This window comes from Callospermophilus lateralis, chromosome 6, assembly GCF_048772815.1.
Source record: "Callospermophilus lateralis isolate mCalLat2 chromosome 6, mCalLat2.hap1, whole genome shotgun sequence".
NCBI lineage: Eukaryota > Metazoa > Chordata > Mammalia > Rodentia > Sciuridae > Callospermophilus > Callospermophilus lateralis.
Genome location: NC_135310.1, coordinates 77,242,367 through 77,314,455, shown reverse-complemented (window position 1 = coordinate 77,314,455; position 72,089 = coordinate 77,242,367). Strand labels below are relative to the sequence as shown.

General features: G+C 36.7%; 1 protein-coding gene across 1 annotated transcript; it reads right to left on the bottom strand.

The window, feature by feature from the left end:
- Positions 1-33,391: 33,391 nt before the first annotated feature.
- Tbx18 (T-box transcription factor 18) lies at positions 33,392-63,276 on the bottom strand. The gene is made up of 8 exons (XM_076858452.2): positions 62,563-63,276; positions 61,250-61,454; positions 58,993-59,094; positions 55,575-55,746; positions 47,841-48,008; positions 44,626-44,690; positions 38,244-38,338; positions 33,392-36,275 (listed from the first exon to the last, which is right to left on the bottom strand). Exons 1-8 carry the CDS (start codon positions 62,867-62,869, stop codon positions 35,551-35,553), a joined length of 1,839 nt encoding a protein of 612 aa, XP_076714567.1. The 5' UTR covers positions 62,870-63,276; the 3' UTR covers positions 33,392-35,550.
- Between the last annotated feature and the right edge of the window lie 8,813 nt (positions 63,277-72,089).

The following is a 72,089-nucleotide window of genomic DNA, read 5'->3' as shown; positions in this document are numbered from 1 at the left end:
TAGAATCATATCATCTGCAAATAGGATAATTTGACTTCCTCCTTTCCTAATTATATGCTTTTTTTTCCTTTTGCCTGATTACACTAGCTAACATTTCTAGTACTAACATTGAATAGGAGTGGTGAGAGTGAACACCTGATCTTAGAGGAAATTATTTCAGTTTTTCCCCATTCAGTATAATATTGAATATGGGTTTTTCATATATTACCTTTCTATGTTGAGGTATGATCCTTCCATATACCTTATTTATTCAAGATTTTATCATGAAGGGGATGTTGAATTTTACCTTTGGTAAAATATAAAAACTTCTATAATGAAAATTACAAAGTACTGAGGAAAGAAATTAAAGAAGACAGTAGTAGGTGGGAAGATCTTCCATGTTTATGGATTGGGAGAAAATTTTACAGCTATTCATCTAAGATTAATATAAGTATATAACTTTAAACTTCGCTTCTATTGAGATGATCATGTAATTTTTATCCTTTATTTATGTGCTATATACATTTGCTTATTGCATGTATTAAACTATTTTTGCATCCCTGGAATAAAACCAACTTGATCATGGTATATGATCTTGTTAATAAGGTATTGAATTCTATTTGCAAAAGTTTGTTAAGAATTTTTTTGCATTTATATTCATCAGGAATATTGGTCTCTGTATTTGTGTGTGTGTATGTGTGTAGGTCCTTGTCATGTTTTGGTAGCAGGGTAACACTGACTTCAAAGAATGACCTTGAAAGGGCTCCTTCCCTTTCTATTTTATGGAATAGTTTGATATTGTGTAAAATTCAGTAGTTAATTCTTTCAGTAGTGAATTCATTCAATCTTATTTTTTGTTGGGATACTTATTTACTACTGATTCAATTTCATTACTTGTTTTGATCTATTTATTTTTTTTTTAATATCCTCTTGGTTTAACTTTGGTAGGGCATATACATTCAGAAATTTGTTCATTTCTTCTGAATTTTCCAATCATTGACATAAAAATTTTCAAAATATTTCCTGATGAGCCTTTGAATTTCAGTGATAATGTTTCCTTTTTCACCTTTAATTTAATTTGTTTGGATGCTCTCTTATTTTTTTCTTTGTTCTTTTATGTGTATTGAATGGGATTACTGGGAACTAGACCTAAGGATGCTTAAATGCAGCACTACACCCTACCCCACCCCCTTTTAAAAAGTATTTGTTTGTTTATTCAAGATAAAATCTCACTAAATTGCCCAGGCTTGAATTTGTGATCCTCCTGCCTCAGCCCCCTGAGTCACAAGTGTGAGCCACTGTATTCAATTACTCTCTTGTCTCTCTTTCTTTTGGTTTAGCTAAAAATTTATTTATCTTTTTAAAAAACAATTCTTAAGTTTCATTTATACCTCATATTATTCTTTTAATCTCTATTTTATTTATTTCTGCTCTGGTCTTTATTATATTTCTTTACTTCTACTGTTTTGGGGTCTTGTTTGTACTTGTTTTTCCAAGACCTTGAAATGCATCATTAACTTACTTTTTTGAGGTATCTGTATTAATTTTTAAGTATAAGCTCTCATTGCTACACACATAGACTTTTCTCTTAGTAATGCTTTGCTTTATCCCACAGATTTTGGTATGATGTGTTTTCATTTTCATTTGATTCAAGGAATTTTTAAATTTCCCCTTTGACTTTTTTTATGACCTACTTTTTGTTCAGTAGTGTGTTTGTTGTTCTATCTTCATATATACTTGGATAATTTCTGCAGTTTCTTTTGCTATTGATTTTGAGTTTCACTCCATTGTGATCCAAAAAAAAAAAAAAAAGGGAAAAAAATCATTTTTTTTTAATTCCTTAAGATTTATTTTGCAGCCTACATGGTTTATTTTGGGGAAAGTTCCATACACTGATGAAAAGACAGTATATTCTGCAGCTCTTGGATGGAAAATTCTGTAGATGATTGTTAAGTCCATTTGATCAATAGTATAGTTTAAATTTGTTTCTTTGTTGAAGTCTTGATGAGCTGGTCTATCTATTGGTGAGTGAGTTAGTAAAGTCACCCGCTATAAATGTGTGAGGTCCTGTATCTCCTTTTATGTCTAATAGTGATTATTTTATAAAACTGAGTGCTCTGGTGTTTGATGTATATATATTTATAATCATGTTTTCTTGCTGTATTATTCCCTTAATCAATATGTAGTGACCTTTATCTTTTTTTACATGTATTTTAGTTGTTGATAGACCTTTATTTTATTTATTTATATGTGGTGCTAAGAATCAAACCCAGTGCCTCACACATGCCAGGCAAGTGCATTACTTGCCTATGACCTTTATCTTGTCAGCTGATTTTGTTTTAAAGTCTGTTTTGCTGAATATAAGTATAGCTACTCCTGCTTACTTTTGGGTTCAACTTGCCTGAAATATATTTTTCCATCCTCTTACTATCAGTCTGTGTATAACTTTGTAGGTAAAGTGAGGTGAGGTTTCTTACAGGCAGCATATTGTTATGTCTGTTTTTTCAGTCCATTTGGCCAACCTGTGTTTTTTAATTTGAGAATTAATACCATTTATATTCAGTTATTGTTGAAATATTTGTGCTTATTCCTGTCATTTTATTTTTTTCTGGTTATTTTGAATATTGTATGTTCATTTATTTCTTCCCTTCTTACTCATCTTTGAAGTTTGATGATTTACTATATTGATAATGCTTTATTCTTTCCTATTTATTATTTTCATGTTTACTCTTCTAGTGGGATTTATTCTTTCATGTGCTCTTACAATTGTACCTTTATCTTTCTTCCTATTTTGGGTGTAGGATTTTCTTAAGCATCTTCTGTAATGCTGGTCTAGTGTTCATGAGTTCCCTTAGTTTATACTTGGAAGGTCTTCAATGCTTCTTAAATTCTGAAGGATAACCTTGCTGGACATAACAATTTTTTTTTATTGATGATTATTTTCTTTTAGGATTTGAAACACATTATTCAGTCCCCTCCTAGTCTTTTGAGTTTCTTCTAAGAAACTTCTGGTTAGTCTAATGGGTTTGCTTTAAATGTGACTTAGCAATTCTCTCTTGTAGCTTCTAATACTCTTTCTTTTTTCTGTATTGTGCTATAAAATGTCATGGATAAATTCCTTCCTGGTCATGTCTATTTGAAGTCCTAAATGTTTTCTGTACCTGGATATGCATGTCTTTCCCAAGATTTAAGAAATTTTGGACTATTAATTCACTGAAAACGTTTTTTATGCTCCTAGCATGTAGCTCCAGTGAGTTACATGCAGAAGTTTGATCTTTTAATTGTGTCTTGGAGATTTTCTGTTCTCTTTGTTCTTGCTTACCTTTTCTTCGTTTTATCTTTTTGAATATAATGTTATGGCAAAGTTGTCTTCAAGTTCCCATAATCTCTCTTTAGCTCAACTTAGTCTGTTGCTGGGACTTTCAACTGAGTTTCATTTAATTTTTATATGATTTATTAAGCTTCTCATTTCCAAGATTTCTGTTTGGTTCTTTTTCAAGATCTCTGTTTATTGGAGTGTTCATGCATATCCTACATTGTCTTCTTTCAATTTATTCAACTGTTTATTTGTTTTCTATTGGATTTCACTACACTTTAAAAAGAACATCATTCTTTTAATTTATTCATCCAGTATTTCATCCACTTCACAGTGTTTGGAATCTTATACTTAGGAGTTACGGATTTTAGAAGTGACATATTACCTAGTTTTTACACATTTCTTCTGTTTCTGTGTTAAGGTTTGTGCATCTGTTTGCAGTAATGTCTTTTCCACTTTCAAGTGGTGTCTGTCTCAGTTTGTGAATTTCTTCTGCCAATGTGAATTGGTGTATCAGTTTTTCATGGAATGTTAAGTTCATTTCCAATTGATTCCATATGATAATATCACTGTAGCTTCTTTGGTTGCAATCTGTGGATTTGGGCACACAGTATACCATAACTGAGTCAGACTCATTGTCTGTATAAATCTTATAAGAGTGGAGATACTCGGGTACTTCCAGCACCTGTGGTGTAGGCATGAAGGTATGTGTGATATGCTCTCTGTGTTTAGTCCTAATGTGGGGGTGGCAACACATATTAGGAATTGGGGATTTACACAGGTTGTTGATAGTAGCCTTGAAAAGTTACTTGAAAGCAATTCAATGCTAGTTATATCAATGGGCCTTAAACCCTTATCCTCTGATTGGAGACAAGTACAGGTCTATATGCATCATGTAGAGAGGTAGAAACTTGAATCACAGATCCCCTTTTGTGGAACTTGCAGTCAGTTTTATCAATTCTACTTGTCAGACCAAGTGCAGCTGCAACTGAAGTAGAGGACCACATGGATAGCTGATAGCAATCAGTTGAGGATGTCTGCCCAGGAACTGTCCCCATAGCTATACCTGCCTGAGGGCAGGTTGACATCTGAAAGCTTAAGCCCACTTTAAATGGAAGTGTCCACCAGAGTTTTAATTGAACTGTTGTGGCCAGAGTTGGGCTTAATTCCCCTCAGCTGAGCTAAGGGTGTAAACCAGAGGCTGTGCACCTTTCCAGTATGTACAAGGTCCTGAGCTCAATCCCTAGAACTGAAAAAAATAAAAGAGAAATAATAATAATAATAATAATAATAATAATAATAATAATAATAAATATTTTTTAAAGGAGAATGAAAGTAAAATAAAAATATAAATTAAAAATGAGAAAGAAGAAATCAAATTTTAAAAATTTCAGTGAAATAAAATACAACAAAATAAATGAAAAAATTAATACAAGGAATAATAATAATAATAGAATAGATGGGGGGAAATTTCTCATTGCCAAAGTGCTAAGAAACATAGCAAGAGGACTGGGTTTGTGGTTCAGTGGTAGACCACTTGCCTAGCATGTGTGAAGCACTGAGTTCTATCCTCAGCACCACATGAAAATAAATAAATAAATAAAGGTATTGTGTCTATCTACAACTAATAATTAAATTAAACTAAAAGGGAAACACAAGCAAGAGTGGGTGATTGTAGACTATATTCAGCTAATATTGTCTCCAGGTCTTCTAAGGTCAGAATCTATTAGGTATGTGGGGCAAGGGTAGTGGTTTGGGGGTGCAATGAGATGTGGCTGCAGCTTGTTGAAAATCCTCTCAACTCTCATCAAACCAGTCAAGACAGAATTCAGGCTGTAACAGCATTTCTTACCGAGCAGGTGAAGGTGGAACCTTCACTATTTTAGGGGTATATTCTCTCCAGAACTTATTAGTCTGTGCAACCAGGGGCTGTGGCAGGCAAGAACTTCTTGCTAACTAAGTTTGGATGGGATTTTATCCATCCATGGATTATATCCCTCTCAAGATTTTTAGTTTGTGGGCCCAGTGCTGTGGCCAACCAGCAAATCCCAGTCTCTGAGGGAAGGGAGAGCAGGTAAGCCACTGACTTCTGTGCTGGACAGGGAATTTCAGTAATTGAGTGATATGCTACCACCAACCCTGATTCCTTCAGACCAGGTACTCACATAAAACCACACTCAACTTGTGTATTTCCCAGGCACAAAGGGCAGGTTTGCTGAAACACTGATTCCAGAGGACACTGCTGTCTGCTTCTCTAACTATTGCAGACCACACACACCATGGCATGAAATGCTAAGCAAGTTTATATCAGAAATACTCTCCTAAGCCAAGAGATCTCATGTGGCTGCCTCATGCCTAGAAAGCAACAGGGTTTCTATGAGAACCCTGTGTGTTAGTCAACTTTGCATTGCTCTTACCATAACACCTGACAAGAACAACTTAGATGAAGAATAGCTTATGTTGGGTTCATGGTTTCAGAGGTTGAGTTCATGGTGGACTGACTCCATTGCTCCTCGCCCAAGTAGAGGCAGAACATCCTGGTGTTGTTTTGCATGTAGGAGGAACACTACTTTGCTCATGGCAGCTCTGAAGCAAAGGGAGAGAGGTCAGGGAGCTAGGGATAAAATATAATCCCCAAGGGTATGCCCTCAATGACCTACATCCTCCAGCTGTACTCCACCTGCTTAATGTAGGGGCATAATTAAAGGAGGTGGGTCACTAGGGGCATCCCTTAGAAAGGTTCATCTACCCCATGGCCACTTCCACTTTCTGTGTGCTTCTTGGTGAACATAAACAAAGCAACACTCCTTTACCATGTCCTTCTTCCATGATCTTCTGTCTCACTTTGAGCCCAGAGGAATAGCATCAATTGACCAATGACTGAATATCTGAAATTGCAATCCAAGATAAACTTTATCTCCTCTAAGTTGATTTTGTCAGGTATTTTGGTCACAGTGAGCAAAAGATGACTAACACAGAGGACACTAAAGATCCAAACCATAGCATTGTGCCCCCATCTCCCAAAGTTCATGTCCATGTCACAATGCAAAATGCATTCAATCTACCTCCAAAGAGTCCCCATATACATACCAGTTCCATCATTACTCAAAAGTCAAAGTCTAAAGTTTCCTCCAAGAATCAAGGCAAACTCTTGGCTATTAGACCCTGTAAAACTCAAAAGCAAGTAATACACGTCCAATATACAGTGGCACAGAGTGAATATTCCCATTCCAAAAGGGAGGAATAGGGGAGTAAAAATAAGGAATGGAACCAAAGCAAGATCAAAACCCAGGGGAGAAAACATGAGGTCCTGTAGCTCCATATTTGGAGCTCCATATTTGGTTGCAAGATGTGATCTTCAGAGGGGCTGGGCAGTCTTCCCAGTTGGCCTTACTGGCTGTAACTCACATGGCCTCTCTCAGCCCAACTCTGCTCCCTGCTTTTAGCTTTCCTTAGCAGACATTCCACATTCTTGGAATCTCTTAATTTCTGGTATATTCACTGCAGCTTCAAGTTCACACTCACAGCTTCATGGATCATCTTCTCAAGGGTTGCATGCAAGGATGCTAATCCTGGTAGACTTTGTCTGATCTCCCATGACTTCCTTTGAAATCTTGGTGGAAACTTCCATAATCCCATAACTTCAGTATCCTCATTCCTTCAGTATCAGCACAATGTGAATGAGCCAAGGAATGATGCCAGGCCCTCTTGGACCATGGTTTTAGTGGCCTCTTGGTGTCTGAGCATGGTGAAATTAATCCTAGGGAAACAATTTTCTGGGCAACCCTTCTTCTCACTTCTCAAAGCAATATCTTTCAAACAAACTTTCACTTTTACACTTCTGTCTGCCATTGATGAGGTCTTACTGATTTCTGAGATGCCCTTCAGGCATCTTTCCTATTGTCTCTGTACAAAGTATTGAGTTTCTCCTTAGTTGCAGCAATCCCTTCAACAGCCACATCATCCTTGGCCACAGTTTTTTTATGTGCTTTGCTGGCAAACATTTTCACAACATTTAAAACCTTTCTTTTATGCTTTCTGCTCCCAATTATCACAGTAAACATTGCTTAAAGAAGCCAGCAGTCTCCATGCCATTGCCTAAATCCTGTGGTGCCTTGAAATCTCTTCCATCAGATTAATTAGTCCGTCACCTTTAAATTCAGCCTCACAGAAAGTCTCAGGAAATGAACAGAATGAACAGAATTCATGTTGCCAGAATGCAACATGAATGGCCTGTAGTCCAATTCCCAATAGAGTCCTGTTCTCTTCTGAAACCTAATAAGCACCATCTGCATTCCTATCAGCATTCTGGTCTTCTGAGCTTCCACAAGAATTCCCCATTAAGTCTGCTTATAATATTCTAAGACTTCTGAATCACATGGTCATGCATTGTCACAATGACAACCCCACTTCTTGGTACCAATTTCTGTGTTGGTCAGCTTTGTATTGCTGTAATAAAAATAACTGACAAGAACAACTTAGAAAAGAAAAAGTCTATTTGGAGCTCCTGATTTCAGAAGTTCAGTCTATGGTCAGCTGACTCCATTACTCCATGACAGAGGGTATGTAGGAAGAAAATACTGAGGTCATGGTATCTGGGAAACAGAAAGATGGTCAGGGTTGGGAGAGGACAAGGACAGATATAGACCAGGGTATGCCCCCCATGTCCTACTTCCTTCAGCCATGCTCCACTTGCTTACAGTTCTCACCCAGTAATTCATTTGAATTATTATTCATCAAATGGATTAATCCATCAATGAGGTTATAGCTCTTATAATCTACGTTTCACCTCTGAAGATTTTTGCATTGATTAACACATTTGCTTTTGGGGGGACATTAAAGATCCAAACCATAAAACCCTGATACATGCTTGTACCAGATTTTTCTTACCCCAAGAACAGTATAGTCTCAGACAATAGGACTCTTTTCAAGATGGCATCTGGTTATAGCATTTTGAGAGTTTTCTGAAAGATGCAGTAATATTTCTTCTTTAAAGCTAACTTATTGGGCAGACTTCGGGTTCCTTGTTTATTCAATCTGTTTGCAGGATTCAGCCTTCTACATAATGTTGTGACCCAACTCTTTCTCTCTAACATTTGTCCCCTCAAAGGGAAGTCCTCTTTCCCAACAAAGGTGCTGAGTACCAGGTGATGGGGTATTCCGCTTCTCTTGCTTTGTTATTCTTCCTAGTCTTTGGATTTAAACAAGATTTGTTTACTCTGCTGATAATTTCCTGTGGTTACATACAGCCACTCACTTTCTCAAGCAGTTACACATCTGTTGCTTTGTTTCTATCCTGTGGAGGATCAAACTAATATTGGGTACCTCTATTCCACCATCTTCACTATGTCCAGTTTTTTAACCCATTCATTTATACTTATTGTAATAATTAAAACATTGGAAGATATTTATTATCCTACTTTTTGGTTTTCAATTATCTCTTATTGTTGTGATCTTTATTCTTTTCCTTCTCTTGATAGTTTTCACTGGACTATTTGTTAAATTTTTTTCCATGTTCCATTTTACTTTCTATAAGACATTGGGATTTATATACATCAGTTAGTGGTGTGCTGCTGCTTGTTTGTAGCAGCTTATGAGAGTCAATTCTTCATATCTCTTCCTAACTTCAACTTCAGAAACTTCACATGGTAGCTTGAAATTGGCTATAATAGAAACATTTACTTGACAGAAAATGGCAATTGCTAAATTAGAGGTTTGTTTTCAGTGAACCAAATGATACCACATTTACCAGCTCATCACTGACCCTATTTCTATTCTTTTAGTGGTTATGCTTAAAATTTTGCTATGCATATGTAAATTAACATCTAAAATTAATAATATCTTGAGCTGATTTTGAATAATACAGAATTCTTGGACTAACTAGCCTTCTCCCACTAAATTTATACTATAGTTATCCAATATTTTGACCCTTTTTATAACATGTTTATCATTTTAATGCTATTATTTCTTCTAGTCTCTCAATCATCCATCTGAAATCAATCTTCTTTCTGTTGAAATATAACCTTATGAGTGACTTTGAAGCAATTCCTTGATAGTGTATACTCTTAAATTTTTGTTTATCTATAAAAAGACTTTCTTTTTACCTGCATTCTTAAATATGGAGAAAAAGAAAGGCAGAATTATGGTTTGGCCGTTGTTATTAATCAGAATTTTAAAAACTTTATTCCAGCATCAGGTTCCCATTGTTGGTTTTTAGAACACTTCTGTGATTCTCTTGTTCCTGCATAGGTGATCTACCCTTTTTCTGGCTGCTTCCTACATTTGCTCATTGTCTCAGTGTTCCAAAATTTTACTATGATGCATTTAAGGTGGTTTTCTTTTCTTTATCCTGCTTCAGCTCTTGTGTTCCTTGGAAATATGTAATCATAATTTTTAGTAATTTTGTAAAATTCACCAAAATTTTGCAATGAATTATCTCTCTTCCATTCTGTTTCCATATTCTATATCTCTCAATCTTGCTAATATATCACTGTCTCTGCTGTATTCTAGATAGATTGATCAGATACTTCTTCCAGTTCACTTATTCTTCATTTGTGTTTAATATGTTAATTTTTACCCATTCATTGAGGATTTTTTAAGAAAATTACAACACATTTTGTATTTATTTCTAGAAGTTCAGTTTTTAAAATTTTTATTTTTACTTTTTGTTGTTTGTCCCATACTCATCTCCATAGTTGTTTTCTTAATTTTATTAAATGTTTCAAATTTAGGAGTTCATGGGAATTCCAAACCTTTTTTCTTTTTCTTTATAGTGACTATCCTTCATAGTAATCTAACTATCCCTGTGTTAGTAATCTTTGCATGTGAACTCACATCTGGACATATTCTGTGAAGGTCTACAGTCTTACCTCAGGGAAATATTCTTATAGAGAAAGTTTGCCTCTTCTCCAAGTTTGCCTCTACCACTGCTAGTGATGAATGGGTACCTATAACCCAGAACTACTTCAGTCTTCTTAAAGAGTTTAATCTCAGAACTAGAGATCCAGACTCAACCTTTTCTTACTGCTATTCCAGGGTTGAGCGTCCTCATAACATTGTTTCTATAGTAACACAACTGCAAAACTTCAGAAGTTCATCCTTTCTTGGTACTGCAGGATCTGGTAAACTATCTACTGCTCTGACACCTCTCCTGCTGTTTTGTCCTCCACTTATGTAGTGTTGATCTTAGCCAGTCATGCTCATATCAACCCCACTGAAGCTATTGGTTGCCCTGAATTAATGCCAGTGGTACTCAGGCCATGTCGGGGAAAGGCAAAAGAAAAAAGAAAAAGAAAAAGCAGCCCACTAATCAAAATGCATTAGACTAGACAAAGAATAACTTCCTTTGCACTAAATATTCTTCTACCTCTACTCCATCCTTAACTGTCATCTACCTGGAAAGTACCAAACTATCTTTTAAAACTCAACTTAAACATCACATCTAGTAGGCCTAGGTAACATGTCATACTTGAACCTTTTCTTTCAGCAACAGGATTTAGGACTGACTCCCTCCTTACATCGAACTGATTTTTCTTTTCTTTTTTTTCTTTCTGACTCTTGGATATGGAAAACAAAAACAAAAACCTAAAGACTAATGACAAATTTGAAAAACAGGTTATGTTAAATAAAATTGTCACTACATTAAAAAACAATAATTGGGAATATGCATTTTAGACCAATTCATTATCTCATGGAATATGTACTAATTTATTTTCTTTATTTCCTTTTTTTCTGCTATGGTTAAGTTAGGAAGACTGTTGTATTTCTTTCCTGAGCTTTATTGATGCATAATTGACAAACAGAAATTGCATATGTTTAAATTGGTAACTTTACATACTTGTGCCCTGTGAAGTGATCATCACAATCAAGCTAGTTCACATATAATTTATTTTCAATCAAATTGGTTTTGGCCAAATTATCACCACCTCCTTTGTGAACCCCCAAGATCCCACATCCTTCATGTATTTTTATCATTGCCTCTTAAAACTCTCCTTTCTGTACTTATTTTCTAGACTGTTCAGTTATAAATGTGCCACTAGCCCCAACACACAATAGAACAATAATGCCAGTTATTTATATTCATTTAATATAGTTAATGAATGAACACCATTCAGAATTTTCTCTTTCTAACTATGCTAACTTCTATGTTTGTAAGCAACTAATTGTTATGTGTTGCACATAATACTTTATTGTTTTTAGAAATGTAAGTGAATCTGTTAATGTCAGATAATTGGTTGTATATAAAATATCTTTGCTGTGAAAATGATGATCATGGAATCTAAAATCATGGTCATTTCCATGGCTCAGAGTTTTTACTGATCAGGGCAACTGTAGGGGAAAGTTGATTTTTATTTCACTCACATCTGCCCTCCCTGAGATCACATTCCACTTAATTATTTATTACAAAAATATGAAAGCCTCCCCAACTACTGGAACTTGGTGAAATGAACCTAAGAGGGACTAGTCTAGTGCCTCCCAAAAGATCAAAATTAATCCTGAGGTCCAGAATCTACCATATTTTACTTGTTTGCCAAATCTTCCTTCATTAATATGCTACTCAGCATTCTTTTTATTTTTTTGAAAACCGGGGATTGAACTCAGGGGCAATCAACCCCCGAGCCACATCCTCAGCCCCACTTTGTATTTTATTTAGAGACAAGGTCTCACTGAGTCGCTCAGCACCTCACTTCTTCTTCTTCTTCTTTTTTTTTTTTTTTTTTTTTGAGAGGAGGAAGAAGAAATTGCAATGTTTTTAATGTACTTCAATAAACATTTTTATAATATACTTCAATAAACATTTACTCAATTGAATATCAATCATCTTTCATGCTGATTTTGTTGATCTAATTCATGAAATGATTCAATCTTTACATTTTATTAAAAACTGAACCTAATAAGTAAGAATCTCCAAATATTGTCTATCATATCCAAAATTGATGACTTGGATTTCTGGTTCTGCAAAAACTGTATATTTGATGTTAACATCTTAATAAGCATGGCTAGTGACTAAGTTTAGGTATATTTCTTTAAAGCATTTTTAAAAGTTTCTAGACTGAAATGTCAAAATCATTTAAGAGAAGAAACTAAATTTCATTATTATTGATCCCATTTTAAAATAAAAAGCGTTCCACTAAATTTGGTGTCAAAATTGAAACAATCTTAGGTTGCGTAACCAATGTTAACAACAATGACAGAACATTCACATCCAAATTCATTTGACACATATCTGCCAAAGTTCTTTTAATTCACTGATTTTCTATTTTGATATACAGAATTACTGTATACAAAACAGTTCTGTATATCAGTACTATTGTGCTTCCCCACTGTAGTATATTGTACACAGTTAGTAAGAAAATAAGTGAGATAGATCTGGTGCAAAATAATGAACTTGTTACCTTTTGTAGGGATTCACAACTCCAGTTAGTGGGAAGAAGTGGGGAAGGTGGGGAGGTCACCTATCAGATTGATCTGTACACTCTTTTATTCTATAATATACCTTCTGGACTCCAAGAGAATATGACCATGGACATGTAAGAAATATTTCTGACACTTTGTGATATCTCCCTCTCCCATAGTTTGAGAACTACCCATCTTTAGAATCTAAGCTATCCCAGGTATTAAGTGTACTCCAAATGAAAATTGATAGGCAAATGAATACTCCTTTTAAAATGAAGAAGATACAATGGTTTCGTATATAATGGTTTGAGTTCTATATTCTGTATACTTGGTATAATTGGTAGATTATTAGTATAATCTACCAAATAGCTTACAAAATTTCACCAGCATTTTCTTATGTCTAATACCACCCAAATTTCTTCAGCATATATAACCTGTACTTAATGTAGTGATGGTGTGATTTCAGATTGATTATATGCCAGCTTGGTAAACAATGTTTTATGTGTATGAGAAGATTTAACCTCACAACTCTCTGTGAAATAGAAGATATTATTATCCTCCTTTTACAGTTTAGGGAACTGAATCTTAAAAGAACTATGGGTCCACACAATGTTTTACCCTTACAAAATATAAGAACCTAGACTTGCAAATTTGACACAGTTCTTATAAGGAGATTATATAGAAACCAAATGAGTTTTTCTGTGCCTTTGAAATAAAAACAAAACTGTTTTAGAATGTCAGATAAAAAACATGTTAATTCAGGGCATGTAAGAAAATCAAAAGCTCATGTGAATTAAGTCCTATGGACTATCAACTTTCCTTGATTTTACTTCTTATAGAATAGGAAATCTGGGAGAAGTCATATAAAGTTAAAAACAAAGTTCATACCACCTGTTGAAATTAAGTATTATATATGTTTTCATTATCAGAGATCTTTCAGAATGAGTCTTAATTAATACCTCTCAGTTTCCCCTCATAAGTAATGAATTGGTACCTTCAACCCCCACATCCCAATTTAAATTATTTCTCTTCATAAAGAAAAGAAATTTACAAGACATGTGCTATGATTTGAGTCTGCCCAGCAGCTGTCTATGGGCTAAGCATGTGATTTTCTTGCTAATTTCCTCTCGTTAGTATTTTTATTGCATCAGTAGTAGTTTTGTTGTATAATGCAAGTACAATTAGCATAATTTTAAATTTTAGTATTTTAAGGGATGTATCACTCTATTCCCATTCTGTTGGATAATACCTTCCCCATAATGGAAAAATTGCTTCATGGTAGTTTTGTGTGAGAGAAAAGAGACAGAATAAGGATGGTTAGGAACAACTCCCATATATTCAAATAATAGATAGTATGTATGAGGATTTATAATGAATTTTCACATTGGCCAAAATTTATATTCAAGATGAGGAATATTGAAAGAAGAAATATTTACAGATCTTAGTTTTAGATGGAGCCTGAGGGAAGGAAGAAGGACAAACACTGTTTAAACAAGACAAAAAAGAATGGAAAAACGTTTCTAGCTCAACAATATTTGTGGGGTGTTGGGCTTGAGAAGCAGATTTCTGATGGATTGGCACTTAGGTCAGCCAGACAATCACCAAGGGGTAGTCTGGGGGACCATTTCACCGTTTGTTCTACTGCAGGCAAATCCATGTTGATGTAAATGTACCTCCTGGTTTCCAATTGTTCTCACTCAGCAATGAGGCATGAAGCCTGGGAAACCACAGATACTTGGATCGAAGAAGGCATTTTATTTCCCCTTTCAGGGCTAGAGAGTGGAAAATACATAAGGGCACTCAATTTGGGTCATGTGAGTTCTCACAGGCCTACAGCCTCCTTCCTCTGAGCTTCAAGCTCATTAACTTGATCCGTACATAATTCGATTATCAAAAAGTGCTCCCTGACATACATACCATAGGCCAGGGGGATGATGGGGGCGGACATCTTCCCTCCCACAGGCTGCACACCCTCTGCTTCTAGCCTTTCAGTTGTGAATAACAGACTATTTTAAGGTGAAGCAACAACAATCTATCCAGTTATACTTTAGTCTGCATATGTTTTAAGTTACTTGTTGAAAAGAGAAAGTATCTCTCCCCCTTGCCTACACACACACACACACACACACACACACACACACAAACACACGCACACACATTCACACTCCCCCCCCATCCTGAAATGTCCATATCATCTTAATTCCTTCAGGATTGGATCAATCCCAGTCTTTTCTATCGGGGAAAACAGGAGACAGAAGGATGACTACAGGGTTCCCCAGCATGGTTTTTACTTTCACAAATCCTTAGAGACCTTACTCCACAACTTTTTTCCCAGCTGTACTTGGAAGCTGTAACAGATCCAGAGACAATTTTAGAACCTCATTTGTATTGTCCTGACACTTAGGAATCCAGTTTCGGTTAGAGGGATGTTGTCAAAGTTGGTGGGCTCAAAACATGACCTACTTTTTAAAACCCATCTGTTAGAAGCCTATAGATTTTCTTGGTTTGGTTTGTTTCTGACTGTCTACTGAAAGGGCAATAGCAACAGTCCCACTTTCCACACCCACCCCAAAAACAGCAATAAACTGAATGCCATCAGTAAGGCACTGAATTCTTGTAAATATGTCACACACACACACACACACACACACACACACACACACACACACTGAAATCTCCTGAAGGTCCTTAATCTCCTGGATTAGAATAAAGTTACTGGTAGGGAAGTTAGAAAGGAAAGAGAGAGGATGACAGGGATGGATGAAAGAAGGGAAGGAGAAACAAGAATAAAGAGAACAGAAAAAACAGGAAGGAAAAAGTAGAACATTCATATGTATTGACTATTCAGCTAAATCATTTATTTACCTAAAAGTAAGATTCCAGACTTTATTAACATTTAATTTCACATCGTGTTGACCCCAACCCATTCTTAGTTACTGATTCAGCATATTGCAATATGGTTTAAGGTTCTGTTTTAGTTTTTTAAATAAAGCCCAGCCTCCTTACATCAATGCTTCCTATCTCCAATTCTGTAAAGAACCTCCTCTCCTACAAGAGACTCTCCACTCTACTCCTGCCACCCTTATGACTAACAGCTGTCAGGGCTCTGCTTGGCCCTCTGGAAAAGTCAGAATCTATGAAATAAGAAGTGGCATATGTACTAGGAAAGCAAAAGTTTTTCAAGAAATGTCTAAAGCACATCCGTTTCTATTTTACTAGCCCAAAGTATTTACAGTCACCAGTAGCTATAAGGGAGTGTGGGAAGGCAAGTAATTCCCAAAAGAAAATTGGGTTTCTGATAGTAAGGAAGACAGAAAGAATGGTTATTAGGTAAGCAACTTATAGTGAGCTCTAAACCAACAGTGGAAGAAAGAGGTTACAAGATATTCTGGTAACAGAAATGAGACAAATACACCAGCTGTGCAGGGCACATCTTTACACATTAGCCTATGAACTTACAGAGAGTTTTGATATAACAAGTCCACTGTAAGCACACAAGATATAAAATACACCAAATCATTACCTTCTTATATAAATATTTTTATAATCCTTTTGCTTTTCTTTCTGAATTCTAAGATCAACTCATGAATGGCCAACAAACAGGTAATATAATATATGGCTAAGTCACCATAACATTAACAACTCAACTATTCTTTCTAATTGAAATATCTTCATCTAGGATAAAAATAGATAAGTAAATACTGAAATTATCCAGTATTTTGGCAAACAGTCTGAGGGCAGGCATATTAAGGTGAATCAAGGAAAAATTACATAAATATTTACACAGCATCTTAGTCTAAAGGAAAAGAATTGTTATTAAAAGGGATTCTACATGAAAATTTGCATTAAAATTGAAAATAAATGCAAGTATGTCATATAAATCAGGGTACATATGTATTCTCTCAACACTTTCAGAAAGGTCAATGCTAGAGGTGAAGTAGGAGTGAGGAATTGTCTTTGTGGTCCAGTCTGCCAGCCTGTAGTAAGTCACATTCTTTATGTCTAAGAACTCTGATTAGTGGAATATGTTGAACTATTGCCAGGAGAATGAAATGGAGTTTTTTTCATAACCACATTGAACTATGATTGAAGCACTCCTTAAGGGAACCAAGAAGAAGTCACTGCTGGGCTTTGCACCAGAAAACTTCCCGTCCTTGTTTTACGTTGTCACCAGTGCTTTGGGGCCAGTCTTCTCACATTTTGGCTTCTGTACTATCTTGACCTTAAAATGTATGCTCCAAGAGTTCTGTGTTTTTGTTTGTTTGATTTTTAGCCAGTGTCTAAGCCAACAAAAAAGGTAAGTGTCCTGTGCCTATATCTGAAGAAACCCAGACACAGTCCAGGAACTCAACCTTCCAGGCTGCATTTTGCAATGGACTCACCATGTTAGCTTCAGGCAATTCATCTTTCTCCTTCCATTAATTCATTTTTGAATGGGAATAATAGCAGCTGTCCTCACTTACAGCACTGTTTCCTTTGTCATTAAATATTTATTAAGCATCCACATGCATGACACAAAGTTGAAGCTACACAGACTAACTACACAGACGCTATCCCTAACTTCAGAAAACTTTCATAATTTTACATTTTACAGACAGGCAGAAGCTGGGCCCGTAAGTACAGGGTAAGAGTGTGCAAACTTGTATGTGTGCAAGCTCTAAAGAACAAAGGCTGCAACCATATCCCACTTGCTGTTATTCTGACCGTGTGTCATGGCCATGAATAAATGGAAAAGCATTTGAAATTTTAAAATGTTGGATTTCATACCAGAAAATAATCAGATTCTGTCTTCTTTCCTATTTGTACAAAGAACATTCTCTAGCATATGCCCAGGACTGTTCACATAGCAGGTACACAAGGTAAATCCCACAGAAGAGTAATGAGCAAGCCAAAATTCACAGCACCACTGAGATTCTCATGTGTTGGTATTACCTAAGTGCATAACACTACTATGGTGCTCATTTTTTATGGGGGTCAACATGAGACTGAATTACAATAGTTATTTCTGTTAAGAAAATACTTTCTCTAGACAGAAGAGTGCTTTTAGAGAAGTGGTAACCTGGAGGGTGTAGAATGGAAATTATGCTATGTTAATATGTCTCCAGCTATGAAGCCTCAGCCTTTCCCATTGACCTTGTGTCAATTTTATAATAAAAAGACAGTCAATTATGCTAGGTACATTATAATTTTTTTGTGTGTGTGAGCAATAGTTGAAAGTTTTTATCTGGGCCCTAGCTGTGTTTCCCTTGTTTGCTTAATCTAGGCTTTCGGTCTTCCTGAAAGATGAAAGTCTGCCATTTTAGCCTCAATGCCTCATAATGTATGTGTTAAACTCACCACTGCCTCATTATTTATTAATGTCAAGTATTACACTTAGGTGGAGGATGGGGGCCGGAGCCACACAGTGACAGATGTTCCAACAGATCAGCGTATATAATGAGAAGTTGGACCAAATCTGTCAAAAAGGGTGTTTTTTCAAAAAACACACTGACTTCAAAGAAATGAGTTGTGGCATCTGCACCATCTACGAGCAGTGCCAGTGAAGGCGAGAGGGTCTGCAGACAAGCGGCTGAAGTCATGCGATGATTGGAGCTTGCAGCGCAGTGACTGGAACAACATCTGGGCTGCAGCAAGCTGGCCGGGACATTTTAAAAGAGCTCCTGTGGTGTCTCAAACTTTGATTTTACAAAGCTGTGGGGAAAGACACAGGCTGTACTCAAGGGTTCATGTGTTTTGACTTGTGTATTTTATCCTTGGTCACTGTGGAGGGCCCCACTCAGCTGGGGAATTGGAAGACACTCATGGACAGTCATTTTCTGTCCACTCTGCTAGCTCTGCAGGGTTGTGCCAGGATCTGAACAGGTCATCCCTGCAGAGGATGTAAAATAAGAAACACATCCCATCAGTCTATGAAAATTACCCTGATTCTTTCCTCCAAGGGAATCTCAAGGGATGTAGTTGTTTTTTGGGTAATACACCAGTTTGAAAGCAAATTGTGAGTGAATGTGTGTATGTGTATGTGCATGCATGCATGTGTTTATGTGTGTGTGTGTGTGTGTGTGTGTGTGTGTGTGTGTGTATGTGTACTGGGAGGAAGTGAAGAGATTATGTCTTATAACTGAGAATTAGGAATATCCATTGCTTATATCCATTCTTTACATCAGTGTTCAAAAATACTTGTTCCCTATTCCCTTTCTAGAACATTTCTTCTCTGAACACATATTACCATGAAACTACTGTGTATGTGATATACACCTGAAAGACTCCAGGACAAAGAGAAGATCTGCAAATCTCAGCTGGCAGAACACCAGCTCCAGGGACTCCCACTTACTACTGAAATGCTTTGGAACCCTGAAGGTCTATAACACAGTGCAGGTGGTAGGACTGCAGGGTGACAAGGAGCCTGCCTTCTGGAGCCAGAACTCTTGGATGTGAATCTTGACTTTGCTGCATATGACTTTGGATGTGTTATTTAATGTCTGTTACCCAGTGCCTACATCTATAAGATGGGAGTAAGAATAATAGAACCTCATACAGAGACTTGTTAAAAGTAAATGTACTAATGCACATGATTCATTTAGAATTGTACTTGACACAGAGAAAGCCCTATATCAGTTAAAACTATCCTTCCCATCCTCCACTTTTCTGAAATGACAGGTGATATTTCAGAACTGAAGACATCAGATAAGAAGACCAAAATTTCCCTCTTCCATTTCTTCATCCTTCTCTTCTCCACTTTCACTTGGCCAAACTCTGTTCTGGATTTTCTGATTCCCTTCTTTCTCCAAACTTTGTTTGTGTGTATTTTAATCAATTAAAGGTCCTTTTTTCCTTTCAAGTGTTTTACATATTACAGGGCTTGGACAGTTCCACTCCCAAAACACAATGAGGAGCAGAATTCAACAGCATGTGATACATGCAAATTAAGAAAAGGGAAAAGAAGCACAGGAGTCTGGCTGAGACTAAGCAGAGGAAGGTGCCAAGCAGAGGAAAGGCCCAGGGCCAGGGGATGGGATTTTCAAACTCTCACTGATTATTGCCTGACATTTACACACCTTCAATAAAGCAGGCTTTGGTGAGTCAGACCCAGTATGAGAGACTTGGCTTGAAAATTCATAAGCTATGTGACTTTGGAAAATTATTTAATCTTATTGGATCTTAGTTTCCTCAAGTGTAAAATGAGAGTAATATTACCTACCTCCTAGCACTGGAATGTGGCTAATATGACATAAAAGTACAGGGGGAGTTTAAGACTTCCTGAAGATAGTAAATTCTTAATAAGAGCAGTTGTAGTTATCATTGCTGCCCTGTTTTCAAGTGGCACCACCTCCTTGGATCATTCTCTCCCCAACCCCCTGTCCTCTCTCTTCCTCCCTCCCTCTCTCTCTCTTCCCTCCAATATCTGCAACCCCACAGAGGCACATGTGAAAGAGCCCTTTTTTAGTCAAGCCCTCAGTCAAGTCACAACCTAAGACCAGATTTAAGGAAGAGTATGAAGGAAAAAATTAGCCTAAGGCAGTGAGAAGAGTGAGAAACTTTCCAGATCTTCTCCTTTCTTGATTTCAAGTCACATATACTCAACAGCATCTAAAACTGCAGAGTCCTCATTTCTGATAGGAAATAAGTAGGGCTGATTTTTTTAAAAACCCAGTCTGTTTTTTCTTTAAGAACACTGACTTGCACATATCGGAGTTAAAATGAAGACCAAATTCCAAAGTGTTTGAGGAATAAAAATTTGTTTTCACAATGTCAATGACCAAAGTTCTGTGTGTCCAAAAAAAAAAAAAAAAAAAAGCCAACAGAGCAAAAGAAATTAAAAATAACTTTTATATGATCATAATCTTCATGAGGTATTGCATTTGATTTGGTCTCTAAAAGTGACAATTATTTGGTGGGACAGTTTATGGTCACATGCTTTATGAACTTAGAGAACCATCCCAATATGGAAGCCCATAAATGAGTCACTTTGGGAATAGCAGTGTTCGTTTTATACACTCAGTAATAACAGAAACAGATCATGGTCTCTAGAATCTGCAGTGATAATCTTCTCTATCCAACCTATTTTCACTTCAGGATGAAAGATGGTGTTGGGACCCAGCAGATTTTTCTTTAAGTTTATGGTAGGTCAACTAAACAGACAAGTTCAACCTCCTCTTTGATATTTCCCTTTTTCCCCTTATCTAAGCCAACCCAACTTTACTTTTTATTGGATTTCCATTACTTCAGTGTTCTCCATGGAGCCACAGTTCCTATAACTGCTACAGCTGATGATAGTTTAGTACTTTGAACACCAGTAATTAAACCATTGCATCACACAGGCCAGGCATATTTCCACCCAAAGTTGCTATCTTGTCCCCCAGCCTAGAAGACTTGGCATGGTGCCCCCTCAGAAAGCCTGGATTGCATCTAAAACCATGTGACAGAGGGAGAAACCAAAGACAGGACATCCTGAGAAGACTCAGACTGGGAACAAAGCTCTAGTCTCCAGGGACCAAGCAATAGCGATCTAGCCACACTATCTAGCCACACTAGGAACTGCTCCACTAGTCAGCCTACAAGTTCCCACAGAGTTCTGAGCGATTTTACTTGTTTCCACACCATCTGCCCCACTCCACTTCTCCAACACCTCTATTCTTTGGTAAATAAATCCTAAATCAGTCTCAACTATGTCTTCTTTACAAAATAAATGTAACTCTAGCATATTAGGCAGATCTAATACATATTATAAGCCAAAAATAATTTTATAGAATATGAAAAAAATTCTCTATTCTTCAAAAATCATCCAAAGGTTGTTTTTATAGGAGAACCCTATTGAGCTACCATCATTAGCTACCTATAAAGATAAGTAGGCTTGTTTCATTTTCATTTTTGTTTTACTGGTTAAGCACTCTTTGGCTACTATGATAGATATAGTGAAAGAAGTAAAGGAAGGTAATACTTACAAAAGACCTAGTACTGTCAGTCCTATTCTATGACTTTAAGAATTTCACATTCATATGTTAACATAAGGCTAACATATTCATAACAATGTCTATCACTTTTACAGGAAGTCCAAGGATAACATTCCACTTCTATGTGTTTCTCTTTTCAGTCCTTATATTCTAAACAAAAGAACTAAAAGTTCTAAGATACATAAAGATTCTTGGGATCCCAGTGTTCACACTTCTCAATTTTCCAATAATATAGGAATAAGACTGCATATGGTAAAAATGTTTAATAGAATGAGATTAAGTTCCCAAATTATAGAACCATTTTTCACACTGATATTTGAGAACTATGCTATCCAATATGGTAGCCACTAAACACATGTGGCTACTGTAATTACACTTGAAATGTGGCTAGTGTAAAGACAGATTATAGTCTTAATTTTACTTAGTTTTAATAAAGTTAAATTTTAAAAACAGAAATAATGTAAAATATTTTTCTACTTGACATAACTTTATTGTTTTGGAAAGGCTATAGAAAATTCAGTATCCAAAATGAAATGAACTATTAGTATAAAGTAGACACTGGAGTTCAAAGCCTTAGTACAGAAAGCAAAAGCATGTAAAATCTCTCATTAATAAGTTTTATATTAATTACATGTTGAAACCATTTGAGGATACGCTGGGTTATATTATTAAAATTAATTTTATCTGTCTCTTTTTTAATGTGGCCACTAGAAAATTTTAAAGTACGTATGTGGCTTATTTTATATTTCTGTTGGGCAACTATAATGTAGAAAGAAAATTATAAGGCAAATAGAAAGAGTGTTTTCTATACTAAAATGCAGATGATGAAGAATAGAAAAGAAAAAGAAATGAGAAAGTACTTATTTAGACCAGCTGGCTATATAAAAGAAAACTGATCTTATCTGAGATTACCTATGGGCTCATAATTATCCATAGGTTTAATTTTATATTTCATGTTCCTAATCAAACTGAACTTCAGGAACCCTACACGGGCAAGCTTCCAGTGATGAGATTGCTCTGCATCACTGACTACTCAATGCCTGGATAAGAAATGTTCCCCTCCCCTTATCAAAGTGCTTAACATGGTATAATAAACACACGGCTAACAGCCATAGCATTAAATGTCCCCCTCCATGGTACTAGTGTGGAGCTTAACAAAATGGAAGGATTACAGGAAAAGTTTGTGTCAAAATGATTCTTTAAAGTGAGACCATAGATCAAAGTTCACCACTGCCAAATATACAACTTGAGAACAAACTCAAGTGCTGCTATTAATCATGGTTTCTGGGGATTTGATGACACAGATTAAACTGCTGTAAAGAATACTGCTGTGCATCGTGTTCTTGCAACTGTCATCAATGCTTCTGCCAAGTGTCCAGAGATCAGGAAAAAAGGCTGCTCAGCATTTACTGGAGATGTCTCTCACTGTGTTAGTCAAGATTCAGGACAACAGGTTTTAGTATGTGACAACACCTCAAAGGTATTTGCAAGAGCACCGCTTTCTTAGGAAAGAAAAGTCTTGAAGGAATTGGGAGACAGAGGAGGGAGAGTATGAGATCGAATGCCATGTTAATTTCATTTCCATTTAACTTTCAATCATACATGCATTTCCATGAGTATTCTATAAAATATGTTAAGTAATCTATAATCTACTATATTTCAAAGATCTAAGGGTATGTGACTCATTTTTTTACATTTAAAAATCTTCCAAACAGAAATGCATCTTAAGAGTTGATGGCATCTCACAATTAACTATAGAGCAGGCAGCATACTGGTTCAATTTTAACTGAGTTCTTTGCGCTATTGTTACAACAATAGTTTGTCAAATAAAATGTCATTAAGAAGGTTACATTAGGATATAGTGTTGAGAATGAACAGTTGTTATGCACATAAAAAGGAATAGAAAGAGAAATATGGGGCACTGATTTAACATTAGAAGAGTAAATAGTTATCATTGAAGGAATCACATCAATTCCACATTTTCTCACAAAACAACAACCAATACTTCATGAGATCAAATAAGAAAATAAGCCAATTTATAGATTGTTTGAGTAATGTGTAAAAGGATATGCCAAATAATTCCACAGAAGACAGAAGGATTTCAAAGCAACAAGAGACTGGTGTGACTGATTATGTGTTGAATGGGAATATGGATAAAACCTTGTATCAAGTTTAATTGGCATATGTTTTCTTTATAAGCAGTTTAAAAAAACGATGACACATCTTATATTCCAAAAAATTTAATATGTAAGTAAATGCCTAAATGTATGATAAGAGCTAGCTTGTCCCCTCAGTTTATTTTGGGCCACAGTGATGAATAAAGGACTTCCTTATCTTTTTGTGAGTATAAGTTGTCCCCTATTCTATCTTCTAATACAGGGGATGCTTAGATAAAATTTTTGTACCTCTTCTTTCACTTTTTCAAATGATTTCTTAAAATATGAATAAGCCTAATGATGCAGCTCAGTGGTAGAATGCTTGCCTAGCACGCACAAAGTCCTGGATTCACTCACTGTTCAGCACCACAATAAATAAATAAGAATCATTGGGTGTTTTATACGTGAACAACATTCAATTAAAGAAATGATAAAATTTTCAAAAATAAAATCAAATGATCTACTCTCCTTCATTTCTTAACATCTAAAAGAAACAACTGCAGAGATTTACTAAATAATGTTGATAGATTTTTTTGACTGACAGGAGAATCAAATGTTTAACAGTTAGGTGAAAAATCAAACACATACCAGTTGTCTGTATACTGAGCTCATTTGTGTATCAGGCTTGTGTTTTCAATAACATACTTTGGTAGTCACATAGGAAATTTCTCATCCTTTGTTGGTAAAACAGTATCATAAATATACTTGGCTTGCAGAAATGCGGGGCTTGGGAACTACTGACACTCATACTGTGTTAGGGGCAGCAGTACTGTTGTCCAGTACCCAAGTGTACACATTCAAGAGTCTGTTTAGAATCAAGGTAGTGTCCTTCCTTCAATCACATCCTCCTATCAATTGCTCTCATAGCACCACTGAAGCACTTTCCATGGGGAAAACTCACTGAGGCAATTTTATACTTGTTTATTATATGATTGATGTATGTATTCTCTAATAGATTTTACATTTTATTTGATTCAGAGAAGTTCTGTGCCTTGATTACTACTATATTATGAAGTCCAGAATCATGCCTGATTCATAATGGAGATTCAATAAATATTTGTTAAAGATTGAGAGAATGGCCAGGCATGGTGGCACATACCTGTAATCCCAAGAGGCTCAGAAGACTAAGGCAGGTTTGCAGGTTTGATGCCAAACACAGCAATTTAGAGAGGTTTTGTAAGCAACCTAGTGAGACTGTGTCTCTAAATAAAAAAATAAATAAATGGCCTGGGAATCTCACTCAGTGGTTAAGCACCCTTCAGTTCAATCCCTGGTACAAATAATAATTATTATTATTACTTATTATTATCCATCTTTTCTTTTTTTCATATATATATATATATATATATATATATATATATATATATATATATATATATATATATATATTTTTTTTTTTTAAAACAATGAATGGACAAATGACCAAACTATTTATTTTCTGAAAACCATAAGAATTATGTTAAGTTTCTCTTTCTAGGATTAGTATAGTAATATGAACATATTGGCATTATGTTTTTAAAAATTTATGTTGGCACAATATATATCACATAAAATTCAATTTTAAACCATTTCAAGAGTACTGTCCTATGGAATCCCATACATTCAACATTGATATGTAAACATCACCATCATCCATCTCCAGAACTTTCTCCTCTTCCCAAACTGAAAGTCTGTACCTGTAAATGCCTACTGCCCATTTCCCTCTCCTTCCAGCCCCTGGCAACCACCACTCTACTTTCTGTCTCTATGAATTTAACAACTTTAGGTAACTTATGTAAGTGTCATGAAGAGTCATTTGTCCTTTTGTGTCTGGCTTATGTTAACAATATAATATTTTCAAGGTTCTTCCATATTGTAACATATATCAGAATCTTATTCATTTTTAAAGCTGAATAACATTCCAATATATATATCACTTATTGATTATCCATTCATCCAAAGAAGGACTTTTGAGTTGTTTGCTTCCATTTTTTTTTTTTTTCGCTATTTTGAATCAATGCTGCTATGAACATAGATATACAAATATCTGTTTGAGTCTCTGCTTTCAATTCCTTTGGGTATATACTCAGAAATGAAACTGTTAGATGACATGGGAATTCTATTTTTCATTTTTCAAGGAATCACCAAACTGTTTTCCATAGTGACCATTTAACATGACTATAGCAATGCACAAGGTTTAAATTTCTCCACATCCTTGTAATCCTTGTTATTTTTTTTTATAATAGCCATTCTAGTGGGTGTGAAGTGGTACCTTATTGTTACTTTGATCTACAATTTCCTCATTATTAGTGCTGTGAGCATCTATTGGTCATTTGTATATCTTCTTTGGAGAAATATCTATTCTGTTGTTTAATCATTTTATTGTTATTGAGCTATATGAGTTCTTCATATATTCTGGGTATTAATGCCATATTAGATATATAACTTATAAACATTTTCTCCCAAATTTGGTGTGCTTTTCCACTCTATTGGTATTATCCACTGATGTGCAAAAGGTTTTTAATTTAATGAAGCTCAATTTATCCATCTTTTCTTTTGTTACATAGAATAGTGTTTTGGAATACTGTGATGTTTGTGAAAACAATTATGGGATCAGATGGACTTGAGTTCAAATCCTGACTTTGCTCTTTTACAGCTGGATAGCTCTGGATCTGTCAAAAAATTTACTTATTTATAAAATTGAACTGAGTAATAACTTCCTTGTTTGGTAATTAAAATATGTAAAGTTGCCTGTGGAGTCATAATTCATGTTATAAGAATATTAGTCAATATGGTCAATAATCATAAGATTTTAATTTCAAGCTGCTGGGACTTTCCTTGAGCCAATTCAGCTATAAGATCAATGAACTCTGGCATCAGGTAAATTTTACGTTTAAGAAATAAGTTTGCTATTCTTCTCTTTCTTGGTCATTTGTTCCCCTTTTAAAAAGATTGGAGGTGGGGGGAGTCTATTCTCACTATTGGAAATAACTTCCCAGGGCATTTTGAAGTTTTGCACATATATCTCCAGGGGAACCAGTTTCATCACAAGATAAAGTGAACGGTATCACTTCTCCCTTTCCATTCCCTAATCGTAAAATTTTAATATCACCAAGATTGCCCACTGGTCTGTCCCAGCTCTGAATTCCTCAGCTGCCCATTCATGTTGAATAATGTTCACCTCAAATAGGTGGCAAGAAGAGAAATTGTGATGACTGTTACTATCAGCCAACTGCTGTCCCTGACATAAACTTCACCCCTAAGAGGAAACCAGCTGCTAGGTCAATAGTTGTCTGCATGATTTTTCTCAGAGCATTCTTAAGAAGGTTTCCTCTTTGGATCTTGGAAAGGAAGATCTTGGATCTTCACCAAAGGAAAAAAAGTCAGCAAGGATCCTCTCCATCCCTCTTTTCTCTTCTCTTCTTTTTCCCCTCCTTTGTCCATCAGAATCATTTAATTAATCAGCACCAGTGTTCTAATTTCCTCCCTTTCATGTTGTTGGACGCCATATTGGGCATGACAAGCACCTCAGCTTGTCACTAGTTTGCTGAGTGATTGGGTGCAAGTCTTGTGCTTTTCCAATCCTCAACTTCCTCATTAATAAAGTGTGGACAAAAATGTCTCACAGGATAATTGGAAAGACTAAACAATATAATGTCTGCAAATATGTGCTCTGTGCTATAAAATGCTATATCAACTCTAGTTGTTTTTTATACCTCACATGAGGAAAATTCTGCATTAACTTTTTTTCCATCTTTCCTTAGGAGGAATTTTCTTCTTAATGTACTCCATGAGGGTAAAGCAAGTGAAAAAAAAATCACATTCTCAAGTAAATGATTGGTTTGGCTTGACAAGAGAAGAGGATTTAGTGACAGCAGACAAGCTTCTCTCCAGTGAATTGACAGTGGGAGCTGTTAGCAGAGAGAGAGAGAAGAAGATGAGAAGAAAGGGGAAGGGAGGGCATGAGCATCTCCTCACCAGAAGGGAATCACAAACCCTATCAACAGTTCAGAATTAATAGCTGCTCTTCCCAAAACAAACCCTGTCAAAGGAGATTACAAAATATAATGCCCAGAAGGGATGTTTTTGGCCTCCATCTGATAGAAAGGAAAAATACGAGACCTGGTCATTGTTATTGGGTGACAAGACCAACTGCGTGGAGGAAAGAACTGCAAAGGTGCTCAGTAAACTTATTTATTATGAAGGATTAGCCTGGCAGAATCATGTAATATTCTTCAGTTTTATTAGAGTCACAGAGTTACCACCTACTTAGAATCACCCTGTGGAAGTATCAGCCACTTAGTGGGTGAATTGTGCATCAAGGGAGCTAAAATCCCCACTGCCCATTGTCCATACTTTTCTCAGAACATCTGCTATTTTCTTCCTTGCAGAATTTCTAGAGCTTCACTGTCCAACCTGGTTGCCACTATCCACATGTAGTAAAATTTTAATTAATTAGCATTAAATAAAATTTAAAACTCAGATCCTCAAGCTAGTTACATTTCAAGTGCTCAATAGCTAGTTGGACTAGTGGTTATTGTACTGGCCAGTGCAGAGAGACTATTTACACCATGCAGAAAGTTCTATTAGACGGTGATTTTCTGCAATACTCTCCACTCCCTTTCCCTGGCCTTCATCAGATGATCTTTCATCTCCACAACCCTCCTTGATCCTTTCTATCTCTCACACAACCCAAGGTACATTCTCTGATGTCACCACCACTCTTGGCAACCTTACTTTGAACACTTACCACATCGACCATTATGAATTACATAGGTCATCCTCTGATGAGGCCCTGAGTTCTTCCAAAGGAGCATTTTGTTTCTCATCATCACATCTCCAACAATGGAATCTGCCACATGGGAAGTGCTCAACAAATGCTAATTGCAAGATGACTGAATGACTGGATTTCATGTAAATAAACTAACATATATAATTAAGGAACCCAGGATGTCACTCACACCCCTTCCCCTGAAGTTATGACAGATGCATCATTCATACAGAGGAAGAGTTTATTTCTCCTGTGGAAAGGTTAATGAGGGGAATAGAAATTGGGAAAGACTTCACTGAGGAAACAAATCCTTGAGTAAGTCCTTGAAAATAACAAAGTAGGTGGGGAAGGACATTGAGGACCGAGGGAGAAGTGTGGAAACACAAGGATGCTTGAAAATGCTTCATGGAGACTCTCAAGATGACTGTTACTTAATTTGCTGAATATCTTCTTCTAAGCTTACAGACAAATCAAAATGGCTACCTCTGGAGGTCATATGCATGTGCATACTTTTCTTTCCTATCTGATCACTAAGGACCTTCAAGACCAAATTTTTATGTTTTTGTCTTCCTGCCATTTCAGTATCCCCAAGGTAAAACTGAGTAGACTGCAAATATTTACACATAGATAATTTTTAGTTCCTCTCCTTCCCATACATCAAGATCATCAAGCTAAGAAAAATAACACAGGAGTATATAAGTGGTTTGCCAGCCTTCCCTAAGGCAGTGACTACTGGCTTTGTAACATTCTTTGATAGAAATGCCTCTTAAGATTGTCTTTATTGTTGTAAAGTGAAAGCTTCCATTTACATATGGTTCAACTAATTTCGCCTTGAAATTAGACTAGGCAAATTAAGACATAAGAATCTGCAATCTGTTTCATCAATCCATTTCATCAAATACCTTTAAGAAAAACAGAGAGGGGGAGGTGTCCAGTACTATAAACAAGCAAGGTTTTCTTTACTGCTAATAATACAGAAACATCTTTTTATAGTTCTGTAAGTAGATCTAAATGGAAAAAAAAAGAATTTTAAATGATATCAGGCTTTCCAAAGAAAATCACTCACACAAAAAAATACTCAGAATAAGGGGATTATGTATCCTTGTTGCTCCTTAACACACAAGCAACCACTGCGTGGGATATGTAACATCCCAATAAGGTGGAAGGCATCAACTCATAGAAAAGCCAAAAGGCAACATTTTTTCCTAGCCAGCTGTGATATATTGCAAATGAAGGTTTGTTTTTTCTTCAACAAACAGCATTTCAACTTTTGAAGGCATTTGGAAACACCAGCAGTATTGTTTTTTGCTATGTCCCAAGTGTCTAAAATAATGTCAGGCAAATAGTCAATCCTTAACAAATATAAAACTGATTGAATAAATATTAAAAGTACTAACTATTTTCTACAGTAATAAAAAGTTCATGAAGACCTAAGATCCTTTTATCTTCTCCTTAAGACAGTGAAAAAATAAATATTTCCCTAGGAATATTTCAGGTGTTTTGGGAGGAAGGATAATTTATCCAATAGTAGTAAATTTATATAAAAAGCACTTTAAATGCATTTCTGTCACTAACACTACTACAAATAAGAAATGACAGATTAAAAGAGTTCATCCAAATATCTTGGCTCTCACATCAAAAGCACAAGCAACAAAAAAATAGATAAATTGGACTCCTCAAAAATTAAGACATTTTTTGCTGCAGAGGACATCATCAGGAAAGCTAAAAGTCCACAGAATGAGAGATGATATTTTCAATTATATATGATAAGATACAAGTATTTAGAATACACAAAAGAAATCTTAAATATCAAAAATAAGCAAACAACCAAATTTTAAAAACTGTAAAAGATCTGAATAGACATTTCTGCAAAGACAAACAAATGCCAATAAAGCACACACACAAAAAAGATTCAACATTATAAATCAGGGAAATGCAAATCAAGACTTTGGTAAAATATTACTACATGACCACTAGGTTGACTGTAATAAAAAAAAAAAAACTGATAATAACAACTTTCAATGAGAATATGGGGAAATCAGAAACCTCCATTGCTGATAAGAATGTGAAATAATGTACCTTCTTTGGAAGACAACCTGAAGTCCCTCAAAAGATTATCTGAGCACCCTACAATTCCACCCCTAGGTATACACCCAAGAGAAATGAAAGCACATATCCACACAATAGCATGTGCATAAATGTTATAGCAGCATTATTCATAATAGCTAAAAAGTAGAAAAATTCATATGTCCTTCAAATAGTAAATAAATAAATTGTGAAGCACTATGGATATACTTAGCATTAAAATAAAATTAAATATTGATATATGCCACAAGATGGAAAAACCTTGAAAACATTATGCTCAGTGGAAGAAGATCATCACAAAAGGGCCACATATTGTATAAATCATTTTACATGATATGTCCAGAATAATCAACTATATAAAGACAGTGGATTAGTGCTTGCCTGGGACTTGAGGGTAAGAAAGTAGGGGAAGGCAAAAGGCATGATTGTCAATGGGCATAAAGTTTTCTGAAGGGTAATGAAAATGTTCTAAAATTATGGTGATGGCTGCACAACTGCGGATGTACTAAAAACCTTAAAATTGTTCACTTGAAGTATGTGAATTGTATGATACTGTGATATGTCAATTATATCACAATAAAGCTGTTATCTAGAAAAATATCTTGGCCTTATTATTGACTTATTCTAGTAACCAGAGTACTATGATTCAAAACACGGATGTAGAACGTGTATGTTGATCTAGTCTTGTATAAACTTAGTGAATCACATATTAATAAACTGCTTCATATTATTGTATCTGAGTCTCAGCATGAGTAAAGCCCTTCAAAAATACATGCTGAAGTGTTTTCTCAAGGATTTAAATGTGTTTTGAATGGACTTGGAATGATCTCTAGATATTTTACTAGATTGTCGTACGTATTGCATAATGATATAATTTACTTCTTGTAATTAGCAGCATCATGAAAAGGAAATTTTTTCAATCTTTTTGTGTTCACTATAAAGTAGCAAACACATTACTAACTATAGCTTCCTTCAAATATAAAAATACTAAAATTTATCCAATACATTATAACTGAATAAATATAATTCTAAATAATTCCAAGTAATCCGATAAATTGAAAATAATCCTGGTATTGTTTCATTCTTTTTAAATATGTGTGTGTGTGTGTGTGTGTGTGTGTATCCAAAGACAAATAGGTTTATATTCTAACATATGAAGTTCATATGAATTTGAAACTAGAAGGATTAGTAAAGATTCTCCTCTGAGCCACTCCTTTCATACATAAGAAAACTGAGACTAAAAATCCTAATGTTCTAAAAATGCTAATGTTTGCCCAAAACCATGATTGAGAAATCCATGGTTTCAAATCAGTTTCCATATTCCCAAGGCTATGATATTTTCACCACACCAAAATTCCACAAAAAGAAACTTACCTGAAAACTTATCAGCATGTAGAAAGATACTAAATTTAACACCTGTCAGATGCTTTATATTTGAACGTACATTATTTGTTTGTTCCTATACTGACACTAATTTTTAAACTTTGAGCTCCTGGAATGCTATAATCTGGTCCATCTGCTTAACTGCTCACATATTTAACCTCACTCTCAACTTCTCTGAGCACTTATTTTTGAAAATAGATGATCAATGAGATTAAAACATTTGGTAATAATTTAATAAAATTATTTAATTCCTAACAGATCGCTTAGGAAAATATCCATGTAGATAAGCCAATAAATTCCCTATGAGGAAACCCAACACTACTCCACTTTGGAATAAAGAAGTTTTTACAATCCTCTCTAACTGGACAGAGCATCAGTGTAGCATTTACCAAGTTCACCATGGTTATTTTTGATGGCTCTGCACTAGAAACCTACAGTTTAGTTAGTGATTCCTCTTCTTGCACCTTCTCCTTCCCTTCCAAATCTCCCCAGAATTGGTCTGCTAAAAAACCTACTCTTCTTTTTCTCCTAATTAAATCTCCAGCTATCTCCAAAGCTGCTGGTTATTTCACACTAAGGTTGTGAGTACTGATAGGTTTAAATCTTGGTAGCAATAAAGAGCTCTTTACATTTTAAAAGTGAGGTTTCTTTTTCTCAAAATTTCATTAATTAATGTAAAGAGTGAGTGTAATCCTTCCATATATATAGGCTACACGGTGTCTTCTCTGGGAACCAAAGGTCTCCTGACCCCCTACATTCCAGAAATCAAGGGTCAGCAACTGGGTGCCCCACTTGTGAAAAGCTGTTGACCTCAGGGAGGGAGCCTGTATGGAAACAAGTGTTAATTTTCAGAATGTGACTGGTCTTGATAGCAGCAACCTCATCCCATCACGATGTCCCTTGGAATGTTTTCCAGTCAAGGGGCCCAGAAGTCATCTGTCATCACCAGTCAGTCGTGCAGGCAGCCCATTCTTGAATCCTGGCCTTTTTTTCCTGGACCTGAAACAAAACATACCGCTCCAACCTCCTCCTCTCATGTCCAAGTTTTCATGTGTTCAACATTTGTCAGGGCCTTCACCTTCAATGACATGGTCAACACACCAAGAAATTATATTTAACACATGAAAAATGAGCAGCAGACCACTTCCCCCTGCTTTGTAATTGAGAGATACAGACTCTGTGTTTGCGATATACACATGTGTGCTTATTCTTGAGAAAATATTCATAGAGACTTAAAATGACTGTCCTCCAAAATCATAAAAGGATTTAATAACACACTTTAATATAATTTCTTAAGCATTTTTAATAAAATACAGATATGTACTTATAATTATCAATGTATGTATTTCATTTAATATAACAATAAAAGGTTAGTCTTTGACACAACATTGTAATTAATATTTACAGTAAAATCTAATGGAAATAGCATTTGTACAAAATCGATAAATTTTACCAAAAATTATTTAAAAATTCTACTCATATTGTGGTGTCATCTCAAATTACCGATAGAAAAAAAGGAAAATGCTCTACTTACTAATACATATAGGTATAAAGCATTACTTTCTATGTTTTTCAAGATGGAAAAATATTCTCCTTGAATTACACAAAGCACTAAGGCTGGGATAAACTCATTCTTTAAGCCTTTTTCCAAGTATTTGTCCTGATATTACTATTGTACACAGGAAAAGCTTATTATATAAGTCTACTTATTACAAATAGTTCATGCCCTTTAATGCTAATTTGAAATTTAAAATCAATATTAATTTGATGAACTGCTTACAGAATCCATGAAGAAATTTGTCAGTATCTATAAACAGAGTCAAACCCTGTGCAAATTCTGTTCAAACACTAAGTTCCCCTAAATATCTAACAATGGTGCTATTTTAAAGAAGCAAATCAGGAGTTATATCCCCTCCACACATTAAACTAAAGATGAGTTACAGCCATTTGATTAAGCAATGAAAGGAAACACTCTTTTTGCTTGTCATATATATGATATGTAATGAATAAGTCAGTCAGATGCATCATTTTAGTTTCTCAACAGAAGGTTAATGCATTTTATCATGCATTCTTAGCCTTTTCTATTTACCTCATAAATATTTTTTATCCCAAGAAACTGTTCAAAAAATGTTGTTTTGAACTCTTAAACCATGTATACATTATTTAGGGGCTTTAAAAAAAAGTAATGCTGTTTTCATTTGTTTACTTCCAAGGCTAAAAATGCTATTGAGGTTAAAAGTTTTATAGTTCCTTTATCATAATTAGTATCTTCCTCCTTAGTCCTTCAAGAGGGCCTTTATAGTGATGGGCTTTAGCTTTTGACTACAACACCCACAAGACAGATTGTCAGAGATAACCCTCTGAAAATTCCTTGCAGCTTTAACACCATAAAGGCCTAAGACCTGCCTGTTTTGAAAAACTCAAGACAGAGGGATATGGTTAAGGAAGGAAAGGGGGAGTTCCAATTTGCAGGAGTTGTAAGACATAAATAAGTAGCATAAATGTCTTTTCCTTACTCATAAACCATGGATCAGGATGCTCAAAGCAAGATAGAAAAAAATATCTTAAATGAAAAACCAAGCAACAAAAAAAATCTAAGGGATAGTTGATAAAATTATTCCTCAAGATTTAGAAATATAAATGTTTTTCATTGGAATCAAAGAATGTGAGGTGAATTTATTTTCTTTTTGCTGCCACTCATATCATATATTCTTTCCCTGGTGAATACTGGAATTTAAAAATGTTTATAGAACAGTTTTCAATGGCCTATTTGATAACTAAATAAGATGATCAAAAAATCTTAAATACTAGAAATTTATTCTCTGCAGATGAGTAAGTCCTCTTGTATGACCAATGGAAAGTGAAAAACAAATCACAATCCTCCTCCACCTTCCATCAAAAAATAAAAATTATATGAGTTATAAATTTTATAGACCTGAGGTCACATAATATCTGTGGCAAATAAGAATAAGCAGGAATGTAAAAGCTAATCCTTCATAATTACAAATACCTCAGAACTAATACTAACACTTCAACGGGCTTTTGCATTTTAGATTCTCCCACAATGTTTAAGAATAACCGAAATCATAAGACTCTATATAATGGTTACTGCTGGTTATCAACACTCAATTTTGAAATTGTTCAGAACATTTTTCTGATACATTAAGTTACAAGTCTTCATCTGGTTAGTATCACTGCCAAGTTTTAAGTTTACCATTTTGTTTTTTAAAAAGTCTGAGAATTTTCATTAAACATACTGTATGAATGCCAATACTCAGCAACTGGGTGAACAGGAGGATATAAAAGAGGCTTAAAATATGCCACATGCTATGTATATACAGTATCCACATACACTATAGATAATTACAGTCTCACCATGAGAAAGTGAAAAACCTCAGGGAAACTTAATATTCTATTATATGCATATTTTACAAGTTACAGATAGTTACTTTCCATATTGCTTTAAAAAGGAAAAGAAAAAGAAGATAAAAAATACATTAGACAGATTCAAATGGATTTAACTTAAAGGCTTCATCAGACCATATGTGCAGACACTTGAGATGATGACAGAGTTAAGCTTCCTAGGGTCCTAGAGTCAAAGAAACTCTGCTGACCCCCACTGCTAAGCAGGTGCACTCCTTCCACAGGGGGCAACATCTGTCGATCAGTCATGGTCCCACTTGGTGAGGACCCCAAGAAACTTCCTTGGGAAGAAACAATTTTCTCAGGACTGGCAGCCAGTTTGGGGGATGTGGAGAAGTTATATCCATATAAGGCACAGGGACTGTGTAACCTGAAAGTGTTATATGAACCCTGGTGGGTCTGGTTAGTAGCAAAGGCATTGCTGGAGGGTGAAGGCATGATGTACTGGAGCTGAGGGGACATTCCTGAAATCTGCATGGACAAGCTGGTCTGTGGGCAGCTGAAGGTGTCTCCATCAGTGCCTCCCATGGACATGTTCACTGAGGTGCTGCTGCTCACACCTACATAGGAGGGAGTCCTGGGCGAGGCGAATGTCTCACTGGTTTGGTTGGTGAGCCTGTTGTAGGTCTCGGCCAGGGATGTGCTGTATCGGTTGAGGGTGAGGCCTGAGCGGGCACAGGCAGAATAGTCAGCTGGGGCCAGACTACATAGCTGGCTGGTGTTGGGCCCCAGATGGAAGGCAGGAGAGGAACAAGAGGAACCAGACAAAAGGTGAGGGTGGGTGGCAGGAACACCATTCCCAGTACTTTGCAGTAAGGAGGAGGAACTTGCATTGCCTATAAAAGAAGTTGAAATATAAAGAATGACTCTATAGCCATCTTTTTCTTTTAGTTTGTTAAATACATGATATAAATGGCTTGTTATAAGGGGTGGCAAGGGCTAAACAGATGAGAAGGAACTTATGATTTATCAGTTTTCAAGGAATTTAGAACCTCATTGAATTCATAGTGAAACAATCTGCACACAAATCCTCTCAATGTGTTCCCCCCCCCAGTAGTGGGGACTGAACCCAAGGGTATTCTACCAATGAGCTACATCCCCAAGTCTTTTATTTTTTTTATTTTGAGGCAGGGTATTCACTAAATTACTCAGTCTGGTTTTGAATTTGAAACCCTCCTGCCTTAGCCTCCTGAGTCACTGGATTACAGGTGCACACCACCATGTCCTGTATCTCTCAATATTTTTCTTTCTTTCTTTTTTTTTTTTTTTTTTTTTTGGTCCTGAGGATTGAACTCAAGGGCACTCATCCACTCAACCACATTCCCAGTCCTTTTATTCTATTTTATTTACAGGGTCTCACTGAGTTGCTTAGGGCCTTACTAAGTTGTTGAGGCTGGCTTTGAACTCATGATCCTCCTGCCTCAGCCTCCCAAGCCGCTGGGATTACAGGTGTGCACCATGGCACCCAGTATCTCAATATTTTTAAGACAAATTATTTCCCTAGGGAAAGATGTGTTTTTGTAATGCAGAAAAAAAAGATACTGCCATACAGAATTTTCATAATTTGTTCCTTAATAAGCTTTCTCAAAAGATTTCTTAGTATAATAAATATTACAAATAACTGAATTTATCAGCAACTTTATACAGCATCAATCTCTATCATGTATCTTGTTCCAACAGTGTAACAACACCACATTTTTACCTATATTTCAGCCTGTCTTTCAGCAAAGTTTGCTTTGGATCAATATATTTTCTTACAAAGAAACAGCCATGACTCAAAGCAAAGAGCTGAACCAAGTCCACACCCTGCTCAAGCATATCTGTAGCTTCTCACTGAAAGCCTATGTGCATCAATGACTATACAAGGCAAGTCTTGGCCACATTGTAAAGCAATAGTCTAGCCCCTCAAAAACTCCACTTCCAACCAGAAAATAGGTTGGTGAATCACATGCTAACACAAGAGTAGAAGTCCAGCAAATAAATAGTCCTGTGAAACTTAGAGAGGGTAGTTATCCTGCATTCAGTGGTGGTGATGGTGGCTGACCCTCCCTCTCTGGATGTGGTGGTAAACCTGATGTTTGCAAAATTGACAGAATTTAAAGGGAGAAGAAAATCCCAAGGACTAGACAGGTTGTAAAACCTTCATTGTTATAGTGCCAGTGTCTTACATAGCTTCCCAAAATAATCTAAAAGCCCAATATGTTCAGTAATAATTTAAAACCCAGCAGGTGAAATTATCACTGGAAGGTGGTTAAAAGCCTGCCTACAGCAGTGAGCTGATAGTCCTACCTAGTGAACAGACCAAAGAGAAAGTGTCATCTTCTCAAAGAAAGTACAAGCCCCAGACTTGTGGGAAATATTCAGCGATGAGCCCAAGGAAATCTGCCTGAATGTACCCAACTTTCACATCATCAACTCAATAAGAGAACCCTTCCTAGAGTCACTTACACTAAAGGAAGAAAGAAGCTGGCAAGAAAAGGTGGACTGGAAACAGCATCAGCAATGTCTCGTGAAGACTAACTGGCCTCAGAACCCACAAGTCCACCTCCAACATTAATACAAAATTTAAGAGTCAGATAAAGGTAATAACATAAATAAACAGCCTAAAAATCCAAGATTTAATCTATAACCACAACAACCATTTTTTTTCTGACCTATCCCCATACCATATGGAAAAGATATGAACTCTAGGCCTGTTGGTGATGAGGTCACCATCATATTTGAAATAATTGTGCATTTTTTAGCACCTGAGCTTTCAGACAGGAAATGGCTACAGCTATGGTCCAGAAAACTTTGTGAGTTACCTTGCTTGGGAATTCCAGGAATATCTTCAAAGGTGAGGGTCCGCAGTGAGGGTCTCCAGAATGCATACGATTCCACCAAGGCTTCCAAACCCATTCTAAAGAGCAGGATCAGGATTAGGGTGGGATGGGGGGACAAATGAAGTCTAGTTAGGAGAAGTTGGAGCTTTCATCAGTAATGAGTATTTTGGAAAATAAGACCAGAATTGATAGGATACCCCATACTCGCAGGTTAGGAGCTTGCCATGGTCAGAAAGAAATACTTGGGAGAGGGAAAATCACCCAAAATGTTGTTAACATTCCTGGGAACCAAAACCAAGCCAATGTGGGAGAAGAAAAACTACCCCTTTGGGCCAAGGGGCTGAGGTGAAGAGAGTCCATCCTTACTGTTTTGAATCCAAGGCATGGCTGCGATCTGGAATACACCTTCTCCCAGTGATGGGGCTTTTCCCTCTATGAAAAGGGTGTTTCCACAAAAGAATGTTCCGGTAAAAAAAAAAAAAAAAAACCTTTTCTAAAGAGGCATTTTATCCATCATTCAGTGCCTCAGCAGCCATCTCAAAGGAGTGTTCTTCCAAAGAAAACCAACTTCGGCCAGGGGCACCATCTCCACCATGAGCCGGGCTGGACTCTCCTTTCAGAAATGGAACCGCCAGAAGAGGGCAGCACTGACTTCTCCCGTCCTCACCCAGCAAGGTGTAGGAGAGCAGCAAGATGATCTCCAAGAGACATCCACTATATGAAGTTAGTACCACTATCACAGAATACTTTAAAGCCTCAATACCCATACTTAATGAACAAACACTTAAAGAGACAGGGAAAGTTGGTTATGGACTATTTACATGACATGACTGTATTTTAAAACACCAACAATTAAATACGTGCATAAATCGCCTCCTTCCATAAGTGATTCAGTTTTTCCTTCCTTACATCAAGTGGGATTGAGGCCCGTCACTCAATTAGCCACTTTCAAAAGAGCTAAGACCTTATAACTCGTCCCTCAACCTCCTCAGTCCTAAGCAATTTGTTAATCAAGATAACATTGTTCCGGGCACAGTGGCACACACTTGTAATCAGCAGCTTAGGAGGCTGAGGCAGGGGGATTATGAGTTTGAAGCCTGCCTCAGCAAAAGCGAGATGCTAAGCAACTCAGTGAGACTCTGTCTCTGAATAAAATACAAAATAGGGTTGGAGATGTGGCTCAGTGGTCAAGTGCCCTTGAGTTCAAACCCCAATGCCACCAGCCCACCAAAAAGATAATAGTGTGCTTTTATGAAACCTATACCTCTATTGTAGGAAATTCCTGCTTCCTGAGGTATCAAATACTACTCAGATATCTCTTGTGATTGTCAGATATGCTTGATAACTACAACTCAGGTGCTACCTCCTCTGGATTCCCTGTACCCTCAAATCATGAACTATGGACTAAGACTAGAGGAAAAGACCACCAAGAGTCACATCACCTTTACCTATAGGGTAAAACCTCTTCAATCAGCAGAAGTGATTTGTGAAGATAAAACCATTTCACACTACTACTCCTTCTGGACCAATATTTTACGTGCAGAATTTGCTTTCTTAGAATGTGCAGATAAAGTCTCCATTGATCTATTTATTTCTGTCCCAGCTCAATGAAAAACACACCTATCCCATCTTAGTAACAAAAGAACAGTTATGCATGGGTGGAGGGGCAGCATATGTGCATGCATGAACACATCTCCTGAGTATACTCAGGAACCTGACTCATCTTTTCAGTTGTAGGCTCAGGGGAATACTGTTCTCAGAGCACCTCAAAAAGGCATCTCCAGTCCTACAGATATAATATGAATGGGCTACCCAAAGAAGAGCAGGACACAGAGGGAACTGTACTTGTTCTATCTGAGCTACGTGGGAAAGAAGAACAGAATCTGGCTTCTAACATAATAATGTGCCACAGAAACTATGATTTAACGGTAAGAACACTAAATTGGGATCAGAAGAAGTGGGCTTGACTGCAAATCACTAAAACTAATTGTGTGACTTTAAGTCAATTTCTTAACCTCTCTGGATTTCAGCTTCCTACAAAGTGAGAATTAGGTTATGAAAGCCCTGAAACCCTTTTCTAGCTCTAAAGTTGTGTTATTCTAAGTTATTTTTTTCCAAATCAAACATCACATTTGTGGCCAAAATACAAGTAAAATTTAAGATCATGCTACTCAGTAGCATTTTTTTGTCCATTAAAGTATTCATTTCTGGGCAGTTTTGCAAGCCTACTCAATCTCAGACCCCCAAGCAGTGAGTTGTATTAATACTGAAGTAACAAATACTGGGTGCTATTTAGCTGATTACTTTATATTTAGTGTAAACCAATACTAAATTTTTATGATGTTCCAGAAAAAAAAGATTTTTTAAATGCAAATGAACATTAGGACACAGCTTTATTTTTAAAATTGCCTTTTATTATCACATAGATGAATTTTGATAATGGTGGTTTTCAATATTAAAGATACCGAAGTGTTACAAAACAGTCTTGTGGGAATTTACTTAAGATAATAAAGTAGCATTCACTGGACTTAGAAATTTATTCACTATAGAGATGTGTATTACTGCATTATTTCCTTTAACAGTATAAAGCCAACTATGTTTCAAATATATAAACCAAATTTTTGGCAAAACTTATTAAGTATCACAAATATATAACCCCAGGCTTTAAAGAGATGCTCTGAAGGTGATATGTCTACAAGTGATCTGATTTGGGGCTATTGATATTTTTCCTGAGGCTGCTGTTTCACACTGCAAGTTCCAGAAAGGATTTCAGATATTTTGCAGGAAACAGTTATAAAATATTTATTAGCTGAATCTGGACTTTTGTTAAAAAGCCTTCATTTTCTCCAGTAATGGAGACTTTTCCCATCTAGTTAAAGAAAAGATGAAAGGCACCTCCTGCAGGAGAGTAGCCAAGGCGATAATTTATACAAGGTGCCTTTGAACAACTTCCACGTTTTATCACTGCCCTAATTTATGCTATCAAATGGCCAAGTTTATTTAGTAAAATGGTTATGTTTTTCCTGAGGTATTTAAAGAGAAGAAATTTTTGTACCTTCCTGAGTAAAAAATTTTATAGGGTCAAACCTAAGGCCTAACTGAAGAATGAAACTATTCTCAGCACATAAATTCGCTCTCACATAGCAAATGTCTTGCAGGAGAGCTTTTAAGGGCCAAAGCTACTGATTCCTATAAAATAGGCTGTGGAGTCATAAATAGCCAGGAAAGGATAATTTTTAATTAAAGAAAATTGTTTTATAAAGTTTAAACAATCATAATTTCACGTTTATTTCTTGTTCTGCTCAATTTGTTTATTTTATGTATGTGAAAAAAATAAAATAGAAATTTGTTTTTTTTAAAAATAACTGCACAATAGTACCAGGGTAATAAAGAACTATTTTGATTTTTTTCTCTTGAACTTTCTTCTCAATCAACAAATTTAAAAATTATGTCAAAATGGACCCCACTATTATGTAAATACACTAATAAAAACTTTTCAAAATAAATTTTTAAATATTGCAGTTCTCCATACCCCTTAAAATCACTATACTTTCCTACATATAACTTAGGTTCTTTTTTCTAAAGTAAAATAAAACATAAGTTATAAATATTTAAAGCTGACAAAATTCTCTTTAATATTTGCATCTTTGATACTTATGACTCAAATATGTTAATATCAAATTTTTAAATGTAGGATATTGATCTATAGATATTTAATATTAGGAAGTGACCTATGAAGAGCTCAGCTTTGATAAAAGAGATAATTTCAAGAGAAAAAAAGTTGCAACCTTATTTCACTAGCAAAAACTCAGAGATCATACACTTTACTTATAAAAAGTACTGTTAAAACATTTAAAGCAAAAAAGGAATTTTAATTTAAAAAAATTATAAAAACAGTTCAAATATAATTCTTGTTTTCTGTATATCCATTAAAAACATTAAAAGTTTTATTACAGTCAGGAAAAAATAATAGCAAGCACTATTGGATGCCATGCCTACACAGTCCTGAAATAGCCAAAGGGAAAGAAATATCAAAACCTAGCATTTTGATCTCACCATACCAAACAGCTTAGTAGTTTATTTTCCCCAGTGTTACTAATTTTTTTACTGACTATACTTAAATAAACAAATGTCTTTTCATTATGTTTGCATATCTAGTATATTTCCTGAAAAGTTCATATACATCATCTCACTTCTACTTGTAAAAGGTTCATTCATTGTTATTAGCTATATAAAATATACTTTAAGAATATTGTTTAATTTGGCCTCATAAGTGAACTGACAGGGTATAAGCAGTGATATCTCCAGTGTTGGTAGCAAGTGAGGTCTTCGCTGGAACAATCAATAGCTTGGACATGGTTTCTGGCATATACACATTCAAAGCCTCACTGCAGTCCTCTTTCAGTTCAAATAAATTTTAATAAATTCCTCTTCTACTTAAAAAGAAAGTCCCTGAAACCAGTGCAAGATTCTGAAGTGAGTAAATACTAATCTGATATAAACACAGTCTCAAGAAGATTCCATCAAAGCTTTTATCAAGGGTAGAGGAGTTATTTACCCCAAAGGTAACCTTTAACCACCTCACTACATGATCTTAGATTACTAAATTATGGTTGAATTTGCATTCAGTTTTCAGAAATTCATCTGAAAAGCAAGTTAATCAGAAGCTATTATAACCTAGCAAAAGCCAACCAAACATTTTCTCCACATTGAAACAGACATCTAAAAAGACACAAAGTCAAATAATCCCAGTGACTCAGAAGGCTGAGGCAGAAGGATCACAAGTTTGAGACTAGCCCAGGCAATTTAGTAAGACTCAAACTAAAAAATTAAAAGGACTGAGGTTGTAGCTCACTGGTAAAGTACCCCTGGGTTCAAACCCCAGTACCACAAAAACATTTTTAAATAAAAATAAATTTTTTAAAAAGACATAATTTCAATATAGGAGACAACTTGTGCATTAGGTATAGCTGCAAACCTTCCCACAAGGTGATGAATTTCAGAGGGAAGCCTCCTATTGGTCAGTCCTATTGATCCACCTGCAGAAAGTTATTCTACTCTTGCTGAATTTTAATTGCATTTTAGTCCTTACATTGCATGGAGTTTAAATGATGCTGTTACATATGAAGATGACATCAAGTCACTGTAGGCAATTTAGTGTATTCTGAGAAAAGGTTTCTGTTTCCTACCTTGCCCAATCAATCAAATGAAAGAACTAAAAATCTCGACTGTTACCTAATGGTTTTCTTCCTAAAACTTCAAATGAAATTGTCTCCAAAATAACTGAGAATTTTGACTTTGTGTAGACAGACCAAATTAATACTAAGTTTTCAAGTAGTATTAGAATGATTTGGGGAGTAAAGTGATTTTAAAAACGTTCATATATTTCTTTTTAAAAACAAGATACTTTGGTGGGGAGGGGTACTGGGATTTGAACTCAGGGGCACTCGACCACTGAGCCACATCCCTAACCCTATTTTTGTATATTTTATATAGACAGGGTCTCACTGAGTTGGTCAGCACCTTGCTGTTGCTGAGGCTGGCTCTGAACTCGAAATCCTCCTGCCTCAGCCTCAGCCACTGAGATTATAGGTGTGTGCTACTGTGCCCAGTTAGAAACAAGAGACTTTTGAAAACATGTAAGTCAAAGTCTTACCCGGAAAAGGGCTTTGTAGAACATTAGTCTACTATTACTCTCTGTAACTAAAAGTTATTTTAGAAAATGTTGCACTGAACTATATTGAAATAGAATCATATCAATAAATTTTAAAACTCTTGGCATACAGGCTAGATAATCTGCTTTTTCATAAAAGTACCAGAATGGAATTCATTATTGTAGCTCTCTCACTTAGTATAAACACCATAAACACAACACAGAAAAAATAAACTATGTGACTGTTAGCAGAACCAAGACAAATTTGGGAACTAAAGAACATCAGCTCTCTTGGCAACAGGAAGGAGTTTCATATTCCAGTTTTAAATCTGAGATAATAAGAGACCCAATCATACTCACTAGACAGAATCAACAAACAGTTGTGTCATCACTAAGGAAATTCTAAACCAATAGCAGAGGCAGAAAGGGCATTTACTTGGGATATCAAGGGCTCTGGCCTATAAGGGTAGACTTCTTCAAGGCCTCTTAAGAAGCAACATGCAATGAACCACTTAGAGCTTTCATCTTCACACCAGAATCATGCATGAAAGTTCACCTTAAGGCAGCCCACACCATCACACTCCAAAGGTGTATACAAAATACAACAGTATTGATCAATTTAAATTATCATCAGAAATTATTTCAATACCCTATCAGCAAATTTAAATATTTAGTTTGTCACAACCAGAATGGTTTTTCACTAGCACTTACCTGTTTCGCCCAGAGTCTCGGAAGCCTTTGGCAAATGGATTCCTATCTATCTTAAGGCGAGTAATCTGCAGAGTGAAAAAAAAAAAAAAAAAAATCACATCAAATCTTACACATACATCAAATAAAGTTATAAAACACATAAATAATTGCAGAACTACAAATTATTCAAAGGTTAACTTGATAGAGAATTCTACTGTGCTCCTCTTTACATTCACCACATATTTTAATATTTTAGCAGTAAAGTTAAAAGAAAATTTCGGAAATCACCCAGAACATTCATATGCTATAAAGAAGATACTTTCTCACTCCTTTTCAAACTCCATAGATTAAAGTTTGCTTTGCTTTTAATATTCTTAGGAAAGGAGATCTTGAATCATCTGGTGATAATTTGCCCTTTGTTTGAAAATCCTCTAGAAACTGAAGCTATTCCCTTGAACTTTGTGATGTGGTTTAATTGTTTCTTTTGCAATAGGTAATGGGAAATAATATCTAACATCCACTTATCATCCCATTCATATTCTTAAATGTTATAAAGCTCTTCCACAGTCTTCTTCAGACGACTTTAATGTTCTGTCTCTGTATTTTTCTTTGTCTCTCCTTTCCTTTCTGGCACTCATCTGAATATTTTATTCTTTTCTTATTTTATTTTTAGAATCCTAACTTGATCTCAGCACTACAGTGAACCAGAGGTAACCACTACTTGAAGATTCTAATGAGATTAAATCTTATACATGTAGTAGAAATAAATGAAAATATTATTTTACCTGGAGTTCCAATTTGTTGTCTTATAATAAGAATCCACGAATACCACAAGATTTAGGAGGAAGGGGGATTTACAAATGTTCTAATCATCTCAATTAAATTTATTTTTATTTTACTTTTGCCATCCTAAACTTGACCCTAATAAATAACATCCCATCTATTTCTTACCATATCTGTACTTTGCCCAAAGGAATTAATTTATTGTCTATCTTTTAGAAGTACACCATGCTTTGCACTCTAAATTCATTGGCTTAAGAAATCTACAAAGTTAAATAATATATTTCTGATTGTATCCATCTTGGCTGAGGATGAACTTTGCTGGATAACACTACAGCAAAAAAAGGCCTCTACAGTTCTCCTAGACTGCCCGTGCATGCTCTCAGCCATCCTCTAATCAGCCATGCAACACTTAAGACACATGGGCTCCATATGACATTGTCTTGATATGTGGATAGAACTATATTATAACGGACATATGAAAGAGTTTGTTAATTAATTCACCATGTCTTCCAATCTATCAGTGAAGGGTATTTGTCTTCACAGATCATTACAGTTCAATTCTCTGTTCATTTCAGTAATGTTTAAATAACACTAAATAATTTAAACATTTAAAATATTATTACTAAAAAGAGTACATATTTATATAATTGTGTTTGTCTAAATAGAAATATGTCACAATTACTATTATTTTTATTACTAACATTACCACATTTATTGAATGCAGACTATGTATGGGTATATGAAGTTTTATTCATACCAATAATTTAGTTATCATAACAGCTTATGCAAAGCTATTATCCCAATTTTGTTTTCTTTTGAAGTGTCATTTTACAAGTAACTTTCCCAAAATCATATAATTATTAGCCAGTAGAAATGGATTAGGAAACCAAAATGCAGAGCTCATGCTGTTAACAACTGGGTGAATCTGCTTACCAATTTTGCACAGGTTCTTTGTTTTATTTTTATTAGTTCTAATAAGTTAAACCAATTTCCATAAGTTCTTAAAACTAGTAGCTGGGACATTTAAGAGTGAATGTAATTGCATGTTATTGTTACCAATTTCCCTTCTAATTTTTCCACTCTCCTAATCGACTTGTCAATGTTTGCTAGTTGGTATTAGTCACTAACGTGTGCCTAAAGCCTACTACATTAAACTTACTGTACCAGAAAGTGGGAGAAAATAACACATAAAGCAAAGGTAATTTGTGTGTAAGAGAGAGACAGAGATAGGAACCATGAATCAGAGTAGTTAAAAGTATACTAAAGCTTTGCTATTTTCTCCTCATGCACTGACTTCCCCTGAGAAAAATCATTTCCCAACCCTAAAATTTTGAGAAGATCATCCTAATTTTCTCTAGACCTTCTAAAGGTTATATTTCATGTTTCTACATAAAGGGGTTTATGACAGAATGGAAATGTGAGTGTGAGAAACAGGCCAGCTTTGGCTGAGGGACTAGTGTTGCCACAGAATAAGAGTGTTTAGCCCCTCAGTTCTGAAGAACACATGGGGGGACTTACATCTCCTAAGAAGTTTTAAAACAGTGGTTACCACAACAGAATTTGAAAATCCTTAAATTTTTACTGAAATATATACATAGGTAAGGAGAAGTGAAGACCCAAAACAATTTGGCTGACCGCTGAAATTTATTTATTTATTTATTTTATTTTTTTTAAAGAGAGAGAGAGAGAGAGAGGGAGGGAATTTTTTAATATTTGTTTTTTAGTTTTTGGCGGACACAACATCTTTGTTTGTATGTGGTGCTGAGGATCGAACCTGGGCTGCACGCATGCCAGGCGAGCGCGCTACCACTTGAGCCACATCCCCAGCCCACGCTGAAATTTAAAAGAAAAAAAAAATCTACCTCCAGGCCATATCAGCTATTACATAATCATTTCTTATGTGAACTGGCTAGAATTACATGCACTAAGCATTTGCCTTTGATTTAATTCTACTTTCTTGACACAAGCAAACACAGCCTAATGTTTACTAATACAGAAAATAAATATTTTACTTCTCAAATTATTTCAAACTTTATGAAAAGACTACCTCACAATGGCTAATCTTTCAGACTATTATACTTAAATCACTCTTTATCACCCATAAAACATAGTTTGAAATGAAAAAGCCCTTTTTGTAAATACTCAAAAATGAACGTACAGGATAAATGCTTCTGAAATATTTTCATGGCCGGCAGTTTAAAAACCAAATCCCGTGCTTTACAATACAATTCTCTGTTCATATTTTACATGTTCATCTCCTATCATCTAAAGAAGTACACATGGGAGAAGCCATACTTGGGGAAATTATGGATAAAGTATTGTTGTTATAAATATGCATACATATGCTTTGCATGTTTTATATGGCAAAAGTTGTATGATGATTCATGATATTTAGATATACCAATATACCACCTATTGAAACATTCTAAAAAGATACCAGCTAAAAACAATACCTGCTGATTCTGATAGGCAGTGACAGTTGTGAAGACTGTCTCTGGAAAGGAGAAAGCCTTCACTCCCTCCCCAGATGGAACAGGCTTGATGGGAGAAAGATCATCTCCACAGTCTTTGCGAATCACGTGCACTCTTGGCTGGTATTTGTGCATAGAATGAAGAATAATCTACACCAAGGAAAGAAAATCCAAATATAATCAGAAACCTCTGACAAATCTTGACACCAAAATTCAATATTTAATACATATAATAAAGTCTTGCTGGAAATTAACATTTCTAAGAATGAAGAAATGACTTTAATAAAATATGTCAAATAGAAGAGGGAGGGTTAGGAAATTATTTGTAAAATGTTCATAAAAATACAAAACAAAATCATTATTTTGATAAAGCCCTAAGTACAATCATGGGAAATCAACATCAAATTTACTGTTGCTTAAAATACAAGTATAAACTCATAAGAATTATATTTATAATGATACAAATTATAAATAAGACCAATAAACCAATAAAACTAAAAATGAGATTGAAATGATTATTTAAATTGCATGAACCTCAAAAAAAAAAACCCTAAAAATAAGTATTTATACAAAGAGTCTTCTTCAGAGTAAACTTTTCCTTCATCTGTGACTGCATATGTTTGCTCAAGAGCTAGGCAACTTTAAAGACATCTTAGCATCTGCTTTGTGTGTAGCTCACAAAGTCTCTGGATTGCCAGAAGAACCCATATCTCTATCATAAGGCTTCTTCAAAACTCAGACTCTTGAGAATGGAGAAGCTGGCCCTCTCAGACTCTGTTGTAGGAATCCACAATGTGGTTCAATTACCTTCTAACCAATCATTCCACTCTCGAGAATTTATGCTAAGGATGTATTCCAAATTCAGAAAAGATTTACATGTACAAAGATGTGCATTACATAATTTGTAACAGAGGAAAAACTATGAACCTCTTATATTCCCAACATAAGTAAGTTAGTTAGGGAAACGAAAATTCACACCATGGAATCCAGTAGTATTCAGCTGTTACTAATACTGTTTAGGAAATATTTAATCACATAATGAGATGTTTCTTGTTAATCTTAAAAAGATAATAGTATCACAATCGGTTACAAACTTGTCACAACCAAATCAAAATATAGTAACAATGACCCATACAAAGATATGAATAGTGATCACCTCTGGATGATGAGATTGTGGGTGAATTCTTTCTCCTTTATAAGTTTTATGCTTTGAAGGCTGGAGGAGGATTGGTGAGAAAAAAATTCTCATCAAGTGGGATTTTCTATTTGCTGCTGGGATTCTACATTCAGATACTCATACATGAGTTTAGTTAACAAACTATTATATCTTTCCTGAGCTGTAGATTTGAATTCAGGTTTGGGGATATTTACAAATTTGTAGGGGAAAAAATCTTATGGGAACACAGCAATTGACCTGCCTCATGTTTTTCAGGATGTGGGCAGTTTAATAAGCCAAATTCAAAATCTTTGATCAGCTCAAACAAAACTACACCTATACCTAAAGAGTGTGTTTGCAGTTGTGAAAGGATATCTTTAACCTTCTGGTAACTAACACTGTAGTCAGAAGTTTGTTGTTTTATTTTGTTTTACTCTAAAGTTTTTCTGCTAGTGGAAGAAATGCCCAGATAGCAGCTCTAACTATCTGGCTGATTAGGTTCGCCTCTTAAGGAGGCAGTATGAATAAAAAGAAAAGGCATAGGGGACAACAGCTCTCATCATCATCTGGGGACACACAGGAATCTATAACTTCTGAAAATTCTTTCCAGGTCTAAGAAAAGGGCAGAATTTCATGGCCTATTAGGGGCTCGTGTAAACAATTGAAAGGGTTATGACCAGAATTTTTTTAAAAATAAATAAAATTATAAAATACAGTAAAAAATAAAGTGTGTTGCTTATAGTAAGGATAAGTACAGAAAAACAGTTTCCACTGGCTGTATATATATCTGTACTAGATAATAAAATAAAAGGTATGTCTTGCTGTAAGTCAGGTAAGAAGCTTGAAAACCACAGAAACAACATTGAATTCTGATGATTCCAATGATCAGTATATCCTAAACAGATTTTCAGTAAAAATGAATTTTTTTTCTCATTCCCTCGGTATATTATTCCTAGCAGTTTATGATCAACAATCTTAATTTTAAAAGTTATAACTGAAATCTAAGTTTATATCCTGGGAAGCTCAATATCTCAGAAGGGATGAAAGGTATCTTACATTTAGTATTTTTTTCAAAAACACTGGGAGAGAAAAGCAGATGACAGGTAAACTGAGATCTGTTTTCTGTCCTGTAATTAGGGCCATGGCCCTTCCCTTCTTTAAATGTAGGGTTCTATGAGACATTACATTTAACATTTCAAAGTCTGAAACAAAATTACCATTAATACTTCAGCTTATAGATGATGAAGCTAAGGCCTAGAGAAGCAAGAGACTTCTGAATCCTCAGGGCTGAATCTGGAAGACACTCCCTTGACCCACACACAGCTTGATCTCACCACTATGTCTGCCTGCATTCTTTATGAATTTACACTGTGTGGGCAGGCATCAGGACTGGGCCAGGCCCAACAAGGGAAGCACAACGATGGTTCTCAGCCTACAGAAGTAGTAAATTCAGCCCCAACAGGTCATCACCTGAAAAATTCATGATATAACTGTCCTGGTCCTTTGCCCAAATTATCTATTATAAGTTTTTACCTTAAAATACACTTTCAAATATGAACATAAAACCAAATGGTCAATTTTATAATAATAAATATTAACATAAATTCTGCTTCTCCTCCTTCTCTATTTCTTAACTAATTTCTCTCTTTAGGAAGTAGATACATATTTGACATCTTGGGGAATACAAGAGTTTGAGGGAAAATTCTTCCTTTTCTCCAAGCTAAGAAACAAAATGTCTATGGTAAGCAAAGAATAGCTCTGATAAAAACCCAGAGAGAATTAGCATAGCTTTTAGAAACAAATCACAGATCAAAAGAAAAACTACTTTGCATTAATTGAACAGAAACAAATGTACAATTTCAGAAGATTTAAATGAACTGATTTTGAATGAAGGAAACAAAAGTTTATTTAGGTTTTCTGTTCACCAGAAAATGAAAAGTAGGTTCCTGTTTTATGAGTGCCTCCGATAGCTCAAGAAAATTTCTCCAAGTAGGTATATACATTTAATTAATTAATTTATGTTCTTACCAATTCAAAAATGACTTGAGGTACAGTGTATTGGGGTAAGGTAAACAAATGACTAATACATGCCTCTGTCTACATGTTAAGGAGCAATTGTCAATAGCAATGTGAAGATTATTCAAGCAAAATAATATAATTTCATCATTATCTAAATTTAGCATATTTCTGAAATTATTTTAGAGAATGCCAAACAAATTTCAGTTCTTCTTTATAAGATAGCATTATTTTCTTTTTAATGAGCTATCAAAATTATAATGATGAGTGGTCAATCTCAGTTTGCTTATATGGTAGAACAAGCAGAACCAGGAGAACCACTGGCCTTATAAAAAAGGAAACCGCAATGATAATGTCCATCACTGAAACCCAAATAATTACATCTGATGTGCATGTTCTAAGCTCTCTGTTCTGTTTAGACAGAGGATTTGGGGCTTACCTATTAGCACAGTCACACAAACCTATGTCCATAAATGCAGAACACTTCCGCCTATACAGGCTAATACATGCCTTCTACTTTAAAGACTAAATTTGAGTCAAAAGAAGTATGATATTATTTATTTCTGATCTGATGAGTTGAAAGTGCCTGGGGTTTGACAGACAGGCAGCTGCGTCTAGTCTTGCAGAACAGCTGAATAGGGAAACTCCCTGCTGACAAGAAATTTTCCAGATGACTTAAATTCCCATGTTAGAATAAGTCAAGCAAAAGACCAAGAAGGAACAGATAATAAAAACCTGGCCCCCTGCATTTTTGGTGATACCAAGTACCTACTGACTTTAAATGATAGGGGACAAAGCTATAACAACTGACTCACAAACTTATAGCAAGAATGCCTAACTTTTGTTTTATATGTGACAAAATACAATAAGTAATTTTTAAGTACCTTAAAAATAAGTACTTTCATGTACATCAGCTCACCTGATTCACTCAAAGTTATCTGATTCCAATATAACCCATGAGAAAACCAAGCCTCAAAGGGTGAAATAATTTTCCCATGATCACAACAAAAGTGCTGTACCATTCTAGGTCACTACAAATTCCTCCCACCAACTTTGTAAACTCCCCTGGAATATCTTGCTTTACTACCCAATTCTCAAGGAGGAACAGGAAGATAGTAAGTGAGGGAACCTGTATCTCTTGCACCATTTCCTGTTAAATGTCTTCTAATTTTTCAGGTAGATGCTTATCTAAATGTTTTCCTTCAGATGGCAAGATCCATGTGGACAGGGAAACACGCACATAGTTAAAATTTAACCAACCCAAGCATACTAACAATCTGCACGTGGGTAGCCCAAGGACGAATTTTGCTTTGTATAAAAGTCAGAATAAAACTTAAAGATTCTCCAAGGATCAGGTAGGGATCAATGACCCAAAATGAGGATAGAATAGAGATTAGGAATTTATTTCTAGTTCTGTTGGTGAATGTGACTCAGGGTCTACCAAGATGACCATACCATTCAGGTGAAAGCTTCTGCCTTCCCCAGCACCCACTTCTAATTCTAAAGGAAGGTACCATAACTTCTAGTAAAATTGTGGACTCAAATGAGCAGTAACTTGCTAAATTACTTTCCTACATTTTTTTGTCCTCCCAGTTCCCAATTCTACTCTACTAAGGATGTGCAAGCATACAGCATCGTGACTTGAGAAGTCCATGTAAGTCTGGAATTTTTATTAATTTAATGCAGTGCCATTGCAGGAATTAGATTCTCACAGGCTGTGACTAGACCTAGGACCACATGAGATATGACATTATTGTGGTTTTCCCAAAGTGACTTTTCAGCTTTCTAAATACCAGGGAGTATTTAGAAAGAAACTTTAGTGGGAATCCAAAATGGAAATATACTCCATGCCAAAGTAAATTTTTTAATGTTGTGCACACTTTAAGTAAACATAACAGACACCTTTCTACACCCAATTTCTCTTGGCCAGATCAAGGTGGCATCTTTACTTCTTTGAGCTAGCAGGATTGATAAACTGTATAAAAGATTCCTTCCTTCCCCATTTAGGCTAGAAACTCACCAAAGGCAGAGACCATACCTTTGTATCTTTTACTACATTTTACAAAGTTTTCAATGTTTTTAAAATGATTAATGGAAAAGAGCACTTTCCCTTACACACTCTCCTCTGGTGTAACTGACAGGTACATACATTTTTACAAAGGCAGTTTCCTTGCTTCCAAATTGCATAGAAACAGCTCTCTTCCTACTCCCCACACACATTAACTACCTTCTTTTATTAAACTAGTACATCCTGCCACAGTCTTAAAAAATTTCCCAAATAAATTATACACTTCTCTAAATTTTACCTGTTTCTGCTGTGTTTTATTCTCCTAATAGTGAAATATTTTAATTATTTAGATTTACAGAGCTGAATTTCAATTTGTAACCTGTCCTTTTATATTTTAAATAAATGATATTGATAGTTAACTTTCGTATCAACTTATCTAGCCACAGTACCCAGATATTTGGTCAAACACCAGTTTACATGTTTCTGTGAAAGTATTTTTTAGGGAACATTAATATTTAAATTGGTAGACTTAGAGTATAACAGATTATCCTCCATAATGTGGGTGGGCCTTATACAATCAGTTGAAGGCCTTAAAAGAAAACAGACTGAGGTCCCCAGAGGAAAAGGAAAATCTGATAGAAGACTACCTTCAGACTCAAGGTGCAATACCAACTCACCCTGGCTCTTTAGCCTGCAAGCCTACCCTACAGATTTCAGACTTGCTAGCTCCCCAACAATCACATGACCCAATTATTTAAATCTCTCTCTTTAGCTATATGTATATGTGTATCACTCTTTGTATGTATGTGTGTGTATATATATATATATACACACACACACAGAAACATATATACATATACACATACATACATTGTATTTTCTGAAGAATGCTGTTTTAACCCAAGTTGGGTCCTTTCTCTCCAATACAAAATTACAACATTAAAAATCATAATAAATCACTAAATCTACATCTAATATTAAACACATTAGATATTGGATATAAAGCCAGTAATTTGGACTGAAAGAATCAGAACTATAAAAGGATGTATTGACTTTAGAAGTTTTGTACTTTATATATGACAGTAAATAGCTTTTGGATTCAATAATCACTTTAGAAGATATATTCTTATACTTGGAAAACTCAAAAAGGGTAAGGTAGTTTTAAGTTTCCAAAATAGTTAATGCTAAGTGACATTTTTTCTAAAATTTCTTGTACAAAGAAAAATTTAAAAATGAACTCTCAATGAATATGCTACCAACATACCAACATTTCACAGACAGCTCCTACAATGAGAAAGAAGAAATCAATGTTTTTTTAACTGAAATGAAGAATATTCATTACAACTTGACTATATTAAATTGTAGAAATAAGCACAAAGAATAAAAAGAAGGAAAATGAAATAATGCACTAAAATGTAGGGCATGAAGTTGGATTCAGAAAAGACATTTATATTATTTTTCTGATTCTGTTTGAAATCATAAAAGGCAATAATTAATAAACAAAAGCACTACCAATGTGAGGTTTTACTAGATGTGTCCTGAAAATCTAGACACTGCAAATGTACTATAATGAAATTAGTTCTCAAAGGTTTTCATTAAGGTAAAGTGTTTAAGACACTGTCTAGCAACTTGCAAACCAAGTCCTGTCATCACTATATTATAATTTATGAGTTTGTATTTTTTTTAAAGGTTTGCTCATAAATATGCAATCTTTATGTCACTCCTTTGAGAAATGAACACGTTGCTGTTCCTTTTATGTATTATGTGTTCTTTAAGGCATTTCAGTTCTGCATCAATCAAAACATTCTCAAATAATGGAAACCTAACAGAAATGTTAACTTTGAACAGAAATCAGCTTAAATCCAGGGTTACTTATTTATTAAAATAATAAAATAGAAATCTTGCATAAGAACTATGCTGCATAAAATTAATAAGGTGTTAAAAATGACTGTATTATTGAAATGGCTGAACTTTAATTTACATATCATGTTTAAACAGTTTTAAGAACAAAAGGAATTATTGTTATAACATATTTTGACATATTAGATGTCATTATAAAACAACTGGGAGCTTGAAGATGGGACACACAAATAGCATAAGCCTGGGCTAGTACTGAGAAGCAATGAGCCTCAGTTGAGAAAAGAAGTGACTGCAGGCAGGATACAATAAATCATTATCCTCATTTACCCAACTCCCAAGTAGTATTTATATTTGGAGTATAATAACTAGCACCTGTTGAGATTCACATAAATATTTTGGCTAAAATAAAAGTCTCTGCCTTGGGTTTTTTTTTTTTTTCTCTCCAATACAAATGCAGTATCTAGTTTTAATCTATTATATGTTTCATAATATACTTAAACCAAAAGCATAGTCTCTGATGCAAATATAATCTTGATTTTTGGACAGATTATGCACATGCTGATCAACCAGGAAAGTAATATTGTGATCTTAGAAGTGTCCATTTCCTTCAGTCAGACACAGCATAGATTTGGCTATGCCATCCAATGGTGGTGTATTACAGAGGCCATCTACTCACATGGCCTTGGTCATCCAGTTCATTGTTGGTGAGCTTCAGCTTGTCGAAGCTGATCACTTGTCTCATCCAAGTCTCCCCGGAGGCAGGTGAGTCTGGATGAATATACACCCGGGGTGGCACAGGGGAGTCAGCATTACCTGCTACCATCCATTTAGAGCTGTGGTAAACATACCTACAAGGCAAAGACAGGATTTCAGGTTATGGACTATTTATTTCTTGGAATTTCCAGCTCAACATTATCAGATCAAATGTGCACACTTAATGTCTAAAATAAATTTATTTCTTCTTTATACCCAGAATAAGACTTCAAGCGCTTTTCATAAACTTTCTGAAGTTTCAGGGGCCTACTGACAACTCAAAGTAAGTAGGACATTAACAGCTTAGCAAAAAATATGCAAACTATCACCCCCATAAACTCAAATAACTTAATTTTAATGAATCCCACTTACATTAGAAATTCTATCTATAGTGTGATATTTTCCAATGTTCATCTGACATGAAGAAACTATGAAGTTGTCAACATCATCTTTAAGTAAATCTCAAAATACTTGATAGTTATCTTAAAGTATCATACTTCCTTAAAGATCATTTCCCATCTTAGGTTATGTACAATCTGGTGGGATAGATAATAGAAAGATGAGAGGAAATTATCATATTTTGATAGGAAAATAGTCTTATCTGTTATTTAAAATTTTTTCTAATGTTATGACACTATAAGTTTAGGATAAAGTATTCAGTTTAATTTTTAAAATTTAAATAATATTAAATGTAGGCCTTGATTCACCTCTGATATTTCTCTTTCTTGTAAGAAAATTACTTCAAGTAGTTTCCAAATACCACTAATCAAGATATAAATAATACTTTAAAAATGATGGTATAACCAATAAATGTTACTTTTCTAATAGACAAAATATCCTATGTTGTTTAATTATACATACCAAATATATAGGATTCAGTAAGAATATATTTAAATAACAATGTTTCAAATTAAACATAAGATCTTAAAAAATTTAAACCTATATTCAGACAGTAATTTATTAATATTAATTTAAAATTTATAAATTAGAAACTAGTGTGTCAGTGATGAAAAGAGTATAAAATGAAATTGACCTAGATGTTTTTGTTACCTTTGAGTATTAAAATAAGGTATATAATTTATAGCAATAATTTCTGAAACTAAATAGTTTCAGAAATTTCTACCTGTGTAATGTACAAATTTCTTTTAAAAACAGCAGGAAACATTTTCATCACATCTCTGGTGAGACTCTTTGTTTTAAGCAGGGTGACATTTCATTCCCTTTTGAGCTCAATGCCTTCTATTATTTAATTTCTTTTCTTGGGAAAATGCATCAGCACAAAATTATGAGTAATTTTTAAAACATTTCTTTAGTTGGTACATTATTTTAATAAATAAGTTTCTGATTCTGGTATTTTGTGATTACTTGTTTTACATTGTAATAAGGGGCAATCATTTTAACTTGACCAAACACCACCAGTCTTTGACATCAAAGAATAAGTGGAAAAAAAATTTTAGTATTACTGAAAAAGTTTGAAAGCAAAAAGGAAATCTTAGAAATGCAAGCAAACACTGCACTGTAGATATGACTACATTACTACCAAAATAGAGTTATATGCTCTATCAAAATATTGCAAAATTATACATATCACGTAGTTTAAGACTTCATAGTCACTAAGAGGATAAATGTTACACATTCTTCATAAAAGAGTCTAAATATGTATGCTAAATACAACTTTCTTTTTAGGGAGCAACAAAAGTGAAAGCAAATTTATGTTTTACAGTTGGATCTTTTAAAATCTAACATCATCATAATAATATGTAAATTTTTCATACTTTCTGTGAGAGACTAGATAAGAATGAATTAAGTAAAATAAAACATCTAAAATATATGGAAGAGATGCGGAGGAAGAAATAGGTAGGACATAAACTCAGAAGAGAAAGCAATAGTTTCCTAGCTCATTAAGAATTAGATTATCTCCCTTTGCACAAAGCACAAATTAGCATATTAGTTTTAAATCAAGCACATTTAAAGAATAACTTTCATGCTTTCTAGCTTCTGTTATGCAACAATTTAAGCAAAGCTTCCTAATGACTTATTTTAATTAAAATCAATTAAAATTAAAATAAGTAAAAATTAAATAATTAAAATTAAGTCATTAATTAAATCAATAAATGTATAAAATACAACTTATACACAAAACTGAAATAAAACTTCCTATTATCAATTTTTTTAGTATTTCATATATGCCATTATATAAATTGAAATCTATATATATTTTTTAAAATTTTTGTTTTAGTTCAACATGGACACAATACCTTTGTTTTATTTATTTTTTTTTTTAATGTGGTGCTGAGAATTGAACTCAGTGTCTCACGTGTGCAAGCTAAGCGCTCTACCACTGAGCCACAACCCCAAACCCCAGAAATCTATATATTTTTGACATCATAAAACTATTCTGCAAAAACAACTCCCTAAATTTTTAAGTGAGAAAAAACAAATCTGATTTCACTTTAAAACTTACTAAACACTCTATTTAAAAAGAAACAAAGAGGAGCAAAATTTAAACAGCATCCATTATCTAATCTTCCAATGCTCAAAACTTGCTTTTTGAAATGTTAGTGTTTTTAACTCTTCAGAAAAACAAAAAGCATTGCCATTAAAAACTAGCAGATTTACTTTCTTATAAAAGAAAAAAAGAACAAAATGTGGTTTGAAACTAAAGAACACACATCTTTTCAAAGTTTACGTAATGTCTAGATAAATGTACTCTTTCAAAATGAAAGTATTATAAATGTTTTTGAAAATTGTTAACTACCAACCAAAAAAGTCCAAAAGGTAACAATTCATTGCCAGTTTAGAGATGCCTTAATATAAATAATTATAAAATTTTATTTTTCATATTTATAGAAAATCTTAGATAATTTTCTCAAATTAAATGGAAAAGGCCTATAAACATTTATAATTTTGAGTATAAAAAGATAAAGGAAATTAATGTGAATTTTTTTAAAAATCAAGAAAATTTATAATGTGTATCTACGAACTTTACCTAACATTTCCTCTCAGAATCCTAACTGAAACATGAATCAATGTAAAAAATACATTTAGTTTATCAACTGTTTTATAAAAAATATTTTGTTTAGCAATACCATATGGGCCCCTATTAAAAGTCTTCAATGTTTGAAGACATTTCTGTATCTATTAAAAACGAAACAAAAATTCAGTTTCCACATTTTCCTGAAAGACATCATCTGGGCTGCTGAAATCCATGGACAATGGACTATGGATCTAGAAATTCTACAGGCTTCTGGAAACAAAGATCATAGTAGTCACAAATGAAACAGGCACTAGTCTACAAAGTCCTACAATTTTTCTTATTGTCATGTATCCAGTCACTGTACCTGTATCTTTTGTTGTCCACTGGCACAATATCCATGGCAATATAATATTGTTGGTGAGGATCTAATCCAGAGATCTTCACTCTCATTGCTGGAAACATGCGTCTATTTAAAAGGGAGAGGAGAAAGTAGATTTGGGTTTTGTTTTTGTTTGTGATTAAGAATGGAGAAATGATTAAAGCAAAATATCTTCTCTAATCTCTATTTTTAATGCAGTCAAATTCATAGCTTTCCATACGGTGATGCAATTTAAAGTGTCAGAACATAGAACATATTTAAACTAAGGTTTCAAAAGGTAATTTTTGCACCCTGTGTGCATATGCTCCATGTTTATTAAAATGTCAACATAGCTAAAAATAAAAGAACTACTCCTACACTGAGGGAGTGATGGCATTAAAGAAAGCAAGCACATTACTTCTTAAAACAAAAACAGTAAACATATTTACTTTAATAATACAAATAAAAATGGACCAAATGGTAGAAATAGAAATTCCAAATTTCTGATAGTGATAAAATATATTATAATGTGAAATTTTAAAGGGGGTTATTAAAAACCACAAGGAGCCAATGTGCCATGCTATAACCAAACAATATGTTCTTTATTGAGACAGGACTTCCTGTCTGCAGCATGGTAGAGGTGAAGTGCAAAAGTTACTCTAAATTTGAAAGCTATAGTAAAACTTCTTTATTGAAAGCAGAAACCAAACACAATGTATATTTACCAAATAATTCCTTCCCCCATCACACCTCAAAAAATGCTTTCTATTTTAACCAATCTTACTCAAACCTTCACTAATTAAAACAAATGAAATTCCCATTTCTCTTGGCTTCCCAGAGATATATATCAAAAGGTACCTAACCTTTGAAAAGGGCACAGCAAGAAATAGAACAGCAAATTTTATTTTACATATTTTAAAAAAATACAGAAATTCCTTTTTTTAAAAATTCATCTTTGATTTACATCTAGGACTTCCAATTAATCTAATTTTGGCTAATTTAGCTTTATAACACAAATTTTAGTAGTTATTTACCAATTTTTTTTTCTAAAACAATAATGCTAGTAAAGACCACTTTCAGAGAAAGGAAAGTCCATTATTCCTAACTAAGCATGAGAACAGTTTAATATGCAAACTGTTTTAGTGTTATTTCAGTGCACCTGTAAGATAAAGAGTAAGGTCTTTAACTACATCCTTTATAAGACAACTGTTGCTTTGTGTTGTTGAAAACTGAATTTGGATCATTAATAAAAGCTCTGTGAAAATGTAGAAGGTAGCATATGGATTCAATAAAATATGTTTTTGTAATTTCTAATAAGTTCAGATACTTTTATGCTATCCAGGTTTTTACCATGTGTACTCCCTGAAAGAGTTGTGTGTGCTTTTTAAAGTTCCTTTTAAGGAACATATTATTAATAGATTTCATTGCACTAAATGAATTGAAAATTTTAAATGTGAATATCAAATATCTCTTCTTCTGCCTCAAAATAATATGATCTAGCCAACAAATCCATTTATTTTACTGATGGATTTGAAAATTTCATACTTAAAAAAGATAATTTCTTATAGATTTTTATATTTCTTCTGAAAATTAAGGCTATGTGTTGGACTTTATTTAGGAAAAATATTTAACCACATATCTGTAGATTTACAAAAAGTATTTTTAAAAATCAGGGTAATTATTCTTATAGCTATACATGATTGAATACATATTAATGTAGAATTTCAGGGATTTTTCATCCTATTCTAATAACAAAAGAGCACAATACATCATGTTCTCAGTTCCAGGAAATCTGAGAAAGAACCAACCTGGAAGTTTCAAATCTGAAAAGGCAGATCATAGTCTGCTAAAGACTAAACGGTTTTAAAAACTTTAAAAGAGGAAGGAGAAGAATGTACTCCCTGTTTCCAGAACTGTTAACTGGAGCCTAAATAAATACCTGGTTCGACGTAAATATGACCTCGAATCTCTAAGGGCCCTGAGTGAGGAACATCAGCCGCGATAGTTGAGGCATTAGCGGCGACAACACTTTTCTCCTGGCACTAACAAGTGGGCGGTCAGGCTGGGCCCTTCACCGACTGCTTTTGGTGATAAATAGGAAAGTCAGCCTCAAAAGTGAACTATGGCTGGGCCTTGTCGCATCTGTCTGAAAAGGCGACCCAGAGCTCCTGCCGCGCTGCAGGCCCTTCTCCGTACCCGGGCGAGGACTAGGTGAAGCCACCGTCCGGGTCCGTGGGGGCGTCCGCTGCAGCTCGCCCCTTACCTGCCCGCCTTGGTGATGATCATCTCGGTGCCAATCTCGTGAAAGCGCTTCCAGAGTTCTGCTCCTTGCAGATCTACCCTCGGCGCCTGGGGAGAGGGCAGCGGGGTCCCTGGCCGGGCCAGGACAGGCGCAGGGGACCCTTTCGGGGAGCCTCCTGGGGACGCCAGCGGGGAAGCGCCCGGCAGGAAGCCGTCCTCACAGCCGCCTGGACAGCAAAGGGCAGAGAAAGGACCGGTGAGGGCTCCCGAGGGGAAGCCGCTCGGAAAGAGGGACCCCTCGGCGGGCGGTTGAGAAGAAAAGTACTGAGGGAAAAGGGTCAGTGCCTTCGGGGACACCGAGCGAACTGGCCCATCGACAGACGTGCCTCTCAGCCCCGGCGGGGCGCTCGGCCCTCCAGACCCACAAATCCAGAACCCCGGGAAGGGGCTTTGCAAGGCCAAGGCCCCAAAATTTTTCGCGCTGCCTCAGGGTGTAGGACACACGCCCGACGGTCTGACCCAAGTCCCGGGGTACAGTCCGAAGGCAGACTCCTACGGAACCCGCTCCTCGAAGCGCTTGCCGCCAAAGCGCCAGGCGCCCCCGCCCCAAGTCGCGAATGCGCGGGGGCCTCCCTTTGGGACAGTCTTCTGAGGCGTCTCGCTTTGGGCTCGGCCTGAGGCATCTTCCAGGAACCTTTTCCGACCCCGCTCCCCGACGCTTAGCGCTTCACGCCCAGCAGCAAAGCGGCGAGAAGAGCGCAAAAAGCAACCGAGCGATCGCCGTCGGCCTTGGCAAGAGAATCTGGACGGATAGGGAAGGGAACCGCTCAGCTACCCCCGGGGAAACCACTTTTGCAAATACGCCGCCCTCTTCCTGGTTTAAACCAACGGTTTAGGGCTTTCGTTCCGGTTTCGGGGGGGTTATGCCGTCGCTCTACCCTCCCCCCGCCCCAGGCTTTTAAAAGTTAGGAAAGAAAAAGGAGCACCCATTGGCTGGAACCCCAAGGGAGGCAGCTGAGAAAAGCACGGATTGGCATCTCCGCGCTCGGCCAACAGCCGCGGCTGTCCATGCTGGACGCCGAGTGGGCGGCGGCAGCCTGCTGGGCGAGGCTGGAAGCTGCATTTTAACCGTATCTAGGGTGGCCAGGTTGTGTGGCGAGCCTTGTATCTGACACCCAAGGCCAAGGCGCTCCAGGCTGAATCGCCTAAGGATTCGCCGCGCGCACACACACCTACAGACTCTCAGTTCAGGTTCGCCGCCGCCGTGCGGACGGGCGGGCGGGACCAGGGAAGAGACGCGCCGGAAAGAAGTTGGGCTGGAAGGGGCCGACTCACCAGCAGCTCCTCGGGACCCACAGCTCGGCTCCAAGTCTGTGCAGCTCCGGGCTGGCCCGGACGCCGCTCCAGCTGGCGGTGGGTGCGCAGCGCTTTCATCTCCCTCTGAGGAGCTCTTTTCGCCCGCGCCACCTCCACGGCTGCAGCCTCCGTCGTCCGCGGGCCCGGCCGCCTCTTCCGCGCCCAGCCTTCGCCGCTTCTTTTGAAGCTGTTGCTGCTTCTCGGCGCCGATCAGCGCCTCCACAGAGAAGGCGTGCGCCTTGAGACTTAGCATACTGCACGGCGAGCCCCTCCGCTTCTCGGCCATCCCCTCCGCCCGGTGCCCGCCCGCCCCTCTCTCATATACACTCACGCGGGCACACGCACACACTCGCTCTCCTTGCCCCACCAAAAACGGAACAGTTCTTGGGGGGGTCTTCCGTATCTGTCCCCTTCCCTGCCGCGGGCAAAAAGAAATCTGTCGTTTCCTCTTTCTCGCTGGTGTTGGGATCCGAGGAACCAGCGACGAGACCGCCAAGTTTCCTTCCCTTAGTCTTTCTCGCGCTCTCTCACTGATGCACTCCTTCGCTCCCACCCCCTCCACCTCCTCCTGCTGCTGCAAGATCTGCCTCGACTGATGCGCCAGAAAGGGCTAACATGGGTAAAAAACACTCTGCGGACACAAATTAGGGATTGTAATTGAAATTTGTTGCCTTGATCTGTCAGCACTTCCAGGCAGGAGAGCGTTGGGAAGAACTTGCTCATTAGTGTCAATAAAGCAGTGGAGGCGGAGCCTAGGAACCTGTCAATCCCCGACACAGATAGCCAATCAGGAGGCACCGACTCCGCTCTGCCCGCGCCCACTTCCTTACAAGGTAGCAAAAAACGTGGAGTGAAAAGCGCCGCCATCTGGCTTGGATGTGCCAGCCTAGCGTTGGCTGAACCCTATCGTTCTGGCTGCCTCCCACAAGCCTTGTCCAGGCCCCGTAATCTCCAGATTTTCTCGCCAGGGCCTGGAAAGGCGGAGTCTTCTGTCTTTAAACTGAGAAAACCACCAAGTTAGCATATCTAGAATCTTTACAGGAGTCTTAATTCCCGGTCCCACATTCTTATCACTTTATGTTGCTACAACTCGGAATATTTGGGGAGGTAGGGAGAATTCACAGCTACCAGTCGGTCGTTTCTCATTTGAACATTCCCGCTCCGTGCAGAGCAAAGCATTAGGTTCAAGTAGCGCCCGCTCCGTGCAGAGCATAGCATTAGGTTCAAATTTTACTCCGTAGATTTTTCTTATTGGTGACAGGTTCAAAAATATTTAAATCACCCACATTTAGGAATACAATGCTACATTATCTATCACTCAGTCGCCCATATAAATTACCATGAAAATCATCCCCCCTTTTTTGTAGACCCCTTGTTCTTTTGATAGTTATTTTAAAATGGGTCATGGAATTTTAATTCTGTATGTGTTTAATAATATAAATTTAACCTTAAAGCCCTTTAAAACTTCTCAAATAAAATAAATTTTAAAACTCGATTGCCGCTTGAAAAACTTTCTCTGTGACTTAACTTTATATTCTTCCTTATCTAAAAAGTGCCACTTTTCTTAATTTTTTAAGGGTCGGCTTGTTTCCTTAAAATAAACTCAAGAGAAAATAGGACTTTTCAGTTGAATGACAAAAATGTATGTACCGTTTGTTTTGTAGTTTCAACTCAACTTTTAAGATCAACAAAAAAACGTGTTTTGTGTAAACATAAATCATCGTAGAATAAAATTCAAGATGTATATTACTCTTTGGTATAAAACACATATATAATAATCGTTTTGTTTTTTTCTCTCTTGTCCAATTAAACCCCCGCAACCATTAACTGCCCTATTTTTTTTTTCTTTTTTCTGACTTCTCTATAAGCGATCAGGAGAGTAGCTTTTGGAAATAGCTTCGACATTGGGACCAATCTTTTTGCTGCATGTAGTTTGGTAACTAGCGGTTCCTTCAAGACTGGACAGCAGGGGAGGAGCAGAAACCTAGCAGGCGGTGCCCCGGAGGCACGTGCAGGCCGCCCTGGCGAGCCTGGCTGTCTCAAGATCATAAAGGACTCCCTAATATCCTTGGGGACGAGGCCACTTCAAATGCTTAAGAAACGTCATCACGGGAAGGGTCTGTTTTGCATTTCAAAAGAAAATCTTGGTCACTGGTTTGGAGAGGAAGGGGGACCCAAACCCAAGCGGTGTCCCAGGACAATATAATGTCCTTAAAAAATTAAGTGCAAACACTGTTTCTGAAGTTTGGTGGAGGGCAAGAAGTGATGAAAGAGAGCTAAGTGGCGGCCGGGAGAGCTTGGACTGGGAAGGGGGAAGGGGTGGCAGATGTGGCCGGAGTTTACTCTTTAGGCATCTGGGGGCAAGGGAGCCTGAAGTCAGTTTCAGTTGACAGTGAGAACAGGAGCCCCCTCCAGAACCAGGCTCTCTGTGACCCTGAGGAAGAGCTACTGTTTCTTCTCCAAGTCGAGCTTGGGGGCATTGAGGTCCAGAAGTGGAGTTGCTGAAACCTAAGGGCCTACTCCGGTCCAGCAGCTGGAGGAGGAGGAGCTGCTGGTTCCGAGAAACCGCCAGGGACAAACGCGGTTTCCAGACGCGAGTCCCTACGCCCCGCAGTTTAAACTGATGTAAGAAGTTTACATGGGGCCTGCACGGCGGTCTCCGGATAAAAAGTTCTCTTTTCCTCCTCCACTTCTCTCCCTTTTTCTCCTGGAGCAACTAGAGGGGCAAATCCCAAACCTCGCAGAAATCTGGTACTTAATGTCCACAGAACAAACAAGCTGGAAAGCCTTGCTCACCGAAACTGCACCCAAGCCCTAAGAAATACTCTTAAGGTGCGAGGGTCGCCCTGGAAGGACAAAAATTCTAGCTCCCTTAATCCCACCCACGCATGGCTTGGGGAACCTTAGCAATAAGGCCTCAACACCGCTCGCTTCCCCGGACTTAAGTGAATCCAGGCTCAAATTCCCAAACTGAGCTGGACCAGCTGCCCCCGAACGGGTGGAGTCTTGAGTGGCAGACTGCAGCGCACCTTTACCTCGGTGCCTAAAGAAGGGGCAAAGACCCTCCCCTGGGCACAGGAAGAAAGCACCCCAAATTGGTTGGGGGGAGTTACGGATTTCAAAACGATGGCGAAGCCCTTGTGCTAACAAGGCCTTTTCCCAACCTTAGGGCGTGCTCAGCTGGGACAGAATTAGACCCTGGCGCTTTGGGAGTAATGAAAGTGGGAGCAGGACGCGTACTGGTGGGAGGAAACATTCGCTTTTGAATGTGACTGTGCCAGTGTGCGTGTGAGTGCGCCGGTGTGCACGTGGCCCTGTATGCATGTGTGTGTGTGCGCATGTGCACCTGCATGTATATAAACGTGGGAGAGGATCTATGTATGTGGGAAGGTGTCCGGACGCCTGACACTTTGGGGAAAAAAATGTCTTTTTTCAAGTGGGAGCTACCTTAAAGAAAGTTTTAAAACTGAAACAGGCCTCTTGCAGGAAAGACCAGCGGGATTCTGTTTAAAAAAAAAAAAAAAAAGTCACCTCAGGAATGGGTCCATCTCAGGAGAGAAAGGGAGGGGCAAAGATCCTTGTGTGTCCATATACAGTACATCCGTTCTATTTTTCTTGGTGCGGTTTAAAATTGGACGGTTAAGAAAGATTCTTTAAAAAATATCAGATCCCTCAGTACACACTATACACAGCTTTGTATACTTGATGTATGTGTGTGTAGTTTGCTACTTCATCTTCCCTGATTTATAAGATACTTGTATTTATAAACAAGTGTTTATTTTTTAAGTTCCATAGGTAAAAGCTCCACACAGCAGAACTTCATTCTCTAGATAGATTTTTTCTTCTTCCTTTTTTTTTTTTTCTCTTATATTTGACAATCACTGTAAGAGGTTTTACCCTTACGTTTGATTTCCCCCAGTGGAGACCTCATTCAGGGAGACAACCAGTCCTGGCATTAGGAAAGTGTTTTCTTGGCCCCTGAACTCGGGGTGCAGCTGGTGGTCCCAGAGTTTCCAAACTGAATCCAGACTTCCTTCCCACGCATAAAAAGACTTTTATTATTAGCTAAAAGACTAACTGAACTGAACGAGAGAAATACAGAAATAGGAGGGGGAGTCGAGGTGAGTAATGGCTGAATCCAACCACCAACGAGGGTGCTTGGCTGTGTTGCTTTGTAATTTGGGAAGGAGACGTATCTTAATTGGGGACCTAAATAACAGATATCACTCTGGTCACAACGCGGCTTACCTGAACTAGGGCTCCCTCTCTCCGCCCTCTCTGCCCCTACCTTTCTTCCTTCCTGGTACCTACCCTTCTTGCTCCTCCCTCTAATCCAAGTTAATGAAAATAATAAGTTCTAACCAGTATAAGTTCACAAGGGCTACGGGAGTAAATTCAGGAGGCCGGGATTTGATGACTGCGCCCTCGCGAACCTCCTCCTTGCCTGGTCTGGAGCTGCAGCTGTAAATCCAGGATTGGAGGAGAAAGAGATCCAGAGCCGCAATTCCTCTCTGCTTTGGTAAGGTCGCGGACTCGCACGCAGACGTCGCCTTCTCTGCCAACAATCGACGGAGACTGAGGCCCGCTAATCAAAGAACCCGCGCAGACAGTGAAAGAACTCTATCAGGGCTCCTCAAACTCAGACTCGGTCCGGGGGGGGGGGGGGCATAGAGTTTCTCTTCTAATGATTTTTCAAAACATTTATCATTTCTGGCTGGATCTCAGGGGAAATGAGTCATTTCGGGAGAACAAATGAAAGTGTACTCCTCCTCGGAGGGTAAGCTGGGCTTCACTCTTCCTTGTCTCATCCCCAGGTTCTCCAGGTTGCAGAAAGGAAAGAAAAAGGGAGGAAGGAGGCTTCTAACTGATCGCATCCAGGGAAGTGAGGAAGTAAGGAACCTGCAATTCCAGGCGCTGGATGAGTGAGCTTCCCTTCGTGTTCAATTTCCAACAATATCTGTTCTACCTCCAGAACATACTGAAAGAATCGCCGCCTTCTCTTCCATGTTCGTCGACTCACACTCTTCCCACAACATCACAGGTTAAGGGGTCAATAACGGAAATGTTCCAGAAGGCCACACTTTTATCTATCTCAAACCTGATCCAAATGTAAGATGGCTTGAAGGAAGTAATGAAATCAACACAGAGGTGTGAATGAATACCTGAAGATGGGTGATTGGACGTTGCTAATATCAATATTGCAACAAATAGATTTAGACATAAACTGAGACAATGAAGGAAAAACTAAATAATATTCTCTAATTAATGAGTATTTAAATAATCTATGTAAAATCATGTTTAAAGTAATGTTCAAAACATGCAGCTTCATATTCTTTGAATTAGATATGTAATGCTATTTTCCCTATAAACAAAGATTACCTTGAGTTTGCCAGTTTAGCAAAATGAATTGAAAATGGCCCTGCTCAAGAGTCACTGTCTTTGGTATTTAGGTCTCACTATGTTTTCCTTGAACTCCTGAGGTCAAGCTTTCCTCCTGCCTCAGTCCTCCACCTGAGCCTCCCAATTACCTGGGATGACAGGCTTATGTCACCCTGTTGGGCTTTGGTGTTTAACGTTTCATAAAAATTAGCCCACCTTCAATTGGTTGTAAATTGGGCCCTGTTTCTGGATTTTACATTGGTAGTTACTACAGTTCTTAAGCAATGAAAATTTTGTGCACATTCATATCATCTGTTAAAACTATAAACAATGAAGAATGTGTCTGAAATTTATTCATATTTTTGTTCTGACAGATGAGGCATTTTGATTTCAGCTGAATGACAGGACTTTAAACGAAGTAATTTAAAGCTAGCAATAGAATTATGCAAAAAGAAGTAAGCTATTGAGAACTAGTATTAGCATAGGCAATGGATTCTGGATTTAAACCGATGGCAAAAATTTGAGTAGAAGCCATCAATTACTTTTCTACATAACTTGTTTTTGTTTTCACTTTCAATTGTTCATACTCCTCTGTCCTCTAAGAAGTGGATTATGAACAATTCAGGTAGCTAAAAATTGGAAGAGAATAGGGTTTTTGCCTTTTCAATATAAAACCTTAAATTTTGTCTCAAATAAAGCATCACATTAGAAAATATTTCCAAACTGGGGTTTCAGCAAAAAGCCATGAGTCTCTTTGAGCAAAAGGCTAAAGAGTGGTCGTAACAAGATGAACTCTATCAAAAACTGTATATGTTCTGGAAACATTGCTTGAAAAGAATCTCAGTATATACAAAACTGTACTTCCAAATTATGTCACACAAAGGAAAGGGGAGGAAAAAGCTACTTCAAGCCATGCATAGTAGGTAAAGTAAATTTAGAATAACTAGCATTTCTAGAAAAACGTTAACATTTTCACATTCACCTTTAGTCTTTGGTGCGGTTCCTTCTCAAATTACATAAAATGTACTTTAAGAAGCACTCACTACCTGCTACAGATGTCCAGGAAAACTGAATTATGGAAGTCGGAAACATATGGCAGTTGCCTATTGCACAGGGAAGGTACATATGAAAGTTATAAATTTCTTTCTTTAAGTCAGCATTGTAAACGCATTTTTATAGGGTTCACAGTATGTATTACATCTGTAGACTTAATTTTTGAAATATATGTTTTTTGAGATATTTGTAATTTTTGATTCTAAAAAAACCCTCATCTCCATATATTAGAAATAAAGAAAAACTCCAACAAATGCAAATAAATAGGCAGAAGGGCAAACATTTTTCTTTTATTTCTCAGCTGGTTATACTGAAAAGGACATCAGGTCATCTATTGGCAAAGGATTACTCACAATACAGGAGGTGCCCTTCAGTAGAGTAAGCTGCATTTATTGAGCGGTGAAGAAGCAGAGATATCAACTTGAGCAAAGCCAACTTGGGACCTACATTAAAACCACCAGATTAAAAACTGGACCATGCAAATTTCAAAACTGTAATGATTCAAACTGTTCTTGAGAAAAAAAAAAAAAAACCGACTTCTTGTCAACCATTTTTCCCATCATAATATTAGTTTTAATCTTGTTTCATTTAATGTTTTTGAAGCCACATTTTGATTGCAATAATTTAAATGACATATTCAGTTTATTAGTAGATACTAACTACTGCCTACTGCCAAAATATCTTCCCTTATGCCTTCAAAGCTGCTTTAAAACAATCCCTGCTTTTTCTACCTGAACCCCTGTGTTGTCTTTAAATTTAAAGTTGATTATATGAATTTTAAGAGTCATATCGCTCTCCTTGCAGTTTATTTGGAGAAATGTGGTTATAGTGAATGTTCTTGGACAAAAAAAAAAAAATGAGTTTAAACATATATTCCTTTACTCTAAAAGTGGGGCAGTTGCCTACAGGTTAGGTAGCTCTGGGTTACCATAAAAAAAATAAATAAATAAAAAAAAAAAATCCTTAGATTTCTGTACTGGAAAGGAAAGCAAATGTCCAGACTACTCTCTGCTCTGTTGCGCTGGAATGAAATTTGCTGGAGAGGAGAAATAATACAAAATCATAGCAGATGCGCCCTTCCCAGGCAGAAGTTTTGTTTGATTGTGTTTTGGGGGTCTCTTCTGTGATCAGTGGCAGAGTGGTTGTCTGTACAGGTTTTCTCTTCTTTTCCAGTTTCTGCCTTGCTGAGGGGATCCTCTTGGCCAGGCTTTTGATCACTTCCTGTGAGTCGGTAAGAAATCGAGTATTTAATATTTTGGGCTCCCAGATAGATGGGAGGAACCCCTGAAGTGCAAACTATCAGATTCCTTTCCATTCATCTATGGAAAACTGGCAGGGAAATTTCCCCACTTCCTTCTTTACAAAGTTTTGGGTCTCTTCCTGAGTCCCCACCTTGCCCTGCCCAGGCCGTTCAGCGTCTCATTTGCATTTATAATTAGTTCTAGAGAGGGACCCCAAACTGCCTTCAGTGGAGTGCTCGCTTAGTTGGGTTTTATTAATATTTTAAACTAGCATTTGATTTGATTTAATAACGACAGCAGAAAAGTTTTTTAAGCCAGTCATTTCCAGTGGCACCCTAGAATCCCATCCGTAAAACATCCAAGAATTCACACTTCCGACGGGATTCCACACGTGAAATTAAAATTTAGTCTGGCTTTCTGAAGTTTGTATTGCTTTGGTCAATATCTGCCTTTTCTTTCATTTTTGTTTCCTTTCTTTCTGGTGTTGGTACTTTTTTTTTATTGCTGAAGACAATATGATTTACAGTTTGACTGAGAGTTGCATTTCTGTTTAGAAGGTAAAACGTCCAAGTCAGTTAGCCAAATTATTCCCCGACGGCTCCAATATTGCGCCAGAGTCCCGGAGTCAGTTATTTTTATGTCTGACTGTATTTCAAATGTTCAGGGTGATAAATAAAACCGGCCTCGAACTTCAACTATCTCACTGTGATGAGGAACAATGACAAAAATTAACCCAGCCAAAGCATTAGGGTTCTCGCGAGCGGCTGGAGCATAAATCAGAGTCGCGGCGGCGTGGGAGCGGCGCTGGATGCAGCCGCTGGACTCCTACAGGCGGAGCGAGTAGGGCTTCGCTGCGGGGGTTCCAGCGGGGATGGAATCATCTGGGAAAGGAACTTGTTGGGGGAGAAATGCATGGACACGCCTAAGTGATCCCCTAATTCATCTATCATCATGAATTCTCCACTGGTGTGTGTGTGTGTGTGTGTGTGTGTGTGTGTAAGTAAAATCAAAGAGGACTTGGGAGGTAAATTTGGGGAAAGTGTTTAAGGAGTAAAAATCCCCGACTTCTCGACTGTCTCCGGATCCCAGAGGAGTTCCTCCGATTGCACAAGTCACTTGAAAGGGAAATTCCTCTCAGCCATTAATAATTACTTTTCTTATGGAAAATCAGGGAAGTCTTCCTGGGAAGTTCTCCTCCGCGGCGTAGCCGCTTGGAGTCCGGAACCCTCAGGCGTCTTGACTTCCTAGCGCATCTGCGGGATTCTGGCATCCGGCTCACACGAACCCGCGCTCCCTTCCTGGGATCCAAGTGGCTAGACGCGGTCCCTCGGGGCGGGGCTGTGTGTGCGTCAGGCAGGGCAGGAGGTTAGTCGCGACCAGTGTCCGCTGGCGCTCGCCACCAGTTTGAGAGCCCAGGCCCAAGATTCCGAGCCTGAGCCTGCGGCGCGGAGCTCGGACGCCACAGGGAGTTGGGGGCCGCGGAGCCGCGGGTTTCTGTTGATAAGTGCAAAGAACAGCCCCTATTGGTGCTAAGTGCACAGTAAGTGCGAGGAATGAATACATCATCTCTCAGAGAGTCTGTCTTGAAAGGGTCTATCAGCCCACTGCGGTTCAGAGCCCGCCGAGGGTTTGGAGAACAGTGCGGGCTCCTGTGCGGCGCCTGCTTCTTCTTCTGGGCAGGACGCGCAGACGGGGCTGCCGCGCGCCGCTCGCCTCTCCGGGAGCTAATAAAGTTCATCAAAACCCTCTGTAACAGCCGAACCCATCAGACCTCACCATCACCCAAACTGGGTCTCGGGCCTCGCCGGCATCCCAGCCTGAGGGGCGACGGAA

Excerpts from the sequence above, each read along its gene's own strand:
- Tbx18 (XM_076858452.2), bottom strand. The coding sequence starts at position 62,869 with ATGGCCGAGAAGCGGAGGGGCTCGCCGTGCAGTATGCTAAGTCTCAAG. Across the intron at positions 61,455-62,562 it reads TGGGTCCCGAGGAGCTGCTG|GCGGCTGTGAGGACGGCTTC; the intron begins GTGAGTCGGCCC and ends TTTGCTGTCCAG. Across the intron at positions 36,276-38,243 it reads TCCTGGAATTCCCAAGCAAG|GCAATGCAAGTTCCTCCTCC; the intron begins GTAACTCACAAA and ends CTTCTTTTATAG.